This window comes from Perca fluviatilis, chromosome 18, assembly GCF_010015445.1.
Source record: "Perca fluviatilis chromosome 18, GENO_Pfluv_1.0, whole genome shotgun sequence".
Classification (NCBI taxonomy): Eukaryota; Metazoa; Chordata; class Actinopteri; order Perciformes; family Percidae; genus Perca; species Perca fluviatilis.
Genome location: NC_053129.1, coordinates 4340229 through 4401606, shown reverse-complemented (window position 1 = coordinate 4401606; position 61378 = coordinate 4340229). Strand labels below are relative to the sequence as shown.

The 61378-nt window shown below is 40.1% G+C and overlaps 1 protein-coding gene and 1 pseudogene across 1 annotated transcript; both read left to right on the top strand.

Moving 5' to 3' along the window:
• The first annotated feature begins 1007 nt into the window (after positions 1-1007).
• LOC120547149 (gamma-aminobutyric acid receptor subunit rho-2-like) lies at positions 1008-41405 on the top strand. The gene is made up of 9 exons (XM_039782615.1): positions 1008-1297; positions 7808-7914; positions 17746-17813; positions 21532-21755; positions 21899-21981; positions 24592-24732; positions 30063-30215; positions 38285-38493; positions 38585-41405. Exons 1-9 carry the CDS (start codon positions 1176-1178, stop codon positions 38897-38899), a joined length of 1422 nt encoding a protein of 473 aa, XP_039638549.1. The 5' UTR covers positions 1008-1175; the 3' UTR covers positions 38900-41405.
• Positions 41406-52816: 11411 nt separating this feature from the next.
• On the top strand, positions 52817-54121 carry LOC120547179 (annotated as a pseudogene).
• Positions 54122-61378: the final 7257 nt, after the last annotated feature.

Genomic DNA, 61378 nt, shown 5'->3' with positions numbered 1-61378 from the left:
ATTCTACTGGTTTCTAATGCTGTTTCACATACACTAAAAAACTATCTCTATCTATCCAGCCTCTAGGCCAGAGATCTTCAACAGGGGGCACCAAATTCGGCACCAAATTCGTTTTGAAAACTTGATTTTAAAAATGTAAATGTCTTAACATGAATCCAACAAAGTATTTGCATGAAATAAATCAGCCTCTTTGTGAAAAAACCCCGTTAATGATCGGCTTACTGGCCTATAGTTAAGGTAGTCGCTAAGATAACCATCCACAGATACAGTGAATCCTAAAAACTTGATTTAGAAAATCATGCCAACAATTATTATTTTAATATTCTATGTACTAAAAAGAGATGTAGCCTATAAAGGCCCATTTTAAAATGCATCTAATTGTAAACAGTATATGTAGTAGTGGGGCCCTGCTCCGTATCTCTTCCAGTTATGGGGTCCTTGGCGGTTGGAGTGAAGAGAAGCTCCCAGAGCGAGACAGATGTGGACAAGTCGTTGTCAGTTTAAGAGGATATGCCTTTACAATGGCCCACACTGCAAAAAAAAAATAAAAAATACATTCAGAACAAACCATGCGGTCACTACTGAGCGTTCAAATCTCCGAGAAACAAGAGAATCCTGTAAATTAGACTGAATCATTTCACTTTTTCAAACTGATTCTATTTTCATGAAATCAAATCAAGTGATGCGTTTTTAAATAGGAAAGTAGGCTACTCCTTGTAACATTGTGTACGGATGCTCTCCTCTTTGTGTAAATCTAAAAACAAGCAAAGCTGCAGCAGGAATATGTGACATCATGTTCCCACTTATTTTTTCTTCCTTGTTTTCCTTTGGGGATAAACTGCCTTCCCTCAGCAGGGTCTCTAAACGACTCGTCAGGGGGGGGGGACATGTAGCCTAGCTCTATTTATTTATTTATTTGCAGCGCGCTGCATGTGGTGCTGATGCTGCGCGCTCTTGAGCCAGAAAAAAGCCGAAGACCAATCAGAGCGCTCGCCAGATTTCACCATCCCGTCTCTCTCTCTCTGCAGAGCAGCCGGCGCGCTTGTTCGCCACAGTCCCTCGACTCACACTCTCCTTCCTGCCTCTGACAGGAAGATGGTACCGTGCGCAGAGTGTCCTGCACGCGAACCGAAGGCGTCACTCACCGACTCGCTGCGGGACTTTTAAACTCCATCATGCCGTGTTACGCCAGGTTTCTGTTTTTACTTCTGTGTTTGATCCTGCTCGGGGAGTGCAGGAGACCCAAAAGTAGGAAAAAGCGGTGGTCCGCGCCGGCGGAGAATCACAAGCCGGGCACGTAAGTACTGACAAACGTTCTTTATTTTTTATGTCGATTAAAGTGAGATGTGAACTCTGAAATCCATAGATCGTCCTCGGATAAATATCCAGCAGGAGAGCAGGGGGAAAAAAGATCACATCTAGGCTACCTCTAAGAACTCACATTTATGCACAACTCTGTGCAATGGACCAATTAACGCTTTGTATCAGTTTGACAGCAAGCGTGCTACTGGGCTGTTAGAGATTGAGAGACAATTAAGTTTAGGCAGAGCAGCAGCTTTGCGGATTTTCCCTTCACTTCATTTCCAAGAACATCCAGAATGGCAACATTTGCATGCAATCTGTTTAAAATCCATTCCTACCAATTTCCTGCCTTAGATCATTCTGTGAGGTGATTGGCTTTGGTAACTGATATTATACCGGGGGGGGGGGGACCAAACTGTGGGAACAGAGCAGCTATAGAGCGCAGCGACCCGTTGTCCTCCACTGCGCGTAAAACGTCTGCATGTGTCCACATTCACAACAGCAAAGAAAGCCCTTCCATCGAGTTATAATATTTTGAACGTTTTTTTCCCGCTGAATGTAGGTTCTTTACTAGGATTGCCTTGACGGGAACACGAGGGACTCTAAACAGAGAGATTTTAGGAGGGGTCTTCTCTTTTTTTGGCTGGCAGTGGCGATTTTAGACCCTTTTTAGGGGGGTTCAAGCCCACCTAAATTTCATCTCAGCGCCCCTAAAAATTATAATAATGAAAAAACAAATTTTAGTGCTTCGTTAGTTTGCGAACTTGTCTGTTAGTAACAATGACAGGTTCAAAGAAACAGGTTTAATACCCTGTGTCACTGTCGTCAATGCTATGCACCTGTAACCCAGTCAAGGCAAGTTTTATTTTCTATTTATTTATTGTTTACACCTCATTATCATGTCATTTGATTCTGGTAGTCCATAAAGGGACTTTTGTAGTTTTTTTCATATGTTCAATATTTTTGCATTTATCTTATACTGTTGAAATAATAAATACATATAGTCATTGTTATCCAGTGAAATTACTGATTTAACAGGGAGGGTTAACACTTTTGCAAGGCACTGTATCCGTGTCCCATTCACATTGGGGGCTGAGCCCCCCCCTAAAGGTCTGATCCTAGACTCGCCCCTGTTGGCTGGTATTTTCCCCCTGACTGTCACACTTCTGTCAAACGTCCCTCAGCAGCATCTGCAGGTTTTTTTCTCGTCTATGAATTTATAATAGGCTACTAGCAAAACATGGATTGTATGTCTTTGCCTAGCTGTAGCAGTACAATATGGAATGCAATTTAAGTCAATATTAAACTAATAAATACATACATAAGAAGGCCTATAAAATAAATAGTCACATTAAATAAATCCTATTTATTATAGGATTTATTTAAATGAGGCAATACATATATAAATAAATACATATGAATGTATAAATTACTCAATATAGTTCAATAAATGAATAAATACATATGTATAAATGAGTCACTATAGTTCAATAAATAAATACATACATAGGTATTTATTTAAAACAGGACTACTTTTATTTAATTATTTTTTGTGTGGCATTTTTAGGCCTTTATTTTACAGGACAGCTGAAGACATGAAAGGGGGGAGGGGGGGGAATGACATGCAGCAAAGGGCCTCAGGTCGGAGTCGAGCCCGTGCCCGCTGCTTCGAGGAGTAAACCTCTATACATGGGCGCCCGCTCTACCAAGTGAGCTATCTGGGCGCCCAGGACTACTTTTATTTATCTCTCAGGGGACGTTATTTCATAATTCCACATTTCATTATTATTTTTATCTTCTTTTTGAAGTTGGGCCACTCAGGGATCAGCCCCGGGTGCTGGGTCTTGCTCTTGCTGAATATGAGTCGCTACAGCCGCTGAAGGTCTGTCTCTGCGAATTATGACAGCTACCGTAGCTTGAAAAGTAGCTTGGATCACTAAATTTGATGAATTTACTGTTTATCAGACCTTACATGAGACGAGATTTAGCTAGCCATGGCACCCCGCGGTGGCCCCTCCCACTCTGCCTAGAGTAAGGTGGGCGGGGCCGCAGCGTGCGCTAGCTGACTAATTCTTGTGCTGTTGCTTTGTTTTAAATCTGTGAGAAACCATGCAGCATTCATTTGAATGTATCAGCTGGAAATGAAGAATGCTTGGAAATAAATGTGTCAATAGGTAATAAAAATCCCCTGTAATAAATAAATAAATAAATATGGAATTATGAAATAATCATTTATGAAACTACGTTGATTCATTGATATATTTATATGTGCATGCATTTTTATATTTATTGCCTCATTTATTTGTTTGGGATTTATTTCAGAGGCATATTTATTTATGTATTTACGTATGTATTTATTTGGTTATTTAATGTTGACTTAAATGGCACGTCCATAATACCAGGCAATGCTTTATTCCATCTTGTAACTGTAAAGCATGTCCGTTGTCTTTCAAATATCTCGAGAACAATTCATCTGATCCAGAGGTAGAATGTAACTAAGTACATTTACTCAAGTACTGTACTTAAGTACAAATGTTGAGGTACTTGAGTCTTTTCTTTTAATGCCACTTTCTACTTCTACTCCGCTACATTTCAGAGAGAAATATTGTACTTTTTACTCCAGGACATTCATCTGACAGCTTTAGATACTAGTTACTTAACACATTAAGATTTTTGCACACAAAAGACATGTAGTTTATAAAATCGGATGTTTTAATATAAATTAAACTAGCCAACAATATAACGCCTACAAGTAAAAGATTAGCCCATTAAACACAACAGCTTGGATCGTTTCCAGTTTCTAAAAGGTGAGGATGTTTCTGCATTGAGTACTTTTACTTTTAATACTTTAAGTACATTGTCCTGACGATACTTACATACTTTTACTTAAGTAACATTTTCAATGCAGGACTTTTACTTGTAAAAGAGTATTTTTATAGTGTGGTATTATAACGTTTACTTAAGTAAAGGATCTGACTACTTCACACTTGGCTTCCTGGGTACCCAATGAACTTAGCGTTTGGAATTTGGAGATGTTTGGACAGCGTTGGATATTGGGTAATAATAAACTGTGAATGAAACTAAACGACGGCACAATTAAGCTTGAGGAAAAAAGGTTGAGGAAACAAAATGCTGCCAGAACGCCAACTCTTCCGTGTCGACCCTTCACAATAAAAGCCCAGCTTAAAGTCACTCGGAGCATTTCGCTAAGAGGAAAAACACTAAATACACTAGATATCAAACAAAAGCCAGACACTAGATCGTATCAAGTTGCTGGGAGCTGTAAATTCACCACTTCTACAGAAGGCAGGAAGAAAACGCCGTCTCAGAGCCTGACCGGGCAAAGAGAGCATGTCTTCCTCCGTCTTACTCAGACTCACCCTGCGTCCGCTTGTTTAAGTGTGTTACTAACTTGTAATACTAATCACATTACCCTCGGCAAAATACCTCCGCTAATTAAATCCATACTTTATTGTTACTTTATTACTGTCAAGCCACTTAGCCTGTTTGGAAATTAATACCTCTGCTGAAGTGTTAAATTCGTTAAAGATACAACCCGTTCGCACTCAAATATAGACGTTTGGACAGTGGCTGTCGACGGAAAGCGTCCTTCGGCGAAACGGACTCTTAACCCAACTAATCCCATTTACCAAAGCGTGTTTAGTTAAAGCGCGTTATACGACGCTAAAGGAGACTTTTAGCATCAATAACAACGACAATGTAATGTAATGACAAAGGCACCTGACCAAGCGTCTGTTTTTTTACGAGATGGGAGTGAGAATGTGTTGAAAGATAACAACGACGAGACTACGGAGCGACCTCTAGCTCACCCAGTAAGAGCGTTCGCCCCATGTTGGCTGAGTCCTGCAGCGGCGCGGGTTCGAAACCGACCTGCTGCCGTTTGCTGTGTGTTGTCCCCCATCTCTCCCTTTCTAGCCTGTCCACCAGGGGCGATTCTAGGATCAGACCTTTAGGTAGGACCTTTAGAATGTGACACGGATACAGTGCCTTTCAAAAGTGTTGCCTGCTAAATCAGTAATTTCACTGAATAACAATGAATATATGTATTTATTATTACAACAGTATAACATATATACAAAATATTGAACATATGAAAAAACTACGAAAGTACCTTTATGGCTTACCAGAATCAAATGAAATGATAATGAGGTGTAAACAATAAATAAATAGAAAATAAAAATTGCCTTGACTGGGTTACAGGTGCATAGCATTGACGACAGTGACACAGGGTATTAAACCTCTTTCTTTGAACCTGTCATTGTTTGCCCTCCGTTACTAACAGACAAGTTCGCAAACTCTAACTTGAAGCACTAAAATTGATTAAATAATCATTTGTTTTTTATTATTATAATTTTTAAGGGGGCTGAGATGAAATTTAGAGGGGCTTGAACCACCCTAAAAAGGGTCTAAAATCACGACTGCTGTCCACTGTCACTGTATAATAAAGGGAAAAGCCCCAAAAATATAATCTTAAAAAAATTAAAATAAAAATAATGAGGAGACTATGACAACACCGCCGTCATTAAGCGTTGACTGTGGCGATATATCATTGCAATATCGTTGACGAAAAAGACAACACTAAAATGTAGTTAAGAAAGCTACAAGCAGCAATACAAGAGCCCAAGCAATCAGCCCGTCCCACACAGGCATGTTTTGAACGGGCAGGCACAGCACTAGTTTTAAAAAAAAAGGGGGCCCTGCAACGTAGGACTGCAAATTTCCATTATTGATGAAGCTTCCTATTATTTTCTCCTTTCATTGTTTTGTCTTAAATTTGATCTTTGGTCTTTCACTTTACCAGAGCCCGTGTCGAGCTGTCCAAATTGCGTGTTGAGTCGAAACAACAGTCCAATACTGATGATATATAATTTACAATGAATCTACTATTTTTTTCAGCACTACTTTAGTTTTGAACTTTTAAGGGCCCTTATCTAAGCCAAGTCGTATTCTTATTTCTAAACCAATTCAATCAGGAGAAACTTCATTTAAGAGTGAAATAATGAACACTGTGCATGATAGGTTGACATGATTAAAGTCTTTGGTGATTAGACTCCATCGCAATGTTAATTTATAAGGGGTATAGAGGCCGTGGATATATAGGAATATCCCCCCGATGGAGTCTAGACACTGGTGGAGGTGATGAAGAGATAAAGGAAGCCTTGATGGATGTGATGTGAAGCAGGGATTCTGATGGAGGAACCTTTGGTGTTGGGAATGATGAGAACTGGAGGTGAATGGGGTGGAGGAGGGTTGCATCAATTTAGCCTGGAATGATAACAAAATGATAACAAAGGCAACAGCAGAGATTAGAACAGATTTAAAGTTTCAATGCAACAACGCAACAGCTCATGGAGATTGTGGCAAATCTGGTTGGTTTAAAAGGTCCCATGACATGGTGCTCTTTGGATGCTTTTATATAGACCTTAGTGGTCCCCTAATACTGTATCTGAAGTCTCTTTTATATAGACCTTAGTGGCCCTCTAATACTGTATCTGAAGTCTCTTTTATATAGACCTTAGTGGTCCCCTAATACTGTATCTGAAGTCTCTTTTATATAGGCCTTAGTGGTCCCCTAATACTGTATCTGAAGTCTCTTTCCCGAAATTCAGCCTTGGTGCAGAATTACAGCCACTAGAGCCAGTCCCACATTGAGCTTTCCTTAGGATGTGCCATTTCTGTGTCTGTAGCTATTGAGGAGGAGAGAGGGGGGGCAAGGTGGAGGGTGGGGGTGTGGCCTTGACCAACTGCCACTTTGCTCGTTTGAAAGCCATGATGTCTCTCTCTCTCTCTCTCATGGGTGGGCCAAATTCTCTGGGCGGGCAAAGCAGAGAAAGGGGAGGTAACCTTGCTCCTTATGACCTCATAAGGAGAAGATTCCAGATTGGTCCATCTGAGCTTTCATTTTCTCAAAGACAGAGCAGGATACCCAGGGCTCGGTTTACACCTATCGCCATTTCTAGCCACTGGGGGACCATAGGCAGGCTGGGGGAATGCATATTAATGTTAAAAAACCTCATAAAGTGACATTTTCATGCCATGGGACATTTAACTGAAAGAGTAAACGCCCACATTCATCTGGGGACAGTGCGGATGATAAGGACGGGAGAGAGAGAAATGTGAAGTATAGTATAGTCTTCCTGAAAGAATTTATGCTGAGCTTCATTTGGTTTTGAAATGAACTTTGTTACATGCAAATTTACAGAACAACTATGACCTCCAATTAAAATCACAGAAAGAAAATGTCGTTCAACCTGGTAACCTGAACTGTTCAGTGCTTCTTTTGTTAGGAAGTAGAAAGCAATAAGCAAACTTGCTCTTGCCTTCCCCTACCTCCACTCTTGTAATTATGAAGTATAAGTCTGCTGATATTCTATGTGTTCCTGAAAATAGTCCCCAACAAATGCCTCCTGTGTGAGTAACAATCAATAAAATCTACAGTGACCAAACTCTAACGACAACTCTCTGTCTGCTTGCCTGTTGCCAGTCCTCTGTCAAAGAAGGTTGCAGATGGAACCAAATCCCGAAAGATGAAGACCACCCACCTTCTGCGCATAGACGAGCATGACTTTACCATGAGGCCCGCCTTCGCAGGTAAGCTCTGTTAGCTTTAGGAGACACGCCGCTGCTTATAGTCAGTGATCATGTCTGTGACAATGAGAATGAGGATGGACTATAAAATAAAATCAACAAAAAACTATGAATTGTGGATGTCTTAATAAAAATTAACAATATAGAATTATTTTTTCTTGTGTCTTGTGATGTCACAGAAAACAGGATTAGATTAGGCTCACCCTTTGTTGAACATGAATGTATAGTGAATGTTGATGCCACAATAGTCTTTATCCTTTGCGTTCCGCTTCCAGGATTGCTCCGGTGCTGCAGGACATTACGCCGGATGCATGTATTTTCCGCTTTGTGCTGGAATTTTAAATCCGGTGGATTTATGAGGACTATGGATAACTGCTCCTCAGTAGCCTGACAAGCCAGACCCACATCAAGATGTTGGGTCTGGGAAGTCAAGTCAAGTCAAGTTTATTTATATAGCACATTTAAAACAACCAAAGTTGACCAAAGTGCTGTACAAATTGGAGTGCACAACACAAACACTGAAATCATGCAAAAGGAGCAAAAAATAAATGCAAAAAATACAGTACAATATCATATTAAGATGCTACAAACCTCTAAGAGCAACCAAAGGCCATTGAGAACAAATATGTCTTGAGATGTGTTTTAAAACTGTCAATGGAGGGGGAACATCTGAGACAAAGTGGGAGACTGTTCCAAAGCTTTGGAGCTGCCACAGAAAAGGCACGATCTCCCTTACCCACTAACCTCGATCGAGGAACAGTTAAAAATAGTTGATTCGAGGATCTAAGAGGCCTGGAATTCGAGTAGGGGCTGAGGAGTTCTGAAAAGTACTGTGTAGCCTCACCATGAATAGCTTTAAAAACAAATAAAAGAATCTTAAAATCAATCCTGTATTTAATAGGCAGCCAATGCAGGGATGCCAGAATCGGAGTGATTGGCAGAGCTCAATCCGAGGGGCAGGATAAACGGTTGTCTTTCAAATTCCCTCTGCACGCAATAGGATAGCGCTTCAACCAGGCAGAGCAATGCTAGTTCTTAGATTAAACTTTAAACTCCGAACGCATCTTCCAAGAAAAGCTGGACTCCAAGTCTTCCAGATTCAAAACCCGATTCGAAAGACCGCTGTTCGCCAGCAGCAGCCATCGTCTTTGTTTTCAAGTAGCAGGGAATTCACGCGGAACCGTCCTAACTCTGCCGTCATTATGTTAAGACCCCCCACCGACTCCATACACAATGTGATTGGCCCGGCTAGAGTTTGGCTTTTCCAGCTCGCAAGCCAATGGAGAGTTGCTAGACCCCCTGGCTGCAAATTACATTTGCTGTTGCTAGGATGAGTCTAGATTACTAGACTAGCTCCTCAGATCTCTGCAGGGTAATTTGAGAAAGCTAGCTAGACTACCTGTCCAATCTGAGTTTTCTCTCGCACAACTATTTTGCAGCGGCTCTGTGCGGAGTTTAGGACTGCCCATGACGATTCTGATTGGTTTAAAGTAGTGATGTCAGTTTAACGCGTTATTAACGGCGTTAACGCAAACCCATTTTAACGGCGTAAATTTTTTTATCGCGAGATTAACGTTCTTTTTGGTCTAGCAAACTTTGTCGTTTTTTCACATGCTGTTGCACCAACTAGTAACATTAGAAAAACTACAACACCACACCGGATCTAGCTAGACCGGAAACAAAATAACATGCACGCTGCGCACACTAGTTTGCACTTGCTTGCGAGCCGGCCAAAGAGTAGTACATACCTGCAAACTAGTTGCTTTTCGCCGAAAATCGCCGTGTTGAATGGGGTCCGAGACCCGGTGCTAATACGGCACCGGTGCCTTAACAACCGTTATCTACCGGACTGAATAGCAACGCGGATTTCGGTGCCTTATTTAGGTGCCACTTAGATGCCTGCGCTTCTCTCTGATGCTCCGAAAACGGACGTTAGAGGGAACTGAAACATTGTCGCACAGGAGGCCAGTCAACACTACACTTAGCAGCAGGTAAAGTTAGCCTACCGTTAGCTAGCAGCTGGAGTAAACACGGTTAAAATGTTTACAGCTAAACGGTGTAAAGTGTGTCTGTATTTCACTGGAGAGGACTCCGGACTATAGCTGCCGTTGTCTGAAAAACACAGTCATGATGTCATGTTGCTCACCTCGCCAGCCTCGTGGTGCATTCACCGTTTTGTGCTCCTTTTTTTTAGATCAACTTTTTATTGTTTTATATTTTTGAACATACAGAACAGACAAATACAATTGAACAAGGTGCTCCTTTTTTAAATATATATATCTTTCGGTTCAGGCACTGTTTTAAAAGTATCGTATCATGTTGATAAGAGCATTAAAATGAGAGAAAATAATGGGACAAAAAGAAATCAAGGGACATTTAAAATAGATGAAAATTTGCAATTAATTGTGAGTTAACTATGACATTAATGCGATTAATCGCAATTAAATATTTTAATTGTTTGACAGCACTAGTTTAAAGAAATGCCATTAAACCAAAGCACGTTTTCTTCCCATCCTGGAATGCTGTGTGGAGTAGCCAGACCCTCCTTCAGTGCGCTTTGGAGGAGGGTCTGGCAAAGCGAGACTAATGCCACGCTGACTGTGAAAGCAAAAGCAGAAGAAGGTTTATTTTCCCCACTTCTCTTCCATTCGACTGCCAAACTTAAAGAGCACAGAAGTAGGCGAGATGTGGAGCTCACGGCCCCGGGCTAAAGCCTCAGCAGGTTCTATTAAGGCCCTGACACACCAAGGCGACCGTCGGCCCAATGCAATGACGTTCGAATGTTCCTTAAAAAAAAAAACACATAGGTTTGTACGATTGGAATATCTATTTGCACATTATGTCCATATAATGGCAAACAAAAAATGTCCAACAAGATACATAACATTGATAAACTAATGTTCTTCCGGCCACTAAATTAGTGTCACAGCTGGTGCAAAGGTAGGTAAGGCTTTAAATTTATTGACAGGAAACACTTAATGGGAGCAATAATCCAGAAAACAAGGACATCCATGACAGGGACCACAGGAACAGAACACACAGCAAACATAACGAGACAACAGACAAGGGAAACACAGAGACTAAATACAAGAGGTAACGAGGTAACAAGAGGCAGGTGACACAAGGACTGGGAAACAGGTGAAACACATCAAACAATCACAAAGGCGGGAAAACCAAAAGACAGGAAGTAAAACCAGACAAGACTAGGGAGAAAAGACAGACTTCAAAATCAAACAGGAAATGGGAAAACCAACAGAAACACGAAACCAAATAAACAAAGAAACTTGACAAAGGGACTAGACGCGACAGTTAGTAAAATGCAACAATTTGACAAGATCTTGTCAAATCGTAGGAAAGCACATCGCCAGAGTGACAACCTCATCATGTTAGGTGGGTGGAAACCGCCTGCTGGTATGTAGAGTTATTTCCTTGCACGCATGCGTATGTGGTAGTCTCAGTGCTAATTTTTAGCCAAGACAAAGGCGACGTGGGGTGACGTGGGGTGACGTGGGGCGACGTGGGGCGACGTGGGGCGACGTGGGGCGACGCCACTACTTCTTGACCATTGGCTTGGTGTGTCAGGGCCTTTACACTGTAAACTTTCAATTCAATTCAATTTTATTTATAGTATCAAATCATAACATAAGTTATCTCGAGACACTTTACAGATAGAGTAGGTCTAGACCACACTCTATAATTTACAAAGCCCCAACAATTCCAACAATTCCAGTAATTCCCTCAAGAGCAAGCAGTGCGACAGTGGCGAGGAAAAACTCCCTCTTGGGAAGAAACCTCGGACAGACCCAGGCTCTTGGTAGGCGGTGTCTGACGAGCCGGTTGGGGGTGTGATGAACAGTGGCGATAGTAGTCACATTAATAATTAACACATCCTGTGGCAGAGCTGAGCAGAGGTCATCCTGTAGAAACACCTGAGGCCATTATTTGTCACCTCCGATTTTTTTGCATTTTTCAGCACTGACACTAATCAGTCACGTGTTGGGCCCAAGCAAAAGTCACTGGGCATTGTGTGTGTCCATGCTTTACAACCTTGAATATCAGGACAATGGCACCGCTGCTGGGATTTGGGGAGGCAATTAAAAATAAGAAGCTTATTTGTTGAACCATTCAGTCCCATTCTCTGGTATTTAGCATTAACGGGTCCTGATGAAGCACAGGAGGAGGTGGCGAGATAAATGAAACGCCCCACAGTGAATTTCATGCTGCTCTGGGACTACAGTTGCAGCCACAGATGGGAGCGTGGATCCCACTGAGGACCGCTTTTTCTATTGCGTCTGTCAGCTTTTGTTAGCCGGCGCGGGCAGCTTCTGCAGCAGCAGAAGAAGAAGAATGTGATCGTCTTCTTCAAACATCATCAGAAGCTGCACACAGCAGACTGCCATGCGTTGATTTGGCTGAGGAAAAAGTGTGTGTGTAGCAGCTGCTGTGGTTCCTCCTGGCTTCAAAAGGAGCGACTGCAGTGTTACTAATGAAAGCCTCTTACACGGCCGCTTCTGGAAAATTATCGAGGACGAAGGCTGTTACGTGCCAATGGGGATGTTCGTGTAGGGAGAAAATTCCCAAGTCACAATCAGACAAATCCTGACTGTGGAGCATTGTATTGTCCAAATGTACACAATAAACTGCTATGTTGTGATCCATACCCAAAGAACAAAGATATTGAATAGAAAAATGTTAATTGTTTGGTTTAGATTCTTCTGCTTCTACAGTATGCTTAAAAGAGCAACAGTGGATTAGGTTTGTATAATCAAAAGTGTGCAGGTGGAGCTGTAGATTTTGAAAGGGAAGAAGACATTTGTTTTGGATGGAATACTTGTCATCACATCAAGTTGTGATTTCTTGGGTACATCTATTTATGGAGCTTCTCCTTCCTGTCTGCCTCGGGTTTAAAAAGAAACAACATCTAATGGGGTGGATAGACCTGCCATGCATTAGTCACATTTGCATTAAAGAGACGGCTTTTTTTTTTTACCCTCATTCCACCCACAGGATTCTGAAGAACCCTCTGCCAAATGCATCCTTTCACTTGGATGTCTTTATAGCCTCAGCAGTATAGTGTCTAATGCTCTCTAATCTAGCCAGGGTAAACCAACAGTGGATTTATAGTTGCTAATACATGAAAAGAGGAGCAGTCCAGCTTCATTAGGTGGAATGGATAGGGTGTTTTTCTCCCTCTATTCTAGACACATTTGTAGAAATTACATAACGACAATCTGTGAAAGCATCAATAAGTTAAAGAACAAAAAAGACTCCCTGCAAAGTACAGCTGTAATCAGAGATATCTGACTTTCTGTAATAACTTTCGATATAGTCTTATCCTTAAAGAAAGTGACGCAAAAGAATATCGGTGTCAAGAATTACTTTAATGCAAAACGCAGAAGCAAAAAGGATCACTTCACACAGACTGGCAGTGCCCAAAATCACTCCCTTGTTAAGTCATTCACTGTTCCCTATATCAGTGGTTCCCAGCATTTATGGCTCGTGACCCCTTAAAATTAAGCATTGTCTAGTTATGGCTTCAGTGTAAAAATGATTTGTGAGCAGCACACATACAAAAATCCATTCCCCCCTATTGTATGGGGGGGAAGCAGAAATCTTAAAGATAGATATATCTTTAAACCTGGACACATCAACTCGCTCAGTTAACCTGGGGCTTTCAGGGCCCTTCGAGCTGTAGGGCCCCCCATGTGGTCCAGGACCCCAGGGCAGCCCAGCCGTGCAGATAGTTAGTAGAAGTAGTTTTGGTTTTGTTGGTTGCGATTTGACTAAGCACAAGTTTGTTAGAGAATATGTCCCACTAAATCTCAGTATCGACAGAAATGATAAGGGCATTAAGGTGATGTAGGCGATTCATTTTTAACTTCTTTTTATTTCCTTTGCAATCAAACAGTATAACCAACTGTTCAGAGACACAATACAGGCATACATGTCTTAGGGGGTCAGTCCATGGATTTCAGCATCACCTTAATATCCACTCATAAGTCGCAGGGATGAGCGATATTCCTTCAGCAACACAAGGAAGAGACAAATGTAAACAATTTCAAACAAAAAAACAACTAAATAAGCACAGACAAAAAAAAATAATACATAATAATAATAATAATAAATAAATAAATAAAAATAATAATTAAATAATAGTGTTCACATTTAACTAAGAATTCACATGAATTGTTTCACTTACACTTAGGTTACATCATTTGAAAAAGCATGTTATAATCGGAGACCATTTAGTCCGAAATATTTCTGTTTTTAGTTGTAACCTTCTGGTTATACTTTCCATGTGGTAAACCTCCATAACGTTTTCCCTCCATTGTGTTTACGGTGATGATTATTACCTAATCCTGTAAACCTGTCTATTAGATGGGCCCTACGTGAAATATACAATACCACAAATTAATTTCACACACTGCAAACATCCATAGGAGAATTGTCTGGAGGAATTTACTATTTATTATCGGCAAATTTTGACGAAGTTGCCAAGTGTAGTCTGCTGTGTGCACGGTATATGGGAAGGAGACTGCACATGCATAGCGAGCTGGGGAAGAAGGGGCAACACAGCTAGTGTTTTTCTCAGGCCTCTAATGGATGACATTTTATTTCTTTATTTCTACTTGCCTGCTCAGAAATACAAAGTTTCATTAGATTAGCAGTAAAAACAGGATGAAAAAACTTAGGAAATTGCCTCCACAAGTGAATCATTCCCCTGTTGCCTAATACTTTAATATGCCTGAACATCTGCTGGCACACATCAAAAACAGTCCCTCCCCGGACATCCATTATTTCTTAGATTAATGATCATTTTGTAGCCTACAGTACAAGTGTAACTTTCTTAATTAGAGACAATATGAAGTTCTAGCCACAGGGAGAAATGAAAGTCTATACACACAGTGACTCAAATAATTAGCCTGATAAGAAATTCAGAAACTGGATAAATCCCCACATGTAGCTAATCAAATGTTTGCTTTTATGTCACGTCGTGAATACGTACGGATTATGTGCTTTTGTTTTTGCTTCTATGCTTTGACGATAATTCCATTTTAAAGAGTAAGACGTGGTATTGAGTGAGGCCGTTGGGGTTTAGTAGAGCTCTCGGGAAAGCAGAACCGTGAAACTATCAATATGCCTGTTCTGCGTGCTACGTGTGCCCATAAACGGGCTGTTTTATAGTGTTTGCTCCTCTGTAATGTCGTGTAGTGTTCATGTTTGTGGGACCATGAGGTCAGGGGGAAAACACTGGATGGCGCAATCTTGCTTCGTGCCCCATTTGAAAAGACGCGGAAGTGCTACTGAGAGCTACAAGGGCCAACAGGAATTATGATGTGGAGCATTGCTATGACGCATTCAAGGGTCTCATCTGATAATCAGTGACATGGAATAATTCGCTGATGCCGTCAGCTCAAAATAGAAAACGGAAATCTTCTAGAAAAACCACACACAGGACATTTCATGTATGCCTAATTGTTATGCTTGAACACACACAAACTTCACTTTATCAGCCTCAATTTGTGGCCAACATTTTGAACATTGAAGCACAGAAAACAGACTGCCATACCCTGTTATTTTGGGAAACTACACAGCTACATCCCTCTTCTGTGTCCATTCTTGTGTCCTCACAGTGCAGTTCAGCTCAGAATGGGTTCTGACTGTGGCCCCCTGTGACCCAGCTGCATAGGGGAATGAAATGATGCAAAATAACCATCCTGCTCCATCAGCACCGCTGGACCAGGCTTTTTTCACAGCAGGTGTCTGGTGTTATGTCCACTGAGGCAACATGTCAGCACAAGCTTTGCTGAATCTGGCACGTGATACGTGGCATATGGTGTGAGTAAGAGTAGGGAGGACACTCTGCTGACAGCTGGAACTGGGCATGAGTTGATATCCCCCCTTCCAGGTAGCAGCTTTGCTGTGCCACCAGTTACGTAAGGCTGGCATCCACTGTTGCTCAGATTAACAATAATACAGCAGTCAATGTGCCTTTCATACACAAGTGACAGAAGGGTGTGTGAATGTGTTTTGCTATTAATGCTCGATGCTTTAATGCTTTAACATGTGTGTTAAGACAGAACACAAAGAAACATTTCACCTCACTTTATTTGCACAAATTTCAAAGATGGAGTGTTTTTGCAGTCCATGTTTATTACCCCTCAAACAGCCAAACCATAATAATAATCCTTATTCATAGAGCATTTTTCAAAATCTAAAAAAGTCATAAAAACAAAAACAGGTTTTTAAAACTAATAAAATAAACTTAAACTGAAAAAAGAGGTGTACCATACAGTGTAGGTTAGAATAGTAAAAACATTTTAAATGAAATAAAAGACAGTTCAAAGTAGGTCCAAGCTTAAATAAAATCAGGAAAGGCTCTACAATAAAAGTAGTTTTAAGAAGGCACTTAAAAGAGATCACTGACTCAGCAGACCTAATATCCTTGTGGAAGATTGTTCCCGAGCCTCAGGGCCCTGACTGCAAACGCACTGTCCCTTTTATTTTTCAGCCGGGCCTCTGGAACAGACAAAAGACCTCTGCCCAAAATACTCATCTCAAAATACTTACTGGCATATTAGGTACAAGGAGTTTAGAGATATAGCTGGGTGCAAGGCCAAGGAAAGCCTTATAAGTGATAAGTCAAATCTTCAAATCAGTGTAAAGAAGAGGCCCATGTACAAACTCTATATCTTGCTAGAAATGAATGCACAATTTCTCCTCCACTCTCTCTCCTTTTCCTCTTGACTGCATACATTAATGAAGTGAAGTCATGAAACCTCAGGGGAAGTGATAAGCTCACATTTCTTGCTGAAGTTGAAACATTTTCAGCTCGTGGAGGCATGTCTTCACCTCAATTTCCTGCTGTTCATGTCCACTCACTCATGTTACACTTCATAAAAAAACATTGTCAGAAAAATCCTCTGTTGAACATGAATGTGCTCATTAACTTTCATGGCAGTCCGTCCCTTAGATTTGAATCCTTTTAAAGATTTTAAGTCCTCGTATGTAAATGACAAACTTCCAAAACAGACCATATTACCTCTATGGTTAATGTTTGCTTGAGTTTAGGCAACTCAAAGTCCTTGGTTAAGGTTAAGGAATGATTTAAAGAAACCAACATCGCCTGTTGGTTGATAATTCTGAAGTGCATAATTTAGGTCCAGTCCCAAGAGTTAGTGCCAATGCAGGAAGTAGTGTGCCCTTTATGCATTGAGGCTGAAAGTAGGTGGTGTGTAAGGGTGTGGAGGTCAGGGTGGGGGATAGACGTATAACACTTTAGACTTTCACGTGAGAGACAAGAGTTTGCGCCCAGTCTAACATCCAACAGTTAATCTTCCCTTTTCTTTAACCTAAAACCTAACCTCGACCATCTCTCCTTAGTTACAGTTTATTACCTATCATCACAATCTGTTTCTTACCAAAGCAATATTGTTGTTGTCGTTGAGATATTGTCAGAAAATACATTTTTAAAAAGGTTGGCTTTGGATGTTAAAAACATTGTCGTTGAATGCAATCTGGGGTTTTACAGAATGGTCCAACATTCTGTCAGGAGATAGGGTTGGTGAAGCCACTTGTACCTCTTTAGACCTACCTGGTTAAAATTTGTAAAATTATTGAAATAAACAGTTTGTCCTGTTCCACATAGGTATGACATACCTCTTTGCATAAAACAGTAGGCCATACAGGTCCTGTACTTTAGGATATTCGTCTTACAAATCTTGATCCAAGTCTGCACTATGATGTAACAAAACAAATATAGATAGTCAATGGGCCTGACATATTGTGCAGTACAGTGCAGCAAACTCTAATCTGTTTGATATTTATCTGCAGGTCCAGCTGTCCCTGTTGGAGTGGATGTGCAGGTGGAGAGCTTGGACAGCATATCAGAGGTGGACATGGTAAGTGGCTTGAATGTGTTAAATGGCATACGGTACACAGTAACTTTGCGGGCAAATTGATTACTAATAATGTAGCAGCTGTAATCTGACTTCAAAAAGAACAAAAAATCTGCTGCCGATACTGAAAATTTGTGAAAATAGATTCAGTTTGGGCGTAAAAATAGAGGATTACTCGGATTATTCTGTCTCTCTAGTTTAATATTCAATCAGGTTTGAAAGCAAAGACCAACACAAACTCAAAAGTAATGAGATTATGGAAGAAGTAAAAATGTAATGTCATTAATGCTACTATTCCACTGGATTATGGTACTGGGTGGCAAATGTCTCCAGTAAATCTGTGACCATGCAGCCGTCGCTGACTTTAACAAATGAGCGCATAGTGCTTCAACACATGGGGAAAGAAGCTCTCATCAGACAAAGCAGTTAATGAGGCAGGAACATTTTTCATTAACAGCATGAGAATGGACACATGAGTACAACAGTGACTAAGATTGTGTTCACACTTGTCTTCTTAATCCAACTTTTTTGATTGGACTTTTACCAGATGTCTTTGTTTTGCCACTGGCATTAGAGGGATTCTGTGCTTTGAACTGATGAATATAACATTTTAGTAATAGTCATTTAGCTGTTCAGTTGCATAATCAATCAATTACAAAAGCTCAATGGTAAGAATTGTTTAGTTTGCTCAAAGTCAGACTGAATGCATGTTAAGTAATGTTGTTCAATTCAATTTTAATTATTAAATCAACCTTCTGTTTTGGAACCATAAATTGGGATCCAAAACTGTTGTCCTGATGTTGTGTAAGCTCCTGTTTGCAAGGACAACCAAGGATTGGATTTAATTTGGATCCCAGTGTTGTGTGTTTAATTGTTTAGGAACAAAAAAGGCGGGGGGGCAAATGAATGATTCCAGACTATGGCTGATCTTAATGACATTATGTCATATCACAAACCTGCAGGATGCTAAACAGTTTAACAGCAGAGCAATATTTTGCTGTTTCATTTAAAGGTAATCGGGTTAAGCAAAGATGAGACTTTAAAGAATATGGATAGCATATTTTATCAACATATCTCATGGAAAGACTCAAACCAACAATGTGTTAGTCCGTCTCTCAATACCTTCAAATTTTTCCTACCCTGTCATTTCTCTCAGCTCTAAGCCCATTGGTTCATATTTAAAATATTATAAAACAAAAGTAGAGAAGAGTCATAAAGCATAGCACTCGCCAGGGGTGCCCTCTGAGACCTCTCCACTTTGTCTTGGCCATCGAACCTCTGGCTTTAGCTGTGAAATGTAATCACTCCATTTTGGGCATAAATAGAGGGTATAAAAAATAAGACTTCCCGCGCTCAACTCACACTGGGTTCTGGATCCTTAATGCGGATAATAATACATAAAGCTACTTCGGACAGCACTTCAACAAATACTTTTTTTTTTATTTCCATGATTTTGATAAGGGTCAGAACTGATATTACACATGAGACAGATGAGGGGGGTGTGTCCACTACAGCGTGGACACCGAAGCTAGCAGGTTTCGGACCGCGAATTGAAACAGCAGCTGCGTGAGTCTGTTTAACACAGCACAGCCCCTCTTAAGAAGTAAAGTATACACTCAGCTAAACCTGTTTGAGTCGGGACTCACTCGGATCTTTCGCCTGTGTCTTTAAATTAACTCATGAGTCGCGAGTCTCTAGTATCATTAACTCGGATCAGTTGAGTCCTACTACAATTCAATGTAAAATGATAACAGCGCCACACACAAACCTCTTGCAACATTAGTTACTACTAGTCCTAGTCATCTTAGCTGCCAAAAGCTTTATAACTTAAAGCTAAGAAGAATAATTTAGGCAACCACAACACAAGTCAACACAAGCGACTAAGTGAGCAGAGACAGTCCGAGACAGGTTATAGAAACTTCCCGACCTGCAGACTCAGAGCCGGAAACATTGCAAGCTCGACTCACTCGAGGACCCATGAGTCATGATGAATAGTGACTATAGGTTATAGGTTTGGTGTATAGATAAAATAAATTAAAATGTAGCATAGCAGTAGCAAAAGTAAAGAAAAGTAATAAAGTCAGTGAACCATTACACAGTGATATTTATCATAAATTGGCTTGTTATTAGTTCATTTTAGACACTAGTGTGTTGTATTGCTAATGAATTCAACTTAATATTTTGTGGAAATTATGAGATCATGGTTAATGCTAAATTGTAGTATAAGAGTAGTAGAGAAAAGTCATAAAGACAACTACACAGTAATGTCTATCCACATTTGCAAAGTTTAAAGGTCCCATGACATGGTGCTCTTTGGATGCCTTTATATAATTCAGCCTTGGTGCAGAATTACAGCCACTAGAGCCAGTCCCACACTGAGCTTTCCTTAGAATGTGCCATTTCTGTGTCTGTAGCTATTGAGGAGGAGAGGGGGGGGGGGAAAGGTGGAGGGTGGGGGTGTGGCCTTAACCAACTGCCACTTTGCTCATTTGAAAGCCATGATGTCTCTCGCTCATGGGTGGGCACAATTCTCTGGGCGGGCAAAGCAGAGAAAGGGGAGGTAACCTTGCTCCTTATGACCTCTTAAGGAGCAAGATTCCAGATCGGCCCATCTGAGCTTTCATTTTCTCAAAGGCAGAGCAGGATACCCAGGGCTCGGTTTACACCTATCACCATTTCTAGCCACTGGGGGACCATAGGCAGGCTGGGGGAACGCATATTAATGTTAAAAAACCTCAAAGTGAAATTTTCATGCTATGGGACCTTTAACCAACATTAGCCATCATAACCTACTGGTTATACCAGATAAATTAACCCTTGTTGTTGTCCTCCCATCAACCTTGAAAAAAGACGTTTTTGACGCCTTTTTTTCACAGTTTGTTTTTGCTTTTTCCAAAGTTTTAAATTGTTACATTTTTCTTCTACACATTTTCAGCGCATATTTCTTTGTCTCATATTTTCTGATATAAAACAAAAATTTAAAAAAAACGGGTCAATTTGACCCGAAGTCAACACAAGGGTTAAGACTGTAGCAGCAAAACCCTGGAGTATAGTGCGCATTTGTTAGAGACTAAATGTGTTATTTCCCATTTCAAAAGTTTCAAAAGCTTTAAAAAAATACAGCTTTCAGAACCATCAAAATTATTTTGTCATAGTTTCAAATGCCAATATGTTGGCAGTTCAAGAATACTTAAATTAGATCCTGACACTTGAAAACATCTCTCATTATTAAACGTATAACAAATTACAGTTTTTGGAGAGATTCAGACATGCCCCTGAACTCATCTTATGCAACATCAAAGTTATTTTTTATGGTGGGTGCCAAGAGTACAATGTGTTGCTGCAGCTATTATTCCTAACTGATCTGATCTTATGTAATACCATGAGGTAGGTGGGAGAGGATGATCCCTGTAGCGGGTGGAGTAGTGCAGACACAGGACTATTCCGCCTGCATAGCAACAGGGGGAAGGAGGTGAGAAGACAAGGGTAATCTAGGACCAATGAAAGCGGTGGACTGCTTAGTTAACATATGTTCAGCACTTCTCTTGACCATGTATGTTAAGTCATAAGAAATCCATATAATCCAACAGCAACGGGTCATAGCACTGTAATCCCAGAGGGATTCAATAAACCAGAGGCAGCAAGCAAGTAGAGTCCTCGTAGTGAGACTTAATCCAGAGGTTTTTTCTGTTTCTGTCACCCCTCCCCACCCCTCCCTTAGGACTTCACCATGACCCTGTATCTAAGGCACTACTGGAAGGACGAGAGGCTTGCCTTCCCAAGCTCCACCAACAAGAGCATGACATTTGACGGGCGCCTGGTGAAGAAAATCTGGGTGCCTGATGTGTTCTTTGTCCACTCCAAGAGGTCTTTCATCCATGACACCACCACTGACAACATCATGCTGCGGGTGTTTCCGGACGGTCACGTCCTGTACAGCCTGAGGTGAGTACAGGAAGCTCCCACCACGCACCGATATCTGCCATCACAGGGTTTTCACACAAACCAAATGAGACATGGCAGGCCTTGTTGCAGAGCATACAAGGCCTATAGAGCTGGTGACATTTACACTTTGCTTCTTTCCCCAGGGTTACAGTAACTGCTGCATGCAACATGGATTTCAGTCGTTTTCCTTTGGACTCGCAGACATGCACGCTGGAGCTGGAGAGCTGTGAGTATTCATATGCACTGACCACTCCACTCTATTGCTAAGAAGACAGTGGAAATAAAGTGATACTAATTATGAAAGGCACAAAGCATTTTTGCACACTGACTAAAACACAGAATAGTTATTAATTACTGTTTCATTATTATATACTGTTATTTATCAGTAAGAGGTTGGTGCAGAACAACAGTGGATGATAAAGCCTTGAACACCCACACCTCTGTTTGTTTCAGGAAATAAAAACAACAAACTTCAAGCTAGCAAGATACGTGCTGAAAATTGAAAGTTTAGAAAAACATTTGGATTGTGCAATATGGCAGGCCTGCTTTGTTCTTTCAGGGAATGGTAGTCAAGATTTACAAAGAATATGTTTAAGGCATTTATTATCTAACTGGGAGGTTTGGGGACCAATTGGTGGGGATTTGCTATGGACAAAATACACAGGGCAATAAACTGGTAAGAGCAAATTACGTTAAACCATGTATCCAGCTAATTTTGCAAATGTTTCACCAAAACAAGTTCCTTGCGAGACTATCCATCCATCTATCCATCTTCAACCGCTCATCAATCCGGGGGTCGGGTCGCAGGGGCAGCAGCTTCAGCAGGGGACTTCAAACTTCCCTTTCCCGAGCCACATTAGCAGCTCTGACTGGGGGATCCCGAGGCATTCCCAGGCCACGGTGGAGATGTAATCTCTCCACCTAGTCCTCGGTCTTCCCTGAGGCCTCCTGCCAGCTGGACGTGCCTGGAACATCTACCTAGGGAGGCGCACAAGGGGAATCCTCAACAGATGCCCTAACCAACTCAACTGGATCCTTCCGACGCAAAGGAGCTCTACTCTGACTTCCTAACGGATGACTGAGCTTCTCACCCTATCTCTAAGGGAGATGTCAGCCACTGTCCTGAAAAAATCTATTTTGGCTGCTTGTACCTGGGATCTCGTTCTTTCGGTTATGACCCAGCCTTCATGACCATAGGTGAGGGCAGGAATGAAAATGGACCAGTAGATCAAGAGCTTTGCCTTCTGGCTCAGCTCTCTCTCAACAGTGCGGTAAAGGGAATGCAATACTGCACCCGCTGCTCCGATTCTCTGGCCAATCTCCGACTCCATTTTCCACTCACACACGAACAAGACCCCTAGGTACTTGAAGTCCTTTACTTGGGGTAAGGACTCACTCCCCACCCGGAGTAGGTGCTCCACCAGTTTCTTTCTGGGAACCATGGCCTCAGATTTCTGGTGATTAACCTCCCAACCCGGTCATACGCCTTCTCCAGATCCAAAAAACACATGTAGACTGGATGGGCATTGTCTTAGGCCCCCTCTACGATCCTTGTGAGATAGAAGAGCTGGTCCGTTTTTCCACAACCAGGACGCAATCCGCATTATTCCTCTTCAATCTGAGGGTTCGACCATCGTCCGTACCCTCTTTTCCAGCATCTTGGAGTAGACTTTTCCAGGGAGGCTGAGATGTGTCTTCCACCAGGGAAGTTGACAATGATCCTCCATCAGCATCCAGCTATGCCTCTACCAAAGAGGGTGTGTTAGTTGGATTCAGGAGTTCCTCAAAGTGCTCCTTCCACAGCCCAATTACCTCCTCAGTTGAGGTCAACAGCGTCCCATCCTTACTGTTAACAGCTTGGATCGTTCGCCTGAGGTGGCGGACGGTTTTACAGAAACACGTTGGAGACGACCAAAAGTCCTTCTCCAAGTCTTCTCTGAACTTCTCCCACACCCGCTGCTTTGCCTCTTTCACGGCCGTTTCTCCGAAATCACGCCTCTCCAGGTGTCTCTATCATTGTCTACGTGTGCGTTCAAGTCTCTCAGCATAACTATGGAGTCCCCTACTGGAGCCCCATGCAGGACTCCATTCAGGGTCTACAAAAAGGCTGAATATTCTGAGCTGCTGCTCTGTGCATATGCACAAACAGTCAGATTGTGAGTCACGACCCCCCCCACCTCCAACAACCCATAAGCAAAGGGAGGCGACCCTCTCCTCTAGAGGCTTGCAAGACTAGTCTTGCCCTAACAGATGAAACAAAGCTAACAAGACACTCAGGAAGATGTCAATCAATCAGTCTAGGGTTGGGGTTTTGCCGATACCGGTGCTAAAACAATACTTTTCAAACAATGCCGGTGCCTAAAGAATGCCTGAACTGATACTTTATAAAAAGATTTAAAAAGAAAAAAAAAAGAAGAGCACAAAACAACAGTTGGTGACATTTAAGAACGGCTTGTTCATTGCACAATGCACCACAAGTCTTACTAGTTGCAAGTGAATGCACCATTAAGTCACATCTGTGTTGTTTCTCCAACAGTGGCAGTGGCCATAGTGCAGCTAGTTTGTGTCTTTAGCTGCAGACTGTTGCACATCACAGTGTTGAAATCCTTTCCAGTGAAATACAGTCACACTTTACACCGTTTAGCTGTCAGCATTTTAACCGTGTTTAAGCTGTTCAGGGCCTTCAATGGCATCGTTTCACAGTGGGTATTAACATGTTGAAGTTATTGGTTACAGGAAATTCTCACATACTGGCCATTATTCATCCAACTGCTGCTGCTGCTGATACCGAAACTAGTACAACTCTTTATTTACAATCATGCTTTCTGTCCTTCAGATGCTTACACAGATGAAGACCTGATGCTGTATTGGAAAAGCGGTGATGAGTCCCTGAGCACTGATGACAGGATTTCTCTGTCTCAGTTCCTCATCCAGAAGTTTCACACTACTTCCAGACTGGCTTTCTACAGCAGCACAGGTAGACTGGCAAAACAAATCTACAGTCTGTAGGTATTTTACAGTATATAAGGGCAGTTCACCCCAAAATGGTGATTTCTCCAAGGGGGCCCAAAGTCCTCATGTTTACTGTGTGGCAATTAGTATAATTTGATTAATGGATTAATATAAACAGAAATGGAAAAGACCTTAATGTGACTCGGCATTTGTACCTAATCTTGAGATCTGTATTGTCGAGAGGCCCCGTGTCAAAATGTACTTTTACTATTAATATTTTAGTTGAAATGATGCTTGCATGGTGCATATTCTTAAACAAATTCATGTTTAATCAACATATAATCAAGTTGGAGAACACACAGGGAATTAGTAGGGGCCCTCATTCTACTGTTAATCAGCCTGAAGTAATTGCATTGGCTGAGGTGAACCTCAATGAGGCTAGCCAAAGGCAAGATATTAAATTAACAGATATATTTTTTAATATCGTCTGCTTTCTTCTGCACTCTGTCAATTGCAGTTAATGCTTTTAATTTAAAGTGTGTATTTGCATTGTGAAAGTATATGTAATTTCTATATAATTATTATTAATTTTCTCACTATTTTAGCAAATAATGCAATATTTTCTGTTCCTATCACATTTCAAACTTTTGTAAAGGACAGTACTTTGTCTTGACCGCCATTTTGGACTTGATCTCCAAACTGCTTGAACATATCCTTGTCTCTGACTCAAGTGGTCATAACTACCACCTAGGTGCAGAGACCTGACATGCCTGTGGTGTGTCTTCACTTTTCTTATGCTGTGTAATGATACGCATATTTTGAATGAGCTCAAGCAGTTCTATGATCCTCATGGGTTTGAAATCCTTGCCATGGCCATTGTTAGACACATGTGGCCCCATTAATGCGGTCATTAAAAGTCAAACAAACTCAAACTGACAAGTATTTTTTTCTAAATAAAAATAGCAAAGGCAAACAGCCTTCCTGGTCAGTTTTTCTTCTGGTCATTTGATTTACCTTTCATAAACGGGTATTAAAAAACAATGAACAAACAAATTGAATGACCAAAAGATACACTGACTTTTCATCCATGATTTTTCCATCTATGGTGTTGAATCCAGAATGCTTCCATATTAGTAGTCCATACTATTACTTCTCAGATGGTTTGGTGTAATCATTATAGGTTTTCTCCATTTTGAGTTAGCAAGAAGAACAAAAATAAACCGTTTTTACTGTAGACATTGTGACATAAAACAATAGGAAATGCCTAGTTGTAAAAAAAATGGTATGAATGATGGCTGAATTTAAATCTAACTGCCTCAGTTTCAAGATCCTGGTATTGTGTGGTTTACTGGGACACTTGGATAGAATGGAGCAATCCATAATGTCATAAGCAAAACCTTTGCCTTGTTTATTATGACAATTATGTCAAAATGTCTGCTGTGAAAAGGGACAATAGCTTTGTTTACTGATAGGACAATGGGGCAGGACAAAATTGTTGTGCACAGATAATTAATGAATTTTGTATTCATACAGATTATTATAGGTTGAATATCTATTTTTTTCTCCATTTTATAACGATAATTCAAATTTTAAATAAGTGTCAACCCTAGCCCCCACCCAAATATATATATATATATATATACATACATACATCAAAACTATGAATGAACACATATGGAATTATGTACTTAACAAAATGGCAATGGGATGGCATGTCGCTGCAGGATGCCTTGGTAGCCATGCTGGTTCAGTATGCCTTCAATTTTGAATAAATCCCCAACAGTATCACCAGCAAAGCACTCCCACACCATCACACCTCCTCCTCCATGCTTCACGGTGGGAACCAGGCATGTAGAATCCATCCGTTCACCTTTTCTGCGTCGCACAAAGACACGGCGGTTGGAACCAAAGATCTCAAATTTGGACTCATCAGACCAAAGCACAGATTTTCATTCCTTGTGTTTCTGGGCCCAAACAAATCTCTTCTGCTTGTTGCCTCTCCTTAGCAGTGGTTTCCTAGCAGCTATTTGACCATGAAGGCCTGATTTGCGCAGTCTCCTTTTAACAGTTGTTCTAGAGATGTGTCTGCTGCTAGAACTCTGTGTGGCATTCATCTGGTCTCTAATCTGAGCTGCTGTTAACTTGCAATTTCTGAGGCTGGTGACTCGGATGAACTTATCCTCAGCAGCAGAGGTGACTCTTGGTCTTCCTTTCCTGGGGCGGTCCTCATGTGAGCCAGTTTTGTTGTAGTGTTTTATGGTTTTTGTGACTGCACTTGGGGACACATTCAAAGTTTTCGCAATTTTCCGGACTGACTGACCTTCATTTGTTAAAGTAATGATGGCCACTCGTTTCTCTTTACTTAGCTGATTGGTTCTTGCCATAATATGAATTCTAACAGTTGTCCAATAGGGCTGTCGGCTGTCATCAACCTGACTTCTGCACAACACAACTGATGGTCCCAACCCCATTAATGAGGAAAAAAATTCCACTAATTAACCCTGACAAGGCACACCTGTGAAGTGAAAACCATTTCAGGTGACTACCTCATGAAGCTCATTGAGAGAACACCAAGGGTTTGCAGCGCTATCAAAAAAGCAAAGGGTGGCTACTTTGAGGAATCTGAAATATAAGACATGTTTTCAGTTATTTCACACTTTTTTGTTAGGTGCATAATTCCATATGTGTTCATTCATAGTTTTGATGCCTTCAGTGAGAATCTACAATGTAAATAGTCATGAAAATAAAGGAAACACATTGAATGAGAAGGTGTGTCCAAACTTTTGGCCTGTACTGTGTGTATATATATATATATATATATATATATATATATATATATATAAAGGGTCTTTTTACCAAAAAGTTACATTTGAAGTCAGTAGCAACTTTGTTAAGTTTGAAACAAGAGCTGAACCCAAATGCAAACAGAATCAATTCAGTTTTATTTATTGTATCAAATCATAACAGTTATCTCAGGACACTTTACAGATAGAGTAGGTCTAGACCCCACTCTATAATTTACAAAGACCCAACAATTTCAGTAATTCCCCCAAGAGCAAGCATTTAGTGCGACAGTGGAGAGGAAAAACTCACTATTAGGAAGAAACCTGGGACAGACCCAGGCTCTTGATAGGCGGTGTCTGACGGTGCCGGTTGGGGGTGTGATGAACAGTTGCAATAATAGTCACAATAAAGATAATGGAACAATGACCAGAGGCCCGTTCCAGAAAGCAGGTTTAGTGAAAACTTTGAGTTGGTTAACCCTGAGATGAGGGAAACTCTGGGTTTTCCGTTCCAGAAAGAGAGGTAACTTAACCTCGGAGTCAGTTACTATGGTAACTGAGCCTGTGAACCTAACCTGGTCGGGAGCAGGTTTTCTTCAAGAAACCTCGAGTTTCTCTCAGTCTCCTCCCACTGAGAGGGAGGAGAAACTCATTTCCTCATTCATTCATTCAGTCTGTATCGGTATTACGTCGGTATTGAGTCCCGACTATAGATGTATTTTCATTTCCACATAACCGATTTGAGAGGTATTTTTTATCACAGTCCATTAGATATGTAGATACCTTATCCGTCCTCATATCACTAACATCAACCATCGTGGACAGGCTTTAACATCCCAGCAGATTCTTTGTATCGCATTCGGTTTTTGCAAACAGCAGTTTTCTTAACAACAGTGTAGCGGATCATACTGTAGGCTAATAGTACGCGCAAGCGCACTGTGCAGAGCAATCAGAAAAGTGTGACTCGCTCTGAAAAGGTTTTTTAAACTTTCTTGTAGTGTTCCCTGGACAGTAGAGCCATTAAAAGAAATAACAACATTATACATTATAGTTCTGTTAATGAACATGGTGCTGCAGCCTCAGAATGGGATTAGTAGCTATAGTTTACTTTTTCGCCCCCGCGGGATTGCACCTAATTGAAATTATAGGTGTAGGCCTAATACAATTCCAGTTTTCACTAGTAATATTATAAGTTAACTGTGATTAAATATGAAATTAATACACTGTGTAGCTACGCATTGACTTCGAAAGCAGCTATTCTTCCCACACAAATTCTCTCTCTTTTTGGCAGCGCGCGCTGTCTTGCTTTTTTACGAAATACATGTTCAAACTCCGCTGTTTTGTGCGCATGAGTATTTCCACCGGCCCGTTTTTGTTTGTGGTTGTTACCATGGGGAATCGTAGAATCATGGCTCCATTCATACTGCCTTTTGTGCACGCGTGACCCTGTGTGAACCTACTCCGAGTTGATTGAACCAACTCATATCAGCTGTTCTGGAACCGAAAACTCAGAGTTTCCCATCTCAGGGTAAATCAACTCAGACATCAGGGTTAGACTCAGAGTTTGTTAAACCTCCTACCTGGAACGGACCCCAGAAATAGTAGTTGTACACAGAGCCAGAGTGTGAGTTAACAGATTTATTTAAAGTACTTAAGTACAATCCAGGCTTCCAGAAAGGGGGAAAAGCAAGTCCAGTTTTCCAGAGAGGCGAACAGGGCCAGGGGGTTCCGAGCAGGAGTGGTTCCGTCAGAGTTATCAAGTGGAAAGCTAGTGGTGAGGGCCAGTGGTGGTTGTCTGGTCCAGTGGACGGCAGGAGTCAGGTTCCAATAGTAATGTGGTCATCTTGACTATGACCTGACGCAGAGTGGAGGAATGACCGGGTACATGAAGCAGAGGTTGATTGTGGTAGATGAGCTGCAGCTGGAACCCTGACTCCCGCACACCAGACTCCACCCCTGCAATTAGAGACAGACAGTGGGGAGGGAGAGAGGAGAGACAGAGAAGCTACCTAGGAGCAGCAGGCCTAACAAACTTGTCTTTAGAGAAAAAATGTGTATAGTTATTCACCACAATCCACAAACCACACTAACAATTTATCATGTTACGAAATAGTGCTACTAACGGTATGAAACAAAAATTAGTTATATTAGTATATATAAAAACTTTAAGCTGTTACTGAGTTAAGCTTTCAGTAAAAGCTCTGCAAATAATTTTGCCTAATGAGGTTTTTACTCAACCAATGAGATTAGCAATGTATGCAGAGGAAAGCTGTTCCTCTGAGAAATGTTTTGCAACTCAGGAACTATAACATTAATGTGAAAAACACATAATTGGGCTATTGTAACCTTGCTGTGTTCTCCTGTCATAAATGTTGTTATCCAATGCAATTATCTCTTTTCTATTCAGATGTGTTTTTGTTCGCGTCCAGATTTCTATCATCCCTGTGCAGATTAGTTTACTTCACCTGGCTCTGTGTTCATCGTGGCATTTTAGCACATCATTTCTGTTTTAACTCTGACACATAAAACTATTTTCAAACATTCACTGTATTTTCCTTCTTCCCTCGACCAGGCTGGTACAACCGTCTGTACATCAACTTCACTCTGCGGCGTCACATCTTCTTTTTCCTGCTGCAGACCTACTTCCCAGCCACTCTGATGGTCATGCTGTCCTGGGTGTCCTTCTGGATCGACCGCAGGGCCGTCCCTGCCAGAGTCTCATTAGGTAGGAAGATATGCAACACAATGACCATCCTGCCTGTTCAAATTTAATTTATGTACAACAGTGTTCGGAGTAACGCGTTACAAAAGTAACGCAGTTACAGTAATGTATTCCTTTTTGCTGTGATGAAGTAATTTAACACATTACTAATTACATTTCGGTAATATTATACCCGTTACAATCGCAGTAACGCGAGTTACAACACATTTTAACGCAACATTTAGTGGTGTTTCGTTTTTTTTTAAGAATTCACCAACACCGCAAAACATTTCTTCACAGGAAAAAAAAAAGCTGTGAGTATTATTTCCTGTTGCTGTATTCGATGGTTGACATGACTGCAGGGAGAGATACATTTGCGACATGGACATTGTTTTCAGGAGTTATTACGCTGCGTTGAAGCGAGCTGTCCCGTCTCTGTCCCCGTGGTCAGAGCCAGAACCAGAGACGCTACGGACAACATCTGTGTCCCAACGGGTGACTGTACGTCAGCGCGGACAGCAGTGTGTCCGAGCTGATAGATAGAAACGTGTGGAATTAATGTTTAGGCTTGCTACACAAATACCAATTGTGGAAAGCAACTGTAAGGTACTTATAATTGAGTATTTTCATTTACCCATGAAGTTGGAATAATGATGTGGTTAGCCTACCTTAGAATAAAGACTGGAAGCAGGGGTAAACAGTTAGCTTTTTATCTAAAATAAAAAATAAAAAATAATCTATTCCATCTACACCTTAAAAGGAAATTAAAACGTTTAATTTGTACACAAACATTTTTTTGTTTTAAGGGAGGGTTAGCAGCCAGACAGAAACATGGATGAGCTGAATGTGTGTACCTAACAGCCAATCACTGATCCCCATTGTTTGTCTGTGGACCTCCTACTCAGTGCCGGAAATGGGCTGGTACTCACCGGTACGGAGTACCATCACTTCTTATTGCTTACCTCCACCTCCTGGTGAGTCTAGGTACGCATCCCCAAAAGCAGAGTATTAATAAGTAAAATGTATTACAAGTTACAGTATTTTTTCAAATGGTTTGTGAAATGCAAAAATAAATTCAAATATATATACAGTGCATACCACATAATGACAACATGAAAAAAGTTTTTTTTAAATGTTTGCAAATTTATTAGAAATAAAGAACGATAATATAATACGTACGTAAGTATCCCCAGCCTTTAATCAATACTTTGTTGTGGCACCTTTGGCAGCAATTACAGCCTCAAGTCTTTTGGAATAGGAAGCCACAAGCTTGGCACACCTATCTTTGGCCAGTTTCGCCCATTCCTCTTTACAGAACGTCTCAAGCTCCATCAGGTTGGATGGGGAGCGTCGGTGCACAGCCGTTTTCAGATCCCTCCAGAGATGTTCAATGGGATTCAAGTCTGGGCTCCGGCTGGGCCACTCTAGGACATTTACAGAGTTGTCCTGAAGCCACTCCTTCAATATCTTGGCTGTGTGCTTAGGGTCGTTGTCCTGTTGAAAGATGAACCGTTGCCCCAGTCTGAGGTCAAGAGCGCTCTGGAGCAGGTTTTCTTCCAGGATGTCTCTGTACATTGCTGCATTTATCTTTCCCTCAATCTTGACTAGTCTCCCAGTTCCTGCCGCTGAAGAACATCTCCACAGCATGATGCTGCCACCACCATGCTTCACTGTAGGGATGGTATTGGCCAGGTGATATATATATATATATAAAAACAGGATAACATGAATGCCCTGGCAGTGGCAATAAGCTTTAATTTTGTATTTGCTTTGATTACATTGTTTAAGTTGAGATTTACACTAAATATTTTATTTAACTGCTACTGTATAAACAAAATGCTGATGTTAAGTGTTTGCAGAACAAATGTTATGGCACTTTCCTTCATATGGCAGAACATTTAAAATAAAATTGCGCTATACGCTACTTTTGAATTCATTATTGGATTTTGCGTATAACAATGCAATTAATCGCGATTAATCAGGGAAATCGTGCGATTAAAACTTTTAATCGTTGCCCAGCCCTAAAATATATATATATATACTTTGTTAAAAAAAGTGTATATATATATATATACTTTATTAAAAAAAGTATAGGGGAATTTACAATGTTTTCACACACATTAAACACAGGCCTGAATTACACACACATGCTCAGTATCTAAACATGCACTAATGGAGAGATGTCAGAGTGAGGGTGCCTTGCTCAAGAGCACCTTGGCAGTGCCCAGGAGCTGAACTGGCACCTCTTCAGCTACCAGTCCACCACCATACTTTGGTCCTTATGGGGACTTGAACCAGCAACCCTCCGATTCCCAATCCAACTCCCTACTGACTGACCTATTAAATTGTGACTATTTGGGGCTTTTTTTCTTTCATTTGGAGAACCTAGTTGCTTGCTTGTTTCTCTCGCGGGATCTGGCAACCCTGCTGCAAACTGCATCTCTGTGATCTAAACACAACTATCTAAACACAACTCCCCGAACAGCTACGAAACGGGGTGGCAGCCGTGACACTTCGCACATTGGGCACAGTGCACCTGACTGCTGGACGAGGGACCAAGAGGACTGTTTCTGCAAGGCAAATGATTGGTTCATTGTGAAAAGATAAGAATCTTGGATGATAAATTTGCAGACATGTTAAATCTTTGGGAGTACACTGTGGACAAGACAGAAACTTTCGACTGAAAGGTGTGAGTGTGTGGTGACGCACTTCAGCCATGATGAGTACAAACAACACCTAGGCCTTAGGAAAAAGATTAAATAACCAAGAATCACTTGCTCATTAAAAGACTACTGACACACTGAAATGGGCTTCACGCGAAGCAATTGAGAAGCAGGTACTGGCTATGCATGCATCAGATTATGTGAGCACGGCCAGAATCATTCGAACAGCAAACAAAGTAGGCAAGTATAGCTGGCGGACATGCCGGTTGATCTGAATTTGCAACACATGAATGGACTAAATATGGGCAGGGTCTTGCACTCCAGTAAGACGTGTGGAGTAATACTCAAGGAAATAATTGCAAAAGACGTCACAAAAACTAACAGGAAACTCTGTATTTTCATTGACGAATCTAACACTATTAGTGGCAAATGTGTGAGGTGTATGTCTACGTTCAGCATTAGTGGATGCTTACCCTGAAACATTTTTTTGGGAGTTCAATGAGTTTTTTACATTTCACCAAGTACTTTTTAGATCAGTGTCTAGTTTCTTTTACTTGTGACGGGGCATCAGTAATGCTAGGGAGAAGAGCGGAATGCTAGCCAGCTCTGCAGTAAATTCCTGGACATTTTTGTGCGGCACTGCTTAAACCATTGGCTGGAGCTAGCAGTAGGTGATGTCATCAAGGAAGTTTCTGGCCTTTATTTTTTTCAGGTCTTTTTTGAGAAACTCTACTTGCTGTACCATGCTTGCCCAAAATATCAGAGGGACTTAGGACAGTCTGCACAAGAAGTTAGACAGCACCTACTAACAATAGGACATTTTTTGTCCATCCGATGGGTGGCATCAAGTAAAAGTCCTTCATGATCACTTTTTTGACACAGCAAATTCCGCACACTGCTCTGCATCATATTAATGAAAATTAAATTTCCGGTCCCTCTGGACCTTTGTCAAGAGTATTTGCAACCATGAACACAACAATGGTCTTATATACATTCTGATCCTCCCATTCTGTGTCCCTAGGTTTGGGACAGTTGACAATCACTTATCAATGGGAGTGTTTCTCAATAAAAACACATGTCACTTGTACAAAAGAAGTGTTGGATGTGCAAATTACTTCTTCCATAAGCAACAAATGACATAAGCAGAGATTCCAGTGACAGGGCAAAATATAAAGGGCTAGATGATGTGCTCACATCTGCAGCATTTGTCAACAATCTGGGACTGATGTATGATGCGCTCACAGAGCTTAGCTACCTCTCTCTGCAACACCAAAAAAGGGAGACGACAGTGCCAGCTGACAGCCTGCTTACTCGAGTTATGCAAGTGTTTGAGTCCATGGTTTCCATTCCTGGCCCACATGTGACTACAGCTCGTGCAGCTGTGGACAAAAACGTGTGAACCACAGACTTGGACAAATACACACTGGACAGTTCTTACAAAAAGCTAATGCATGACATGAAAGTCCTAGATCCTTAAAGTTGGCCTAAAGAGGAGTTAGATGTACAGAAGGGGTGTAAATCTTCACTGGTCTCGCGATTCAATTCAATTATGATTATCCTGTGAACGATTCAAAACGATTCAACATCACGATGCATCACGATGCGTCACCTCTTCAATATTATAACGTATTGCTACATGGGGTTTTCCATCAACAAAATCAAGCGGTCAGATATATATATGAACTCCCCTTTTTATTGTATCTGCTCTTAAAAAAGACACTTCCTGAATGCAGCAGAGTCTGAACACAGTAGACAACAGACAAAACCAAAGACAAAAAAAGGAGCGACCCAAAAATCAACAAGTACCATCAGTAGGCAAAAATCGATTATGGATTATGGTCCTATACACCTGCTGCATTAGAGCTTCTACTAAAAGCTATCAGGAATATTGTTTCCACTAGTGAGTGCAAGAGGACATTCAGCACCATGAATGACAGCCTTACTGCAAAAGAGGTTGGGGCTGTTAAAGGGAAGAATATGTGCTGAAGAAGAGGCCTGTTGACCTTCAGCTTCTTACACTGTTGTTACAAAGATCTTCTGGAACCTTTTTTTAAGAGTGAGTGTAAGAAAATGAATGTAAAAATGTTTGCAAGAATACATCTGCACTAGCTAATGCTTTGTTTAACAATATTGTTGTTAATATAGTTGAATGTAAAAGAATAAAATGTTAAGCTGACATTCACATTATGAATCCAAATTACAAATTATATGAGGGTATTTCTGTCGTGTGCTGATCCAGATTATGAGGACAGCAGATGTACTTTCATTTCAGGAGTGTAATGTGCATTTCTATAACAACAAAGCACTTAATGTCTACATGTTACTATAGTTATATTAAGGTCTTTACTGTTACTAAGTTCAGAAAGTTGTAAAACTTAATATTTAGTCTTGCATCACTATATATCAGCATGTCTGCCATTTGTGCTCTACACGTTGAGACTTTCTGTAGATCATCAGTACTGCTATGTTCCTTTGTGAAATGCAGAAAGAGGTTATTACGTTACTGGTGCTTGAGATGATGAAGTTATGATGATGTTATATCTTTTGCAATTTACCTCTTTACCTAAAGCAAATGAAACACAGCATTTTAAATATTTCTTTTGAGTTAACCACTTCTGTATTTGAATGTCCATTTTGTATTCGTTTGGAAAATATATGGACACATGAAAAGATTCATGTCTGATGAAGACTGATTCAAGAAAGAAACTTGTAACTGATGTGTGTAACCCCCATACCCCCACATCCATCAACACTATATCATGTTACATCATCATTTTAAAAACAAAAGGATTGAATTTTCAGAGAAATTTGTTGTTTTCGTTTTCCACTATGGGCTGCTTGAAAATAATTGTCCATTTTAGTCGGAATTAATCAATTTCCAACCATTTTCATTATCTAATTTAATCTGTAGGACAACAGATATATTTTAGTTTGTTTCATTGTAGCATATATGCAATATTATACTGTATTTGTGTACAATTTGATTTGTATTCAATCAATCAATCAATCAATCTTTTGTTTAATTAACATATTTTTGTGTGTATTAACAGCTACATAAGCCAAAACTGGAAATGGCAGTCATATGTAATGAAATGCATACAAAAATAAATTTTATACATATAGATTTGCATATAAATATACTACCGGTCAAAAGTTTTAGAACACCCACATTTTTCCAGGTTTTTATTGAAATTCATGCAGTTCAATATCTTATTGTACTCTGGAATGAAAGAATAGAACAAATGAACAATTTAAGTTAAAAAAGAAATCATGGAATCAATTTATAAACCAAAATGTATTCTAAATTTTGGACTCATCAAAGTAGCCCCCTTTGGCAGATATAACAGCTGAACACACTCGTGGCATTCTTTCTACAATGGAAATCAAATATTCTTCAGAAAGTTCTTCCCAACTCTGTTGCAGAAGTTCCCATAAATGTGTGGCACTTGTAGGTTGCTTTGCTTTCACTTTTCTGTCCAGTTCATCCCAAACCAGCTCAATGGGGGTTAAGTCTGGGGACTCCATGTTTTTAAGCTTACCATCTTGTTCTTTTTTGCTAAGGTAGTTCTGGCATAGCTTGGACTTATGTTTTGGGTCATTATCTTGCTGTAGGATGAACCCCTGACCAACTAGGCGCATACCAGAGGGTACTGCATGGCGCTGCAAAATGCTGTGGTAGCCGTTTTGGTTCAGGGTGCGTTTCACTCTGTACAAATCACCGACCGTGGATCCAGCAAAACAGCCCCAGACCATCACGTTTCCTCCTCCATGTTTGACAGTTGATGTCACACACTGAGGAACCATCCTTTCGCCTACTCGACGGCGTACAAAAATCCTGCATGATGAACCGAAGATTTCAAATTTTGATTCATCAGTCCATAACACCTTCTTCCAGTCTTCAGTAGTCCATTGGCAGTGTTTCTTGGCCCAGGCAAGCCTTTTTTCTTATTCTGACGTCAATGGCTTTCTTGCTGCAACTCGACCTATCAAACCCGCAGCTCGAAGTCTTCTCTTTACAGTTGAAACAGAGACTTGCTTATTACGACCACTATTAAGCTGTGCGTGAAGCTGTTGTCCTGTGAGCCGCCTATCACGCAAGCTGTTGACTCTCAGAAACTTGTCTTCTGATTCTGTTGTGGCTTTGGGTCAGCCAGACCTCTTCCTGTCAGAGTTTCCCCCAGTTTCTAAGTGCCTTTTGATGGTGAAGAATACTGTACTCACTGACACCTTGACTTTCTTCGCAATTTCTCTGTAGGAAAGACCAACATTCTTAAGTGTTATGATGGGCTGTCTCTCTTCCATTGTTAATTGCCTTTTTCCCGCCATTTTTATGGCAACACACTACTTTCTGCAGTACAATACTGTTCAAATAATGCTCACGAGGGTACAGTCCCGCAGTGTGTTCCAACAATACTTTAATACTTAACAGAGGGGTTTGTAAGTAATCCAGACAAGTTGGAACACTTGTGGGAACTGGTAGCACCAACCTTCAAAGCTTGATCAACCTCCATTGCTGCAGAACAGCTTTACGTTGTTAACCCATTTCTTGTTCCCTGAAAAAGGCCTTTTTGTAAAATTCTGAAACGTACATTATTTTTCAGTTTTGGGTAATCTTACTTTTTTTTTTAACCTCAGGCAGTTCACCACTTACCTTTGTACCATTTGAAGCTATTCATTGGACTTGAACCGCTAAAATTTCAATAAAAAACTAAAAAAATTGGGGTGTTCTAAAACTTTTGACCGGTAGTGTATATCTAAGACACATGCAATAATCATGTCATGCAACTGCTGAATTAGGGTGCTGGCACTTTTTTGGGTTCAATACAGTGGCGCTTCTAGGATCACATCTTTAGGGGTGTCTGGTACCCTTTAAATGTAATTCTTTAAAAAAGGTTATTTTACTGTGCTAACTGTGCATTTTAACATAATTTTGGAACAGCATGGTAGGTTAAACACTGAATTATGTAACTGGAAAGACACCAACAATTCTAAGAAAACTGACTTTAATGCTGAGCCACAGGCCCATTACTACAAAGGTGAGGTGGTATTACAAATCAAATGGTATTTTGCAAATATTAAATAAATGGAAAAATTAAAAGTCACATGATCAAATTAAAAGATAATGAGGTATAAACAATTATTAATTTTAATAATTATTAAAAGAGAAACAAAGAATTTGTTGGGCGGAATAAAAAAAGATTATTTTAACATTGGTACGGAATCTCCGCTGTGGCTCAAAAACTGATCTTGCGGGAGCTCGTCAAACACACTAAAAAAGGCCTAAAATTGCCCCTGCACTACTCCTCCAATTGTTCCAACAATTACAGCTAACAGTATCCCCAGTTTCTAGTTTTTGCCCTACATGTTCCAGAGATATAACATGAATATGAACCTTCTTCATAATAAGATTGTATGTTCTCTGTGCTTCAGGTATAACCACAGTGCTCACCATGTCTACCATCATCACTGGAGTCAACGCCTCCATGCCCAGGGTCTCCTACATCAAAGCTGTGGATATTTACCTCTGGGTCAGTTTTGTCTTTGTCTTCCTGTCTGTGCTCGAATATGCTGCCGTCAACTACCTGACGACAGTGAGGGACGGTAAAGACCGCAAGCTCAGAGAAAAAGCCAGAGAACAGGTACAGAGACTGGTTCAGAAATGGCGTATGTCTCCATACGGGGCTTTCAACTTCTTATTCAATCTTGATTTTGTTCCTCTCTTTTGCCCAGTCCCAGACACTCCCCTGCACCTGTGGCATGTCCCACGCCAGGACCATGATGCTAGACGGAACATACAGCGAGGCGGACGCCAACAGCCTGGCGGGGTACACAAGGGCCTCCATGGCACCTGAGGATGTGTCGGAAAAACAGGAGCGAATGGTAGTGCATCTCTCCCTGGACACCGAGCCCACGGGGACCAAGAAGAAGGGCATCCGCGGCTTCCGGATTATCCAGAACACTCATGCCATTGACACCTATTCTCGCATGATATTCCCTGGCGCCTACATCCTGTTTAACCTGATCTACTGGTGTGTGTACTGCTGATTGTGTGCATTCTAGCCTAAACTGTAGCAGTGTATGAAAAAACTGCGGAATCTTTTAGTTGTCCTTAGAAGAGGGATACAGTTGTTTCCCTTCTGCATGTTCAGGTGGAGCAACAAGTTTGGCAGGATGGTTGAAGAATATCAGAGGCTGCTGGGTGCGAATAGCTCCAACTCTGGCTCACATGTCACCGCTGGACTGAACCACTTATACAGCTTCCCCTCCTTTACATAATTATATCACAAGCTCATATTTACCCACATCATACGCCAACAACTGGTTGGCTGGTTGTACAAATTGTGCTCCCTAGTCTAACTAGTCCAATGGCGGATGTACAAAAATAAAAACAGACTAATTAACTCTCCAGCTCTGCCTACTATTAATATGCCCAACCCAAAACAGACATAACTGCCTATCAGACATCATGATGTCTTGTAGCCAACTTTTTGTTTGTTTGCAATTTATTTCAACAACATTTTTGTCCTAATTTAAGCATTAACATTTTCCTATCTTTCCATTTAAACATGTTTCTCTGCTACACTCATTACTGAAGCTTTAGTTGTTTTTTTAAAATTGTAAAAAAAATATGCTGATGTAATCTGCCATTTTTCAAGCCCACTTATTTTCATAATTGTATCTAGGTAGCATATGTAGGAAGATGGTGCCCCTATTCTTAATCCCGCCTACTAAACTCAGATTAAGCAATTGTTTTTCCAGCCAGGGAAAGTAACACCAGATTTATTTGATTGGCTAATGGAATTGGAGAAGCGAGTGATCTGAAACAAGGCTGCAGAGGATCTACAAAGAGGATCTCCACAGCAAGCTGAAAAACACAAACCATGGACATCTTGTCACCTTATCAAGTTGGTTTTAACTAATGTGTTACCAGTTGTGCATTTACACATCCAGTAGACACAGAGCAATATTAGCGTTCATGTGGTTTTTGGCAACACAACTTATGTTGTGTGGTTGTTGTATGTTGTATGTCTCCATCATCTTCTGAGAAAAATATGTTTAATGAAGTGCCATATGTCAGTGTCATGAATATATTGATGGGCAGAGTTTGTAGATAGTCATGAAAGCTTTGCACAACTGAAGAACTTACTGTCTATGTCTAACTGAAGTTGGACTGTTCCTATCTAAACCATAATCAAATGTTTGTGCTACCAGCCCCTGCCTGTACTTCCCTAAATACCACTCTCTTCTCTGAAGCTCTCTATCTTCATGATCAAACTGTCAAAATAACAAGAGTAGATCATTCGGCTGCTATTGCCTCTGTAAACTTTGGATCTGACTGAGTCGCATAGCTAAATGTGTCCAGAGCAGACGGCTTATGAGGCAGTAACTGAGCTAAATACCAGACCTTCTTCCCTTAACGGCGCTCCTACTACAGTGACAACATTTCAATTAAAGTAACAGTAAATGCTGCTGCCCTGTACAGTATTACACATGGACTACCGTTATTAACTACCGGCATTAACAAGACTAAAGCTACAGGACTAACAGGATGTTACTACTGTATAGGTTTTGAAGCAACACACACAAACCACTGTTGCTGAGTAAAGTCTTTATTTATTTATGTATTCACAGCTTGTTCATTCATTGAGTTTCTTTTATTTGATATTTATTTTTAGTGTAGCAACAGATCCATGTGCCATTATACCTTAAGTTGGCAAAGATGCACATAACAGGGCTTGTATAGAAACAGCTTGATGCATGCTGCAGACGTGCAATACTGTGTCTTTCTAGATGTGTATTTCTTAGAAGGGACTTATCAACATGGAAAGCTTTACCAGTGATGTAACCAACTTGAACCGCCTTAAGTGAACATTTTTTATGCACAAACATGGTTTAATGGCCATATGCTTTTTCATTTGTTTGTTTGAGTACTATGAGGGACTGCATTGTTATATTGGGGAGTTCTTAGCAGAATCCCATCCAATTCAGCATCAAATCATGTGGGTAAATAGTAAACTAGAAGCTATCCCTATGGCTGGCTGTGCTGTGGTGTGTGACTTCACCCACCCACAAGTGCTGCAGGTTTTTCACTGCTTCCAGTCTTTATGAAAAGCTAGGCTAACCACATCTTGGCTTTAGCTCCATACTTATTGCACAGACATGAGAGTGGTATTGATCTTTTCATCTAACTTTCTGCAAGAAAGTGAAAAGGCACATCTCAGAAGATGTCAAAGTACTCTTTTAAGTACTCTTTTTAAGTTCTCGACCTGCTTCATAATCTTTTCAGCATCCAATATTGGGCTTTTGCTTTATGGCAGCAATCATTTGCCAAAACTCAATGTGATTTTTTTTTATTTATTTACTTATTTTAATGGTGCATATCATTTTGGAATGATACTCTCATAATAGCAAGTCAGATTTCTCAGAGCACAAAACCAAAACAAGAAAAACAGATCTGTCAGCTTCCAAACCAACATCACTTCAACCTTCATCTTCAGAATGTAATGCTGTCAGAGCAAATTTCATAAATAAAGACTTTCTTTCAAATGCGTCCTGAGTTACAGCTTTGAAGATCCAACACATCGGACCACCAGTTTACAGAATGTAACAGTCTTGTATAAAGTATAGTAAAAGTACAAGTACAACTTACCAGAAAATGACTTTGGTAGAAGTTAAAGTCTCCTTTTAGGATATTACTTGAGTAAAAGTCTTAAAGTATCTGATGTTAACAATACTTAAGTATCCATAGCAATTTTCTGATATTAAATGTACTTAAGTATTAGAAGTAAAAGTAAAAGTAAAAAAAAAACTTTGTGAATTATGAACTTTATGGCCAAAGGTGTGTAACGTTATCTTCATCACCACTGTCGTCGGGGTGGTCATCGTCTGTTACCATGGCGGCAGAGCCTGCACCAGGTGCTTCCATGACACTATCAGTCATTATGCTTCCTCCTCTTCTTCTTTAGTTTTTGCCTATGTTTTTTTTTTTTTTTTTGCCGCTTGGCCACAAACAGGCATCACGTCACCAACTGGAATGGAGCGTGCATTATCTTGGCAATTTAGGAGCAATGATTCGCCAAACTTCCTTTTTTTCAGTGTAATAAATTTCTTCTGATTTTATTTTGTAGTAACAAGTAACTAAGATGCTTAGGGGAAATGTAGTGGAGTAAAGGTATACATTTTATTTAGGAACTGTAGTGGAGTAAAAGTAAAAGTTTCCAGAAATATAAATAACGAAGTAAAGTACAGATACGTAAAAATTCTACTTAAGTACAGTAGTGAAGTATTTGTACTTTGTTACATTACAACACTGGAATTTAAGGATTTGAAGCCACAATGCTGTCAAGCTCCCCCACTCTGGTTTATAATGACAGCAATGGCTAAGAAGCAGCTGTACTGAAAACAGTCATAACTTCCAAGAATAATGTATCAGACACAATCTTCCTGTACGACGCACATCTGTCTTTAATCCAGATTTTAGAGAGCACTCTGTGCACATCTAATCCCCAAATAAACAAATCACGTCAGATTTGTCTATGCTACCACTACTTAAAAACACAGCACTGCAGTAAGGCAACTGATCCCACACTCTACTCTGTGTTGTTTTTTAATGCATCTGCTGCTTTAAGGTAATACACTGACTCATGCTCTAATATGTATGGCAGTGGCTTAGAGTCACTGCCAGATCCTTTAGGACTTATTGTCGTAAAAGGACGTATGTGCCTCGGCTTGTAAGAAGTTGTGACTGGGATAAATTATTAAACATTTACACACATTTCTTAGAAAAGCCAAAAAAAAGGAAACATTATATATATATATATATACTGTAACAACTTGCTGTAAAAATACTGGATATTTGGCACAGTCGTGCGCCCGGATAGCTCAGTTGGTAGAGCTGGCACCCATATGTAGAGGTTTACTCCTTGACGCAGCGGGCCAGGGTTCGACTCTGACCTGCGGTTCTTTGCTGTATGTCATTCCCCTTTCATGTCTTCTGCTGTCCTATCAGAATAAAGGCTGGAAACGCCCCAAAAAATTATCTTAAAAAAATAAATAAACGTTTTCCGTTAATACAGTTGAATACTGTAAATTCTGATGTCTTTGAGGAAGAAAATATTAACGGCAAGCTCCTGTAAAATCTTACGGTAAAAAGCAGTATTTATTTATTTTTTACAGCAAGCTACCTATAATCTTACGGTATAATATAGTATTTTTCTTTTTCTTTTTCAGTTAACTTTAAATCTGACTTTATCTTCTGTCCATTTAATAGTTCATCTGAGCAAAATATAAAAATTAATTAAATTATAAATAGGCCTACACATCAGTGTTTTTATTTGAGATTGAGGACACAATAACAAGAAGATGAAGAATTAGTTTTCATCCGGACCCATCCTGTACCCGTGGCTTTCTTAAGAAGGTAAATATAATCTTGCAAAAGTCAGCATAATGCTAATGTGATTTTGTGTTGGATTAACATTTTATTGACTGTTTTTTGCCGAAAAGATTGAGTCAAAAGTACGTGCCGCACATACATTACTCTCATTTGCAACTATGTGGACAAAAGTTTAGCTTTCTGTTGAAGCACATTACTTAAATCAGCATAAGTTGGCTTGGGCATTTGATTTGTTGTCAGATGTAATTAAGGTGGGCTACAAGGTTCTATTTTACCATTTGTTGTTTTACTTTTTCAAGTAAAATGGTTTATGGGAGTTTATAGGGAGAAGCTTGTTATGCAGGTTGATGCAAAAAGCTAAAAAAGTAGCTTTAAGCTGCACTAATGTAATATACAGTAGCTAAAAGTTAGTTGACTAGTTGTTAATGTAATGATTTTCTTTTCTTAAGAGGGTATTTAAAGATTATTTTGCTGTGAAGGCCTGTAGTGAAAACATCATAACTTGCAACATATGTGGTAAAACCTGCAGGAATACATTTGCACATGTAAGGCACATGCAAACTCATAGTTGTCTGCCTAATGCATCTTTCAAGTGTGGTTACCCTGAATGCAATGCTACGAATGGAATGAAAGTTTTCGGCCTTTCGCTCTCACACTCATCGCCATAAATATGTAAAGAATGTAACTAAACTGGATAATGCAGGAGATATAACGTGTCATATGGACTTCTGTAGTACCAAATGTGAAGATATCCGGGGTCTTCTTTGCACCTGAAAAGTCATATAACTAATGGCAAGACAGTCTTGTGCCCTTTCAGACAATGTGACAAAATATTTACAGTTAAAGGTCCCATGACATGGTGCTCTTTGGATGCTTTTATATAGGCCTTAGTGGTCCCCTAATACTGTATCTGAAGTCTTTTATATAGGCCTTAGTGGTCCCCTAATACTGTATCTGAAGTCTTTTATATAGACCTTAGTGGTCCCCTAATACTGTATCTGAAGTCTTTTATATAGACCTTAGTGGTCCCCTAATACTGTATCTGAAGTATCTTTTATATAGGCCTTTGGGTCCCTAATACTGTATCTGAAGTCTCTTTTATATAGACCTTAGTGGTCCCCTAATACTGTATCTGAAGTCTCTTTTATATAGACCTTAGTGGTCCCCTAATACTGTATCTGAAGTCTCTTTTATATAGACCTTAGTGGTCCCCTAATACTGTATCTGAAGTCTCTTTTATATAGACCTTAGTGGTCCCCTAATACTGTATCTGAAGTCTCTTTTATATAGACCTTAGTGGTCCCCTAATACTGTATCTGAAGTATCTTTTATATAGGCCTTAGTGGTCCCCTAATACTGTATCTGAAGTCTCTTTTATATAGACCTTAGTGGTCCCCTAATACTGTATCTGAAGTCTCTTTTATATAGACCTTAGTGGTCCCCTAATACTGTATCTGAAGTCTCTTTTATATAGACCTTAGTGGTCCCCTAATACTGTATCTGAAGTCTCTTTTATATAGACCTTAGTGGTCCCCTAATACTGTATCTGAAGTCTCTTTCCCGAAATTCAGCCTTGATGCAGAATTACAGCCACTAGAGCCAGTCCCACAATTAGCTTTCCTTAGGATGTGCCATTTCTGTGTCTGTAGCTATTGAGGAGGAGAGAGGTGGAGGGTGGGGGTGTGGCCTTGACCAACTGGCACTTTGCTCGTTTGAAAGCCATGATGTCTCTCATGGGTGGGCCAAATTTTCTGGGCGGGCAAACCAGAGAAAGGGGAGGTAACCTTCCTCCTTATGACCTCATAAGGAGAAGATTCCAGATCGGCCCATCTGAGCTTTCATTTTCTCAAAGGCAGAGCAGGATACCCAGGGCTCGGTTTACACCTATCGCCATTTCTAGCCACTGGGGGACCATAGGCAGGCTGGGGGAACGCATATTAATGTTAAAAAGTAAATCATAAAAGTGAAATTTTCACGCCATGGGACCTTTAAGTCAACATTCACATCGCATGTCTCCAGAAAGCATAAAGATTTCTCTGAAGGAAGTCTAGTTGAGTCCATAGCAAGTACAAGCAGCACCAGTGATCGGAATGATGAGGGCTGCGATACACAGCTTGAAAATCCCCGTCAGTCCAGTGATGAAGACACGGAGGTCTACCCAGAAAGAGCAGATGAAGGGGAATTTGTCAGACATTTGGCCTTGTTTTATTTGATATCACAAGCTAAACTGCTCCTTCCATCCTCCACCATTCAAACAATAATTGAACATTATCAGGAAATACATGACATCAATCAGTCTCACCTACTTTCCAAGCTTTGAGAAGTTGACATCACTTGGACTTTCTGAAGCTGACATAAATACTGTCATAGATACGCTGAAAAATGAGGATCTCCATAGGGCTAACAATACCCACACACTGAAAACTGACCATAAAAGAAAAACTTTTTTTAAAAGTAACTTTAATTATGTGGAGCCAATGTCCATGTATTTTGGTCAGAATGAGTCAGGCAAAGAATGTTTTGGACAATCAGTCCCTCCAGAAAAACATGATTATGCAATCGCATAATTCAATGCATAATCAGCCAAAGCCGGCATATTTATGTGGGGGCTGCATTTTTTCAACTACACCGCACTTTCGCCGCATAAATTGCCGATTTCCACGCAAAATATGGGGCTTGCATGATTTCATAATCCCCGCATTTTCGTTGCAAAAAAGTCACATATATCTTAGCAGAAAGTTGACAAATGTTGCGTTTACTTCACAGAAGAGCAGCCATTTTCCCATGTTGCCATGGGAACGTTATGAAGTGACGTAATTACAAGACGTGAACATTATTGAAAAGCAGGGTGTTGGGGGAATCACTTTTTTTCTCTTTTTCATCAAACCGCAGTTTTTGCAAGTTCCCCGCAATTTTTGCAAGTTCCCGCAATTTCATCGCATAAAATTGCATAAATATCCTGCATGTTCCATTGCATTTTTTAAGAAAATGTGCCACATAATCAAGGATTTTTGCCTGCAACAATCACAAAAAGACTTTTTTCTGGAAGGACTGGACAATATGTTCCTGTGAAAAACACCACTGAGTCTCTCTTGTCCTCAGAGTCAGTGATAGAGCAACTGCAGCAGGCAAAAACCAGAGTACAACCTGATACTGACCTCAGCGTTCTGCGTGCCTTGGAGCTATCCATTGAAGAATGTGGACAAGGAATAGAGAAGTATTTAAGGACATAACTGAAGAACAAAGATGTACAGTCTGATGGGGAATTGACTCTTTGCATCATCCAGTTACGGATGGCCTACTTTGATGAGAGAACATAGGGACTGATATTCTTATCTGATGTAAGTTTTGTTTAGCAATATTTCTTGTGTCTACAATGACTGTACATGCAATTCCATTCTTAATTTGGATACTGTTGTCCATGTTCTACAGATGTCTGCCACAGCAGTCGATGTTGAGCGCACCCTGACCCTCCCAACCAGTCCACGACTGATTCTACTGGGTAGGTGTCATAAAAGCATGACATGGAGCATAGAACAAAGTCAGTCTGTCTTTCTGTGTCTCCATATCGTGGTCTGTCATGGATGTAGTTCTCTCATCATTCTTTTTGCTATCTCAAGTTGTGGAAACTAATGATTTGCAATAAGATAATGTATGATACTTGATAAAAATACAGTGGAAAATGTGTGGATAGGTGTTGCACACTTGAACAGAGACTCAGTGTAACTTTTTATGTTCTGTCTTTAGTGTGTTATTCCCAGCCACTAAGCGACCTTTGCAATTGCAAAGGGCCCCGTGGCCAGCAGAGGGCCCCCTAGAGTCACTGCTAGCTAGTTGGCGTTCTAAATCATCCCGCTGCTCCGCGATCGCTGTCTGCCCCCTGTCATGACATATACTGTTGGAACATTGACATATATGTGTTGGAAAGCTCTCTCTCTCCTCTACAATGCTGTTGGATCCAAATATGGTCATTTCCTTTTCATCAGCAACCAATCGTGAAAGTAAAAGGGGGGATTTAACTCAAAATGTGCAATCTCATTGGCTGATGCCAATTTCTGACAACGTGATTCGTTCAGAATTGTCACGTGACGTGCTCTGACATTTCCGCGGTAGTTCCATATATACAGTACAGGCCAAAAGTTTGGACACACCTTCTCATTCAATGTGTTTCTTTATTTTCATGACTATTTACATTGTAGATTCTCACTGAAGGCATCAAAACTATGAATGAACACATATGGAATTATGTACTGTATTATGTATGTCTTATATTTTAGATTCCTCAAAGTAGCCACCCTTTGCTTTTTTTGATAACTCTGCAAACCCTTGGTGTTCTCTCAATGAGCTTCATGAGGTAGTCACCTGAAATGGTTTTCACTTCACAGGTGTGCTTTGTCAGGGTTAATTAGTGGAATGTTTTCCCTTATTAATAAAAAAGCAAAGGGTGGCTACTTTGAAGAATCTAAAATATAAGACATGTTTTCAGTTATTTCACACTTTTTTGTTAAGTACATAATTCCATGTGTTCATTCATAGTTTTGATGCCTTCAGTGAGAATCTACAATGTAAATAGTCATGAAAATAAAAAAGGAAACGCATTGAATGAGAAGGTTTGTCCAAACTTTTGGCCTGTACTGTATGTCAATGGGTAGTTCAGAATGTCGAAAGAAGTGCGTCGAAAACGGTCGAAAATCACCTCATAGAAGACGAAAACAGTTGTTATCAGCAAGAAGACACAGGGGATTACACACTAAGACAGCAGATGATGAAATGCCTTCACATAGTATGCCGATGTTGAAACTGTCGTTCAGAAAACAGTTTTCAGACAGCGGAGGTAATCAGACCCTCTCTCTCTAAAAGCAGTTTACAGAAAGTCATATAGCCTACATGTCATATGTGTCACATATATACTACACTGTACTGATCGTGATACAACACACTATATTACAAAACAATTACATTACACAACAGTTAAAATTGTTGTATAATATAATTATAAAAAAAAATAAAAAAAATTTTTTGGGATTTAAAATGGTTGGGGGTCCCTTTGTGGGGGGGATAAAATAATTTGGGGGGGGTTCTGTCCCTCTCCTAGGAGAACTACCAGCTTCTTTTCTGGTGTTAACTTTAGGAAGTTTTATTTTTTTGGCTATTTTTCCAAGGTGTAATTCTCTTAGTGAAGATAGTTTTTCCCAGTGGAGGAGGAAGTATCTCTGTCTGACCTAGTTGGTGGTCAAATAACAATTTAGTCTACTTTGTTTGCTTTCTCCATGTTCTAAATATTGGTCTTTTGAATGATTCATAATTAGTTTAGTTCTGTTGTGTTGTTATGAACTGGTGCTGTTGGGAGCCTGGTTAGTTAGCTTCACCATCGGCTGACTGAGGGGATTGTTTTGTGGGGACAGTAAGCTTGAGGCAGCAGCAAGTATGGCCATCTCCACCTTCAATGAAGGTGCCTCTGCCATGCTTTCTGTTATGGAGTTGTGGCTTCAGAGCACAGTTGTGATGGTCAATTCAATGAGAAAAACTGTAATACACAGGATCTCGAAAGCTGAGGCTGAGTCACAACTGCCAGTTATATATTATTATTGTTACTATTGATCTTGTTTGTGGTGTTTTAGATGTTATTGTTTTGTTTATTTGAAAAATTCTAACATTTGAATGTTCTATTTATTATTTTATATAATATTTTTATTTAAATGTTATTCTATTTGCTCTATTTAATTAAAATTATATATATGCTTGTGCCTCTTAAATTGTTGTCAATTAAAAAATTATATTTGGTCAGTGAAAATCACTTTATCAGTATTTTTATTCAGCAAGTTCATCAGTGTGTGTTCAGTCTTGCACTGCCACTCAGCTCAGTGGTATCATAATGTTTTCTATTAGACATCAAACATAGTAGATATAATAATAATTATATGTACTGTATAGTTATTAGGTAGTCATTGCTTTTCTTTAGGCCTTACTTAAAATGGTCAAAGGGGCCTCCAACCAAATTTTGCATAGGGCCCCCAAAGGTCTAGGGCTGGCTCTGGTTATTCTGCAAAATACACAGACATTGCAATGAATACATCAAACACATTTCTGTCCAGCTTTCCTCTTAGCACTACAGTTCAATGTGTGTGTGTATTGACCTAAAACACCAGTTAAACAACAAAAAATAGCTTTAATGCCACACAAACACATCAAGTTGCACAAAACAGTACTGTTAAAAAAATAAAACAATCTATAAGGGGTGGCTTTTTCTGTGAACTTCTTATCCTCATATAAGGCCCTTATACCCATATTTCCTTTCCATAACTGTTGTCTGCGTCAGTTGCTGGTGATGGAGTCACATTGGGACATTGGATGATCAACATTGAAAGCCAGGTCATCTGTGAAGGCATCCAAAAAACCTTCATCACAGGGCTTGCTGCAGTTTTCCCCACATACTATGTGTTCAACCTGCAATACCAAGATGAAGCTGCAAGGACACTGGAGTTTGTTCAAAGGTAAATTTCTGCCAGAAATATTGTTTGAGTATGTTACCCCTCTTCCCAGCTCTGTTCAGAAATATTGAATTGTCATTTATTATAAGCCATGCTGGTATACTAACTTTTACAGTTGTTGCACCTATCTCCTGCACATCAAAGCATAGCTTGCTTCCTTTTGGCACCCATCTTAATTAAGGAATGGGGCTGTTCAGACTGGCCATGTCACTCTCTGTGGTGCTCTCATTGAGCAATGTGTCCTTCGCTAACTGCTCTTCTTAAGTTGACAATAGACACCATGGTTGAGGAGCCTGAAATACAGTCCTCAAAAAGTATCTATATGTTGAACTTTACCAAAGATAAAGTTTCCCAAAGATAACAATGTTTCCTAATGCCACCCTCAAATCAAAGTTTAATAGATACTGTAATAATTGCAACAGCTGATCTGTTGTAATCTTGAATCATGAATGTTTTCTTTCTCAATAGTTTATCAAAATGAGATAATTCTCTCATAATTATGAGACACAGGGGTCATTATCATAAAAAGACATCTTAATTTTGTATTCAATTACTTTGATAGGGTTCCATATTAAATGCAAATTATCTTTACTTACCATACCTAATATCTTATATACTTTCTCTATTATTACTTTTTAGGCACCTCTTTGGGATTAATCCTGAGAGGGGAAGAAAGACCAGCCAGGGGAAGCTGGTCCACAAATAGGCAACAACGGTGAAACCACATGTGGCCACTCGACTAAAAAATGTAATGGACATTGAGTGGGGCTTTATTTAGCCAGTATAGTTCAGTCCATCTCTCTCAGATGTCCAGGTTCATTTTTGGACCCACCATTGTTGTTTGATATGTTTAATTGTTATTGTTAATGGAATGTGTGTAAGTTAGTTAGCTTTTACTTAGTTTACTTAGCTGCTATGCATTTGATGCAGTGACTTTAACCAAACTGTTGTCTTTGGGTGAAGGGAGGAAGGAGGAAGGGAAAAAACTAGCAGTAAGGTTAAATGAAGTTGAATTGGCTGATAATTTGTACTCTATGCTTTGCAAACAGTCAAACCAGACCTGCACTGTAAAATATTACAGACCCATTTAGTTATGTCCACTTATTTCTTATTTTTAACAGAACGAGCTTATACAAGTTGTGGATTTTGAACTCAACTTTATGAGTTTTTGAAAGTTAAACTTCCATTTTTCATTGGGTTGACTATTTAAAAAAATGTATGTGTTGATTGAACTTGGGTATGTAAGTTAAGTTATCAGTTGAAAAAAAAGCGTGTGTGTGTGTTGCAACGTAAAAGAGCTGCCTTTCGAGTTTAAAATAACCTGTCTTCTTCCACGGCAAAGTTAAAGCATGGACACAATAAATTAATTATAGACCGCCGATAAGTGATGTAGCCTATTCAAATTTCTACTAAAATATAACACGTGTTGTGGCAAACAAGAAAGCACTGGTGCCCGGCGGAAGGAGTACCTGTCAACAACAACTCAAATTGAAATGGAAAGTTCTTTTCAAAAGTCAAACGTTTAGCTCCGCCCACATTTAGCCCAACCCCGATCTGCATACTGCAGTCATGACTGCAATTGGTTCATTGGCTGGCCAAGTCCCATGATGCAAGGCGGTAAATAGAGTTGTGTTAAAATTTGCTGAAAAGTTTGCAGTTTGTTCGAAATACAAATGTAACTTTATGAATTTCATTTATTAAACGTGTGTTTAGAATGTAATGTTTTGTTGCTTGGTAATTGTCATTGTTGTGCTGGTTTACATTTGTAACCATGAGTTAAGTGACTGTTACGTTTGATAAGAAGAGGTGGAGTATTACAGTGTTAGATGTTGAGCAGTAATAGGCCATTAATCTGTGGCGTGTCACTTCACTAGTGGCCATTTTATGTCAAGTGACATAAGATCAGCAGAGAGGCTGTTATTTCGCACGGGGCCGCCCCGGGCCCCGACCAAGCACCCACGCTATCTCTGCTATAAATGTGGTTGTTGTTTTAAGTTGAAACTGTGAGTTGAAATAAAGCTGAAATGTATGTCTGTTATACTAGGCAAGGAAGGTTTCTTGCATTATTAAAGAAAATAAATTATTTGTTTTAACATAAAGTATGAAGTTAAACCAAGTAATACAAAGTTAAATCAACTAAAAGAACAACTTTAACAAAACTAGAACACTGTAGTTACATTATTACTTTAATTTCTAAGTTGAAACAAAGGCAGTCTTCAAGTTGAGTGAACTTCGATTTTCAAGGCAGCAGGGGAACTTGCATTTCCAACATGAAATTTATTACAGTGTGGGGCCTGTTTCACAAAACCAAGATAAGGGATTAAGCCGGGATTTCCCAGTTATCCTGGATGAATTTAGCCTTGATTCGGTTTCACGAAAGCGGAGGCACATAAATCACCATGGAGATTTATTCTGTGCAGCTAGCCTGCTCCCGACCAGGCTAACTGCCAGGATTTATTTAATCCTGGAGCCTTTTCTGTTCACTCAGCAGTCACTCTGATCAACGAAACGAATGTGTTCTTTGATAGGCCTAGTTATTCCATGTTTTCATAGCTGATTACGGACGTCGGACGGGTGGAGACGCGCCAAGTTTTTATCGTCACTTTTCAAATACGTTAATTTCACAGTTTACCACAAGTTTGTTGGTCTTATTATTATGTTCGATACCGTTTGAGTTAAATAGGAATTGTAGAATCATTTCTGTCAACATATTACTCATTTTTTGGACTATAGCCTAAATTATTAGTTTCAACAATCATCACCACGTCAGATTGGCAGATCTATATTCTACATTTGGCGAATAAAGCAATTTCTATCCTGACATTTATAAATGATCCTGTTATTATTTTAACAACCATTAGCCTATTACTTTTTATAGGTAGGCCTATTGATATTCATTACTGTTAAACTATAGCCTATATTTATGAAGACGTCTGCACTGTGTGTTTTTTGAGGTTTATATAAAGTTGAAATGGCAGCTGAAGTTCCAAGGCTGTTTTCGATAAACTCATTAATAGGCCTGGCCTATATGAACAATATAAAATGCTCCCTGGCTGCGTGTGTGTTTCTTGATTTACTATGGCGTGCCAGTTCATAGACGACGTGATGGATGAAGAAGCGCTTCTACTAAGAAGGGCTTTCCGACGAGAAAGATTTTTTCGGGACCGGTCGGACCCTTTGGCTTTTGACGACAGCCATCTGTATGAGCGATACAGATTTTGTGGAGATGGCATACGCTATCTGTGTAGACTGCTGGGTCCGAAAATTCAGCACTGCACATCTCGGAGCCATGCCCTCACCATCCCAGGCGGGGTATACGGTGTTAGGGCTACGGTTCTTTGCCAGTGGCATGTTTTTATATGCAGTTGGAGATGCCGAAAATTTGAGCAAAGCCACAGTTTGCCGTTCAATTAGACAAATGTATTTAGCACTTAAAGGATTCCTGAACATCTTCATCACCTTTCCTGGACACAAACGAACATGCTTCATTAAGGAAGAATTCTACAAAATTGCAGGTGGGCCTAACATGAATTACAGATTACAGAATCGTGTAACTGTCACAGTAGGCCATTACTCATTTATTTTGTGTTACAGGTTTCCCTAATGTGATGGGTGCACTGGACTGCACTCACATTAGAATAAAACACCCCTCAGGTGTTCATGAGGAAGACTTTGTGAATAGAAAATCCTTCCACAGTACCAATGTTCAGGTAAGTAGGCTACATATGTTGTCTGTCAACTGCATACGCCTAAATTAATTCTGAGCATGACATGACCTTGACACAACCTATTGTTTCAGATGATCTGTGATGCTGACTGCATTTTCAGCAACGTAGAGGCGAAGTGGCCTGGCTCGGTCCATGACTCCAGAGTCTTTAGGGCCTCTACAATTTTCCAGCGACTTTCACAAGGCAAGCCCCAGGCATTCTATTGATAAGCACCTTGAACATCATGATAGTGTCAACAGTTTCACTATATTTCTTGTTCTAACTATTACATTTTGTGTTCTCAGGGGAATATGCTGGTGTTTTGCTTGGTGACATGGGCTATGCATGTCAGCCATTTCTTCTGACTCCATTTGCAGACCCCCAGACAGCAGTACAGCACACCTATAATCTTACCCATGCAAGATCAAGGGCCCGCATCGAGATGGCATTTGGCCTTTTGAAGTCCCGTTTCCAGTGCCTTCACCACCTAAGACTCACCCCAGAGAGGGCCGGTGACATCACGGTTGCCTGCACTGCCCTGCACAACATTGCCTGCCTGAGAAAGGAAAGGGCTCCCAGAGTAGCCTTGGATATGGACTGGGACAATGCAGCAATATTTCAAGACAATGTCAATGGCAGGCTGGTCAGAGACCAATACGTTGCCAATTACTTTTGATTCCTGAATTATGTATGTTTCATTTGGCTTTTGAAGTGGACATTTGTTTTTGGTTTGTTAATTGTATAGAGTAGGCCTATATATCAAGGAAAAGACACCACAATGTTTTTTGACCTTTTTATATTTTAGATGTCTCACTTGTCTGCTGCGAGCTTGGGAAAAGAACAAAAAAAGATTAATACATTGTGTTGCTGTCATTCTTAAAGTATGCATTTAAATGATCATTTACTTCTCTCTCCAGTTTCTTTATTTCCAAATCCAGTTTCCTCAAGGTTTTTCTTTTGATTTGCATATCGAGGTCCATTTCCTGCATTTTTCGTTTCTTTAATTGAATTTTTATCTCTGCCACATCTATTTGTTTCTGTAGGTGTGTTGGGAACTCTGTAAAACACAAATCAGTTATGACTTGGCTGCTGTGAGACTGGTCAGAGACCCATACTTTCTTAAATACAGCAGGAATTGTGCATGGTGTGAATTTGTTCTTCAGGGTAATACTTACGATGTTGGCAGGCTGAGTGTCGGCCTGCACAGTGTCTGGGTCCTATTAAAAATATATTTGCTATGAGCACCACATCACTATAATCCATTATGTACAAAATAAGTATTTCCACAAGAATGACATGATACTGTACCTCCTGTCTTCTTGAATCCACTGAAATTGTTTCCTCCTCATCTTGTGCAGCAGATGCACCTTCACCCTATACCAGATTCCACAGAATTGTATTGACAAAGGTTTGACAGGGGCCAGGCCTTGGGGGCCATTAAGAATTAATACTCACCGGATCTAGGTCATCATAAAGGGGCTTCAGGTCCAGGTCCCACCCTGGATTCCTTCAATTATAGGCCTCCCTTTGTTCAGGTCAAGGGCCACCTCCTCTGCTGGGGTTAATTCTGGGTTAGCTGGGCCACCCACCGTGCCAGACCTATGTGTCCTTTTTTTTACTGCTAAAATCAATAAAGATAATATTAAATATGAGCAGTCCCCTTACGAGTAACCTATACACCTCATTTGTAGTAGGCCTACATTGTTTCAATAACATTAAACATTTACCAGTCTGCAAGATGTTCTTGTATTTGATTTTGACTTGCTGCCAGGTCCTCTTTTGGCCAGTCATGTTTGCTCTGTGAACATGAGTAACAGAAATTACATTAAAACCGCCAGATTATCATAACAAGTAACAGCCTTGCACGTTAATAGGTATACTAAGAAAAAAAAAAAAAGAAAGAGAGAGAGAAAAAAAAAAAAAAAATATCATTTGAGCATTTTAATTTAACATTACTGGGTATACTCTATTTAATCTTCATGCTACATTGACAAGCCAATTAACATCCGTTGCTGACTTTTAAGGATGATGTGATGTACAACTGTTAATCTCTGCAAATAAAGATTAACTAAATGAATGGTGTTAATATAGCCTAACTGTTTCAGTGCAGTAAATATATATTTTTGGGGTAGTAGGCTTACTTACCCATTCAGGCAGTCCGCAATGGTTTGCCACGCTTTTTCTCGCTGTTTCATGACAGCGCCCGTGTTGCCTTTTTTATTAATTATTTCTTTGATTTCCTCATATGTCTCCATAAGAATTTGCTGCTCAGTCTGTGTAAAGTATGCACAACGTGTCTTCTCCATTTTGGCATCAGTACATCTGTGCTCGACCTCGCGGTCTTTTGAGGAAAGCCGGGAACGCACATCTATCTGAATTACTTCAGCCTGGCTCGACCTAGTTGCTCCTCCTCAGCCTGGCTCGGCCTTCGTGAAACGCACCAAGCCAGGCTGCACAGATCAGACTAGGTCAAGCCTCGCTTTATCAGTTATTCTGGATTTATAAATTCTGCTTTTGTGAAACAGGCCCCTGGTCAATTTTGACCCGGGGAGGAAAATGCAAAGTTTAATGAATGTAATGTTAGCCATCACTTGTCATAGTTAAAGAAAAAAATCTTACAACCAAGTAGTAATGGTGTTTTTATGGATTTTGTAGATACTGAAAATGTTCACCTTTAATAAATGCCTTGTTGGGCCATCTCTTGTCTGAGCCATTTCTGTGACAGCTATTTTCATTTATTATTATTATTATTATTTCAGGGGTTTTCATTTTAAATCATTAGTTTTTATCACTGTGAAGATCACATTCTACAGTTTTATAGTAATAAGTTGTTAATGGAGAATACTGTAGGAACTGTAAAATAACAGTATATTTGCAACCAAAGACTTGACAGTATAATACTGTAATGTTTATTTTCCATACAGCACACTACTGTAATATTTTTACAGTACTAAACTGTTGCTGTACATCACAGTAGGTTCACTGTAGAATAACAGTTTCAAGCTGGCAACTGTAGCTGCCAGTAGTTTACTGTAATTTAACAGGACATTTTGTTAATCCCTCTGTGTGCAAAGCTGCTGGCTTTAGTTTGGTTGCTTGGGTTGAATTTGTTTATAACAAAGGTGGCTACCGCTGGAGAATTGAGATGTGTAGATTCCGCCATCGCATCTGTTATAGAAGATATCGACAGCGCATTCATTTTAAAAGAGGAATAGAGGACCGCGATCAAGGCATTTGTCAATCCAATTGAGTGCAGAGGCATTTTCTTTCCTGGTTCGGTTGAATAGTCATAATCACAGCCCAATGGAGCAGTATATTGTCAGTATGTTCTGACTAGAATCTGAGTAGGATGACGTCAGGCTAAGAATGAGTAGTTCAATTTCAATCTCATTGACTGTTAAAGCTCCATTAATGTAAAAAAAAAATCTGGCCATTGGGGCAACATATCACCTTATAAAAATTATATGGTGACAGTTTCCGAAATACATACTTAGCAGACTTAGAGAAATATTAGCATTTATTTGCAGTAATGGTCCACCTGTTGTGTCCACCAGGGTCATTATATTAAAACTAAAACGAAAATAAGTAGTGAAAAACATTTTAAGTAAACTGAAAGTATATTAAAAACTTTAAGCTTGAAGAAAACCTAAAACTAAACTGAAACTATATAGCCAGGTTAAAACACTAATAAAAAAGCAGTTGTAGTCCACTCAGTCAAAAATAAAGAAATAATTACACAGAAATACAATATTCAAAACCATTCAACAGAATAGTAACGAAAAAGACAATAAGCCATAAACCATAAGCCCATCATACATGTCTCTCCCCAGCACAAAGCTTCTGAGGAGCCCTCCAGAATGTCCAGGTACTTTCCTAATTTTCTAGTATAGACATCCAAACTGGCAAACCGTTTATATGACAATTTTTGAAACGCCGCCACCCTAGCTATCTCACAAGCCTACTCCTGGATTGATGGCACCCCTTCATTCTTTCATCCTCTTAAAATAATCTGTCTGGCTATCATTAAACTAGTGTGGACCCAGATTTGTATGTGCTTATCCATCCCACTTAGGATTGACCCATCTCCCAGAACCAATAATCTTGGGCTGAATGGAACCTGGGTCCCTACAACAGTTTTAGTTTTTTATAGAAAATGAACAGACTTGACAGGAGATGGCGCTGTCCCACAATTACTAGTGATGTCCAAGTGAAGCTTTATAAACTATTAGTTGTATTTGTTGATGCACCTAGATGGCGCTCTTGGTTTAAAGAGAAAAGCTCAAGGGATGGCAATTCAATGTGCTTTCAACTCTTTGTTGAACAGAGCGTGCCATCGAATGGGCTCAGAAAAAAAAATGAAAATGCTTCACAAAGCTTTATTTGGACATCACTAGCAATTGCTTTACATCGGACATTAAAGTAGAGAGAATATTAGACATTAAATATCATGGCCATTCCTACACAGTTCTCCAACAATGTATTTTGTATGTATAGTACATACTTAACAAAAACAAGCTAAAACTACTGTAAAACTAAAACTAAATATATAAAAACTAAAAGTATTTTTTTCTGAAAAACTGAACTAATAAAAACTAAAAACTAATAGGAAATGTAATTACCTTGTCCACCTGATTAATGTTAGTACAAAATACACTCTCATTCTAGCTGTAGGTTTGGTCTCCATCAACTCTTTAGAAATAAACATCTGCCTCTCTAGTTGCTTACTGCTAGCCTGGCTCCGTCTTCCTACAAACTTCCCCTCAATTTTCATTTTCCTTCAGTACTCTGTCTGGGTTTGCGGTATATTCTTGGGTTTTCTCCGGTAAAATCTTAACCGGTCCAATCAGCAAACACAGGGAGTGGCTGAGAACGATGACATTGAGGTCGTGATATGCGCTAGTTTGAGTTGTAGTTGTAATGGCAGCGGTGAAAGATGCGGTCCGTTGTGGCAACGCTGCCAAATATCCAGAAGTTAAAGCCCGAGCAAGAACAATCTTTGCTGAGTTTTGTTGGTGGCCATGATTTGTGGCCCTCCTCCCCACAGGGTTCGGGAAAAGTTAGATTTTCCAGATTGTTCCGTTAGTGGTGAAGGAGTTGGCTAAGGCGAACGCTAGCGATGCTAAGCAGATAGTTTTTGTCGTCTTTCCTCTTGTTAGCCTGGTCCTACCATGTATGTTGGAGGGCGGAGCCAGGCTACCAGAGTTGCTCTGGGCAGATCCAATAATTTTAAACTTCAACAGAGTACCCGCCTTCAAGGAAGTTAACACTTGTCAATTAGAGGCGTTGGTGATATATTTTTGAACTTTGGACCAAGCCAGGTTAGGTGTTTTCCCCAGCTTCCAGTCTTTATGCTAAGCTAAGCTAACACATCCTGGCTCCAGCTCTGTACTGAACACAAAGAGAGATTTGGATTGATTTTGATCTTCTCATCTCACTCTCAGAATGAAAGCCAATGAGCGTATTTCCCCAAAGACTGAACTAGTCCTTTAAGCTGTAATGAATCTGCAAATACAAATGTCCAAAGGGGACATGAGAGGATGCTTAGTAACAACTTTGGTTAGCATATGCCTTAAAAGGTCACTCCCATATCCAGCTGTTAGGGTCAGCTCATGTTCACAGTCTGTTAGACAAATGAAAAAGCTAATGGAGCACACAGGGAAGTAGCCTGGCATTACTAAACAGAATGACACTTCAATTATGGGTAGAGTCCTAGTTCTAGTCCTAGTTCTGCTCTCAGCTGGAGTTTATATGTGAGGAATACTAACTGCCAGATCTGAGAATGTGTAGCTTTGAAGACACCAACCGACAATTTCTTCCGCAGCCTCAGAACTTTAATTATGTTCATGACTGTCCTTACTTGCACTTGTTCTGTGTGTACCAAACCATCCCTGCATGCTCTCAAATGTAGGCATGCAGACACAGCTGGATTACGTTGTGCTTGCTCAGTAGTTTGGTTGTTAATGTACCTCTCTACTTTCCATCATTGCTGGTATAAGAGGTTGGTTTCTGTAATTGTAAAAAGGTGATGAGGTGATGAAAATGTGTGTGAATTCAAAAACAGAGCAGTAAAAATGCATGTGAATTGAAAAAAATAGAATGATTTGATGAAACCAGTCGTGAAATGATGAAAATAGAGCCATGTTTAATAATTTTTCCCGTCTCACAATCATCATTCAAGAAATTGAATTTATCATTTAAGATAAGTGGCCTCAAGGGTAGAAGTAACAAAAAACAATGGAAAAAACTGAAGTGATGAAAATGTGAATGTGAATTTAAAAATGCATCGGTTAAAATGCATGTGTATGGAAAAATAGAGTGATTAATTATCAAGTGATTTTATAAACTTGATTGACATTTTATTTGAAACAGTGTTGCTTTGATAATCAACTGGGCTGTGTTACTGACCACGCCGCTGGGATTTCTTTCGTAACTAGCTGTGTAATAAGTGGGATAAAGTACAGCGAGTATGTAATTATTGTGACATAAACCTTTTGCAATAATGACTCGCTGGCTGTACGTTATCCCTAGTCTATATACTTAACGTTCCTCTTTCAGGATTGCTCCGGTGCCGCAGGAAATACCGCCAGATGCATGTATGTCAGTTTCCTTCCGCTTTCTTTGTGTTGGAATTTGAAACTTGGGATTTGGAATTATCTATTGGATTTGAATTTGATAATGTTATCACATGGCCATAGTTAAACACCTAGCTAATAGTGGGCTACCATTTTACGTCCAACGTTTTGTTTATCTATGCATCCACTCTGACCTCCTCTGTCTGTAGACTTTGTCACTCTTTCATTAAGTCCTACTACTTCCTCCTTTGCTCCTTATGGACAAGATACATAATTCCTGCGGCCACTAAAGGGCTTTGTCATTGAACTGTTAACTGAAGTAGCTAGGTGTGGTTTGGGCGTAACGTCAAAATAACCAATCAGAGCGTCATCTCACATTCCCTTTAAGAGCAGGCGCGCTTGTTCCATGGCGGATTGCTATTATAACGGCGGATTTGCCTGGCGCACGCCAGCGGGAGCTGTCCGAGATGCGGCAAAGTAATAAATGCCTGTCTTGGCTGGGTGGCGATGTTGCTGCGGCCTCTCAGACGCATCTCCACAGTCTGGAGAGGATTGCTGCAGCCATGGAGCGTGGGCGTCCAAACGCACCACCTGCTCCTGTTGTGCCCCTTCCTCCCTCCAGCTCTGTCCACCCGCTCCACCAGGAGCGCATCGAGTGTCCAATCCCACCGTAGTTCAACATCACGTCTCCTTAAGTCCTCTAATATTTCCTCATTTATGTCATCAACACATCCATGATTCATGGAAATGTTGTGTAAAACACAACAAGCCACAAAGAATGCTGCGACTTTTTGAGGACTGTACTGTAAAGTGCCTCCTGATCTATCCAAACACCTAAAGCGCATTTTCAGTAATATTTTTTGTTTTCACGCTACATTATGGCCAAGCATGCGCCCCTAAAATAGCATCTGAATAACGCACCACTGACTTTAGACTAGCGCCACTGACTTTAGACCAGGTTTTTCCTGGTCAGTGGCGGAATTGTTTTCTAAAACTGCAAAATAGCACCAGGGAACTTTTGCGCCGGAACACGCCTCCTCTTTTCGCTGAACCGCTCCCGGGAGCGCAAATACATTCCCTAATTTACCGACGTGCGTCTGTGGAGGGAAAAGTCCACTGTGCGTCGGGTGCAAAATAGGAATGATACATGCGTCGGTGTACAAAGGCAATTGCGCTGAGTGCAAGATAGGGCCCCTACTCCTTACATTTTCACGCAATTATCTGTACTTTCAACTCCTTACATTTTGAGAATAGCCTCGTTACTCCTATTTCAGTTCGGCTTGTTTTCATCCCGGCTTGTCATCGTTCAAAAACACACAATCCAGATAAATCGCGCCATCTGGATAGAATTAATTTGATTG

Excerpts from the sequence above, each read along its gene's own strand:
- LOC120547149 (XM_039782615.1), top strand. The coding sequence starts at position 1,176 with ATGCCGTGTTACGCCAGGTTTCTGTTTTTACTTCTGTGTTTGATCCTG. Across the intron at positions 7,915-17,745 it reads CATGAGGCCCGCCTTCGCAG|GTCCAGCTGTCCCTGTTGGA; the intron begins GTAAGCTCTGTT and ends ATTTATCTGCAG. Across the intron at positions 38,494-38,584 it reads GAGAAAAAGCCAGAGAACAG|TCCCAGACACTCCCCTGCAC; the intron begins GTACAGAGACTG and ends TCTTTTGCCCAG.